Source organism: Propithecus coquereli, unplaced genomic scaffold (assembly GCF_000956105.1).
Source record: "Propithecus coquereli isolate 6110/MARCELLA unplaced genomic scaffold, Pcoq_1.0 Scaffold208, whole genome shotgun sequence".
Taxonomy (NCBI): Eukaryota; Metazoa; Chordata; class Mammalia; order Primates; family Indriidae; genus Propithecus; species Propithecus coquereli.
Genome location: NW_012145856.1, coordinates 1,831,041 through 1,901,433, shown reverse-complemented (window position 1 = coordinate 1,901,433; position 70,393 = coordinate 1,831,041). Strand labels below are relative to the sequence as shown.

General features: G+C 52.4%; 1 protein-coding gene across 1 annotated transcript; it reads left to right on the top strand.

Annotated features, from left to right (window-relative positions):
* The first annotated feature begins 33,672 nt into the window (after nucleotides 1-33,672).
* ATOH8 (atonal homolog 8 (Drosophila)) lies at nucleotides 33,673-65,191 on the top strand. The gene is made up of 3 exons (XM_012644197.1): nucleotides 33,673-34,436; nucleotides 43,294-43,485; nucleotides 64,716-65,191. Exons 1-3 carry the CDS (start codon nucleotides 33,693-33,695, stop codon nucleotides 64,719-64,721), a joined length of 942 nt encoding a protein of 313 aa, XP_012499651.1. The 5' UTR covers nucleotides 33,673-33,692; the 3' UTR covers nucleotides 64,722-65,191.
* The last annotated feature ends 5,202 nt before the right edge of the window (nucleotides 65,192-70,393 follow it).

The following is a 70,393-nucleotide window of genomic DNA, read 5'->3' as shown; positions in this document are numbered from 1 at the left end:
GATTTTATTACATGTCATTTTGTTTAAAGTTAGTTTCTAAGGACCTATTGACAATGTTAAGCAGGGACTTAACTGTACTCTTTTCACATTTTGGTGGTTTCATATACCCACAATACCTACAAATTCTTTGATACTCCTCTCTTTAAAAAACTTAATTTCCCTCCCTTAGGTTTGGGCCAGACTTAGTGAGTCACCTCTAATGATAAGAATATGGGAGAAGTAACGGTAGACTGCAGAGGCTAGTTCATAAATGGTATCGTAGCTTGTAGTTTCTGCCTTGCTTTGTCTCTTGCATTACACACTCTGGGGAAAGTCAGCGACACTCATGAGGACACTCAGGCAGCCTTATGGAGAAGCCCACATGGTGAAGGTCTCAGGCCTTCCACCAACCGCCTTGTGAGGCGCCATCTTGGAGGCAGATGTTCTCGTCCCTGCCGAGCCTTTGGAGGACTGGAGTCCTGGCTCACATTTGACTGTAACCTCATGAGAATCCCTGAGACAGAACCACCTAAGTCACTCTTCAATGCCTGACTCACAGAAATGGAGGAAAAAAAGTTTATTGTTTTAAGCAGCTAAGTTTTGGGGTAATTTGTTATGCAGCAATTGATATTGGATATATACACCACCCTAAAATATAATCTTTCAGAGTCAATGATATCCAATTTGAGGACAAAATGTAGTACAGTGGGAAAAATGAAAAGAATAGAAGCTATAGCAGCATTTTCCTTTTAAAGAAGGGTAAAGTTGGGGTGGTGGGAAAATGTCCCTACTAATCCTTTCTGTTTATGGAGACTGGTGGGGGATGGAGAAAGGAAAGACAGAAACATCAAGGAGCCTGGCAGTTCTTACAACCTAGAGTAGATGGCTTTGTTTTAGCAGAGCTCATGAAGCAGGCCTGATAACTGAACAGGGGTAGAAAAATGGGACTGAGCAACTTTTAAGAATCGTGTGTCTGATGGGTAATTCTGTTGTTTGTGTTGGTGTGCAGCAAAACTCAGCTTGGGTCAGTGTTGGGGGCGGTGTTTGTGTGGGGGGACCCGAGTAAGGAGAGGCCCGAGCGAGGCTGATGGCTGAGTGGAAGCTGGAGCTCTAGGCCAGAGAGACGCCATTTTGCATCTCGGAGGCCTCCGCCTGAAGCCTGGGGTGTGAAGGAAGAAACTGGCTTGAGGTGGCAGTTCTTAGGTGGCTGTGATGGACCTGTATCTGATGAAGCCCCACGTCTGTTCTTACAAACCCCTGAGAATAATGGCTTCCGCTTCACTTGTGCCTTCTAAATCCTGTGCAAGATCCTCTCATGGGTGAACTCTAACCTGGGAGCATGAGGAAGGGCATTCTAGGGAGCAGTTTCCAGCCCTAGAGATGAGTGGTGGTGGTGGTGAGTTGACACACAGGGGCTCAGCTTTGGACGTTCCAGAGAACGAGGACTGCAGCTGTTGGCTGGGTCACCTGAGAGATGTTCAATCTTACTTCCTATAAATACAGAGCAAACCAACCTATCTGGCGTTTACTTTCCAGGTGTCATCTTCAAGAAACTTCTGGAGATAGTCTTCATGCAAACCAGAAACTGCAGGTGAGAGAGTAAGTTCTATTGCTCAGCATGGAGACTGTCGTTTATAATAACGTATTATATACTTGAAAACTGCCAAGAGAGTAGATCTTAAATGTTCTCACCACAGCAAATGATGAGGTGAGGTGACAGATATGTTAATTAGTTTGATTTATTCATCCAACAATGTATACATCTATCAAAATATGACATTGTACACTGTAAATATATACAGTTTTTAATTTGTCTATTAAAAATATAAGACACACACACGCACACATGCACGTGCACACATACAATATATAAAAAAAATTTTTTTTAAACGCTGCTGGGCAGGAAGCAGACAGACAGTCACCCCATGGGGTGGTGTCATAGGGTTCCCCAGTGGCAGCGTGTAAACACTTGGCCTCTGCCTCATGGTTCTGAACCCAGTTCAGTCACTCCTTTGTTTAATGCTTTAATCCCTGGTCTACATAGAAAGCTTCCTTTCAGCTCACTGAAGACCTGTACCTCACCAGTGGGCAAATACGTTAGAGGAACTTTGCCTGCTATATCTGTTTTTGGTGATTCTCAGCGCACGTGAGTACATTAAAGACTCTGAGAACACTCTTTCCAGAACATGTCTATTAACAATCTGCAGTGTTAGATGTGAATGGTTCTTCAATGCCACTGCTTGATTAATGGGAGAAACAGATGCTGGTTTGGAAAATATAAATACAGGGAGAAGAGTCATGAGGGTAGCCAGTGAAGAAAACAACTCAAGAAAAGTTTGTGAACACTTTCCATGTTACGGCATACAAGATAGGAATTGTCATATAATTTCCAAATTCATATATTGCTTAAAATAAGGCCTAGGAATCAATCAGTCCTGTAGACAGCAGTGTTTTTGAGTACCACCCCCTGCCCAGCATGGAAGAGAAAATCTTAATTTGGACCTCTGTAATTAAGAATCGATGCCAATTCATTTCATCCTTTCCACACTCTAGGAAGAAAGGGCTGCCATGCACATGAATTGAGTAGGTGAACATGTACTATCAATACTTTAACTTTTGAAGAAAAAGCATTGATTTCAAACTTCCTAGAAGTACCTAGTTGAAGTCCTACCACTAGCCCAACACAATCAGAAAAAATGCCCTTCCCTCTTTGAGACACCTGCCCCTATTGGCCAGAAAATAGTTACACACGTTGGGGTGCACCATGGCTGCAGTGCACCTGCGACACCTATGGGCACGGAAACTTGGGTCAGGTTCTGAGGGTTCTCTGATCCAGGACATTCTATCAACTTTTACTTGTATCTACTGAGTGTCCTTTAAAGACAAACACTATTTCTCAAAAAAAAAAAAAAAAAAATCCACCTTTTATTTTCTACTAATTCCTTTATCTTTGCTGTCTGTGGTAATCTAATTAGTAGAAACCCTGCCAGGTGCCCACCCCTATTCACAGGGACAGACACCCCTCTCTGTGGGCTCTTCTTCCCCAGCAGCCTGCCCTATCCAGGGCCCTTGGGTGGCTTTCCTTCCCGTATCTGCTCCCAGCCGGTCCTTCTGGTCCCCAGGTTTGTATCCCTGCTCCTTCCTCCCCAGGCTGTGGGGACCTCCCAGAGAAGGGAGACGGAGAGCCCTCCTTGGAACAAGCAGCTGTTGAAGCCGTAGCTGGATCCCCAGGGTCTGAAGCCTTCCTTGTTAGTGGAGGGGGTGCTCTGTGGGTCGGGGGCAGAGGGCCAGGTGGTCAGGCCAACAGTGAGGGCCGGAGCGTGGGCAGGCATGCAGGGTAACCAGGACCAGAGGTGAAGATGAGAGCCGTGGATTTGGGCAGCTGGCTTCCAGGCAAATCAGCTGAGGCAGGCAGCTTAAGAGGCTGAACTGTTCTCCTGAGTCCAGGAACAGGGTCAGGGACCACAAGGCAAAGATCCCCCTAGAGCAAGTGGCCTGTAGATTAGATCAGATGCCAGGGCCAGGGCTGTGGGACTGTTAACCACATCCCTCGTGTGGCATGTTCTGGTTGGGTAAGACACTGAACCTGGGATGGCACTCTAAATTTGAATTCCAGTTCATTGGTCAACTCACCATGTAACCTTGGAAAAGACCATTAACTTCCCTGAGCCACAGAGCCCTTGTCTGTGAGATGTGGATAATGCCTTCCCTTTCCACCCCATAAGTGTGTTGGGAGGAGAGAGTTGGAAGCCTGGGGGTTCCCTGTTGACTGGTGATCAGAGGAGGTGTCCATGGAGGGGCAGCTGGAAATTGGAGAGTTCCAGGCCATGGGCAGAGCTCCCTGTGTAGGGGGGAGAAAAATTCGGGAGCAGAGTGTCCCCAGATTTTGCCATCTGTATGGGTCGGAAGCACCCCACCTTGACCTTGGGCTATTTCTAGAGAGCTGGCCGGCCGCTCTCATGACAGCAGCAGCTGGCTGCCTCCCCACTGGGGCTGGCTGCTCGCTCCTTGGCCCTGGCTGCACCTGCTCCAGGCTGGGCTGACAGTGGTGAGCTGTTGGAGCTGAGGGGAAGGACAGAGCCCAGGCTGGACCATCTGGAGAACCCCCAGTATCTCAGAGGCACTATAGCTTCCGAGGGGAATGAAAAACTTAAGAGGCGTTTAGGCCTCAGTAGCTTGAGGGGAGCTGTCCCGCAGGCGAGTCTGAATTGGCCGCAGACATTTACTCCCCTCATCACCAGCAACGCTTGACCATCGCTTAACACGGTACCGTCAGCAACTGCCTTCTCGCTAAGGTACTCCTCCACTCAACAAATATTCACTGAAAGCTGACACGGCCCCCACAGAGCTTACCACCTAGTGAATAAACAAGTAAATAAACATGAAAAAAATGCGACTTCAACTTGTGATAAAAGCTAATAAGGAAATGAACTGGGTGCAGTGGTAGGGTGGTCGAGGTGGGGGGCTCCCTGAGGAGGTGCTCTTTAGGCTGAGCCTTGAAGGATGAGGAGGTGCCAGCTATGTGGACAGTGCAGGACATTGTTTCAGGCAGTGGGAACAGCATATGCAAAAGCCCTGAGGCAGAAGAGATAGCAAGGAGTAGAAGAGGACTGGCTGTACTGAGTGAGGAAGACAGGGTGGGAGACCAGTCAGAAAGACAGGCTGGGGACAGACTGCGTAGGGCCTTTTAGGTCACGGGGAAAAGTTTTGATTTTATTCCAAGTCCAATGGGAAGTACTAAAGGGTTTTAGGGAAAGTGATGGGATCTGCTTTGCATTGTTAAAAGGTTACTTTGACTGCTCTGTGGAGAGACAGAAGAATAAAAACAGGAAGCTATTGCAGTAGTTCAGGTGACTTGTACTCTAATAATGTAACAGACAGGATGGGCTAGGTTGTGCTGCAGTAACAAACAGCCCCCCCATCTAATGGCTTAACAAATATTTATTTCTCTTTCATGGGTCAGCAGAGGTGCTTTGCTCATCTTAATCCAGCTGACAGGGATCCAGGTGACAGGGTCTCCATCTGGACATGATTTCTATAATCCCCATGTCAGGGGGAAGGGAAGTGTATTGGCCACCAAAAGTGACAGATGTCTCTTCCTCTCATATGTTATTGGTCAATCAAGTCACACAGGCAGGCCTAACTTCAGATGGGGTGGGAAAGTGCCATCCTGCCATGTACCCAGGAAGAGAAATGCTGGACCACACTAATGACCACTGCATGCCAGAAGAGTGAAGACAGAGAGAAGTGAATGAATTCATGGAAATAAGAGTGACAGGTCTTTCTGATGAGTTGTATGTAGAGAGCAGGAGAGGAAGGAGAAGAGCCTGAATGATTCCCAGGTTTGTGAGCATGTGGGTGGCTGGTGGTCCCACTGGCTAAGGAGAAAAATGGATGTGAAATAAATTAGAGCAGGGCTGGAATGAAAGGTTTAGAATTGGACATGCTCCAGTGTGGCAACTGGATTATGCAAATCTGGAGTTCAGAGGAGGTTCAGAGATACAAATTTGGGTGTCATCAAATATAGACAGTGATTGATACCTCAGAGATGGATGGTTCTTGGGCACTAGGATTCAGATCGGGACTTATACCACCGGCTTTCCTGTGTCTCCAGCTTGCAGACGGCAGATGGTGGGACTTCTTGGCCTCCATAATCATGTGAGCTGATTCCTGCAGTAAATCTTCTCACATATATATATATATATATATATATATATATATATATATATATATATATATATATATATATCCTATTGGTTCTGTTTCTCAGGAGAACCCTGGCTAATGCAATATTCCCTTCCAAAACTTTTTCTTTTTACCAATTCCCCATCGCTCACCAATGCTGAAAAGTCCTTCCGAATCCTTGTGGCTGTTGTTCTGAAGTTTCAGTGAAGCACAGTGGAAAGGCAGAGGCCCAGAGGCAGGCTGACTTTGGTTGCAGTCCTGGATTCTGTGGGTTTCTAGTTTTGGATTGTGGGCAAGTTACTTAACATCTCTGAGCCTTGCCGTTCATATCCACAGAGTAGGATAATGGTTGCATTAATTAAAGTCTTTTTAGTGGCAAATATCAGAACTGCCTCTGGCTAGTTTAAGGTAATTTACTGGAAGGGCCTGGAGTGGCTCATGGCTTCTGAGGCAGAGCTGGGCCAACTAACCTCCGTAGGGCCAACAAGGCCAGATCTGGGAGGGTGAGTACTGGATCCATGGGCTTTCCCACAGATCAGCGCTGCTCAAACACTGTGGTTGAAGGACCAGGTCTTAAAAAATTCTAAATGTCGTATTCCAGTGCTTTTGGAAATGCAGTAAAATTAAATTACTAGAAAAATGAAATTAAAAAGACATGCACAAAACAAACTCCATTTTTAATTTCTGGGTTTAATGGACATAAAGTTACTTTGTCAAACTGCTGTAAGAGTTTCTAAAAGCTTACTCAACTTCTGTGCTTACCTGGTTGAGGACTGAAAATAAACGCTTCGGAGCCTTTCCTGGCCTGAGGCAATACTTGGAGTAGCAAGGCTTGACCTAGAGCATTGGTAAAAGCAAGCTCTCTTCCAAGTCAGGCCAGTATTCCAAATTCTCAGAGGAAGGATCTGATCAATGCAGACTGTGTCAGATGCCACAGATATCTCTATGTCCCATGCATTCTATGGGGACAGAGCCATAGAGTACATATATTACTATGGGGAAACATTGTCATGTGTGGCTGGTCAAACCTGTTGAACACCCATATAGTTATCCACATTATGACTATTGCTTTCCCTATGTAGAATTTAAAAATCTACATTCCCCAGTCTCTCTGGCCACTCACAGGGTTTAGGTTTATGGTCATTCATGCTTGAAATTTTGATTCAAAAGTGAGCTATGAAACAGAGGTGGTCTTGGGGTTGTGATGTTGCCAACATGGAGATGCCGGGGCACTGGGATTTTGGGGCGATAGCAGGACCAACTCCACCCTGGCCCAGTTTGTTGGCGGGGTCATAGGCGTCTCCTGGAAGCCCACCTGAAGCCTGGTTTTCTGCCTGTCCATTGATTTCCGAGAATTCTTTATGCATCCCTTTCTCCTTTAGCTAGAGTTGATTCTGTTGTCTTCAGTCATGAACTTTGACCAATACAGGCCCACACCCTTTTCCCCCAGTGCTCTGAAATCTCACAATGATGTGCCTTGATGTGGGTCCATTTTTACCAATTTTTTTTTTCTGGGCACACACAGGTCCTTTCAATCTCAAAAAGTATGTTCAGTTTTGAGTAATTTTTACTAAGTTGTTTTTTTTTTTTTTTTTTTGAAACAGAGTCTCACTCTGTTGCCCGGGCTAGAGTGCCGTGGCGTCATCCTAGCTCACAGCAACCTCAAACTCCTGGGCTCAAGTGATCCTCCTGCCTCAGCCTCCCGAGTAGCTGGGACTACAGGCATGTGCCACCATGCCCGGCTAATTTTTTCTATATATTTTTAGTTGTCCAATTAATTTCTTTCTATTTTTAGTAGAGACGGGGTGTCGCTCTTGCTCAGGCTGGTTTTGAACTCCTGAGCTCCAACAATCCGCCCGCCTCGGCCTCCCAGAGAGCCAGGATTATAGGCGTGAGCCACCGCACCCAGCCCCTAAGTTGTTTCTTTATTAACTCCTTCCTTTTTTTTTTTTTTCCCCCCTGATCTCTTTGGAATCTAGAAAGAGTGATTTGAATGTTGAACTTCCTGTTCTGGTTTCTCTGATTTTCCAGCTTTTTGCCTTTTGCTCTATACTTTGGGGGAAATTTCCTCAACTCTGTGTTCCACACTTTCTGTTGAGTTTCTCATTGCTGCTATCATTTTTTTCCTCATTTTTAGAAGCTTATAAAAATTCTCTCATTGAGTCTTAGAAAAAAGTATCTTGTTCCCATTTGATGGATATAATAGCTTTTCTCATGTCTCTGTTGACATTAAATTAGTATTATTAACATTAGTAACAGTCCTTTCCTGTCTCACACATTGTCTGTTCCTGGGTTGCTTTTGCTCTGTGTGTTGGACCCTCTGGCCCTATACGAGAGGTGTCTCGCAGGAGTCTGGTATCCCTGGCCACCTGCTCATAGTCACAGTGGGGGCCAAACTCAGCCTGAGGGTGGTGCTTGTCAACTTGAAGGCCAAGGCAGGTGATGCTGGGCCACTTACTGCAAGAAGGCCCAATGTCAAGGGCTTTAGGTCTTTCATCACAGGCTTCTCAGGTTCCCCAGGGTTTCCTAATCTCCGGCCTTGGAAGTGAGGTTCTGGCTGCTGTCGCCCTGGGGCCGGGTGCAGGAGAGCCGGGTCGGGGCTCAACATTCAGCTTCCCTTCTGGAGCTCACACCCTCGCTTGTGCCAGCTGACCTCCAGCCCAGGAGACCCTCAATTTCCCCCTTTCCAGGGAAAACATTTTGGGTCTCAGCTGGACGGGAGAGGGCAGCAGCTGGCTGTTGCAGAGGAAGGGAGGGGTCTGGGGAGCTGTTCACGCACCCCCAGCTTTCCCCTCATCCTCCTCAGTGCAGATCCTCTTGGCCTTGACCCTCCATGTTCCAGGGCTGCAGGTTCCTGAGCTCCTAAGTCTGCAGTGTACAGCCACATGGCTGAAAGCTTCCTTACCGCTAGCATCAGCTGTTCCTGGGTTCTGTTAAATCCGTTCCTACACGTCCATCTACTTTCCAACTTCCAGCGTTTGGTTGCAGTGGCCCGTCTCATGGTATCCCTGTCCTTTTGGGTTATGTGTGTGTGTATGTGTATATATATATATATATATATATATATATATATAGTCTTTTCTTAATCTCTTTACCATAATGTTGGTAGGGTTTCAGAAGGGAGAAAAGTTGAATGTGTGGGCCCAACCTGACATCTTAACCTGGAAGTTCCCAATCAGCTTTTTAGTATGATCCTCTTCAATAGGAAGACAGTCAAAGATCAGCAAACGATTGGGGAAAGCCTCTACCTGAATACCAAGACAGAAAACCAAGCCAAACAAAGGCAGAAGAACAAGCTCAAGGGAAATAAAGACAAGGCAGGGACTAGAGGAAAATTTCAAAAATGTGTAATATCCACAACTTATTCATGGGATGGTCAGTATATATGATTTTATTGTTGAAATGGATAACTAGAGAAATTGAGGGACAAGTAATCTTTTAAAAATGCAAAAACTCAAAAAGTTGCACATACAAGAACATTTATCCAACATGGTTTCTAATAGTAGAAGATGTATACAACTTAAATGTATAAGAATAAAGGAATACTTTAATGAAATTATAGTATATAATTATAGTAGAATACCATGTAGCCATTAAAAATGATGTGGTAGAAATGTATTTATACAAATGAAAAATCACTCACAGTATATCATCAAAAGATTAGAGTACAGAATCAAAATATTTATAGTAAAATCCCATTTTTGAAAAATATTATGTAAATGTGCACAGAAAAATGTACGATTCCAACTAAAAGATGAAGACTATCAGACTGGATTAAAAAACCTTAATGTGTAGACAAAAATCTAAAAAAATACATGCCAGGAACATTAACAGTGACTACCTGTAGTTAGTGGAATTATAGGTGAACATTGTTTTCTTCTTTGTACTTTTCTATATGCCTGTATTACTTTATAATTAGAATTCAGTGGGTTTTTTGCTTTGTTTATAGTATTTATTCCATTTGATCTAATAATTCATTTTCTAGGACAATATCATAGAGAAATAATCAGGGTAGACCAGAAAAATTGTCTAAAGAAGTTTTATAATAGTGTTATTTTGAATTGCAAAAAGATTGGAAACAAGCTAATAACTGACTGTCTGAGACTAGTTAAATGGATTATTTTACCCTTATATATGCTGGACTACTCAGCCATTAAAATGATACATGTGATAGAATATTTTTGATAACCTGTATAGATACAGACAGTATGATCTCAGTGTTGTTTAAAAATAACTAGATACAAGTTTAGATACAGTTAGGAGGCTGGGCACAGTGGCTCAATCCTGTAATCCTAGCATTCTGGGAGGCCAAGGCAGGAGGATTGCTTGAGGTCAGGAGTTAAAGACCAGCCTCAGCAAGAGTGAGGCCCTGTCTCTACTAAAAATAGAAAGAAATTAGCTGGGCAACTAAAAATAGAAAAAATTAGTTGGGCGTGATGGCACACACTTGTAGGCCCAGTTACTTGGGAAGCTGAGGCAGAAGGATCACTTGAACCCAGGAGTGTGAGCTAGGCTGAAGCCATTGCACTCTAGCTTGGGCAACAGAGCAAGACTCTGTCTCAAAAAAAAAAAAAAAAGATATAGTTAGGAAAAAAACTTGAAGGAAGCATATCAAACTAAGCAGTTGCCTTGGGGTAGTGGGATTCCCCTACGTCAGCATGATTTCTGGGGGGTTTAAATGGGGTCTCTTGTCCACTATTCTGTTCCCAGAATCTAACTATCTGCTGAATGAGTGAATGTGTTATAGGCGGTTTTGACTTTCTTCTTTGTATTTTCCTACATATTACAAATTTTCTACAGTAAACATATTTACTTTTCAATTTACAATACATTTGAAAAATTTTGATGAGAACAAGTGTAAAGAAAAGAAAAAATATGGGAAAACAGGAGGGGGAGGTGGTGCAGAAAAATTTGTCCTCTGTGTCCCCAGATCCTGAGGGTGGAATGGTGGACAAGAGATGTCACTCAAACCCTGTCCATCCCACCCCCCAACCCCAAGAATCATGTTCAGGTGGGCGAATCCTAGTGGCAGAGAGAGGAAATAGAAGGTCACAAAGATTTCCTTTGTTATAATAATAGCTTTGGGTCTTTACTATGTGCTAAATGATTTTCATGCATTGTCTCCTTTAATCTACACAAAGCCCATAAGAAGTAGGAACCATATTAACACTCCCATTTTACAGATAAGAAAACTGAGGCTTAGCACTGTGAAGGAGGTCACTGGAGATGACACTGTGGGTTAAACTGCAACGCTGTGACTTGAAAAATCCAAAGGCCCTGCTCTTAGCTTTGCCCGGTGCCATGTTGCAGAGGAACTTCCTGGGCATGTGTGAGATGGAAAATCTCTTGTCTTCAGGCTTGTGGTTGAGAAGTTGCCCAGGGAGCAGAAGCTGGGGCTCTTGGAGACCCCGCTCAACTGAGGCCCCGGGGACCACAAGGGGGCAGCAGAGGCCTGCGCTGGCGGGGCTGCTCTGTCCCCAGCTGACTGCCGGCTCTGGGCAGCTGTCCTGAGTCAAAACCTGAACCTCTGGTGGCCAAGAATAGCAAGGGGCTGTCATTCACGTGGGTATGCTCCTTCCCAGGGTTTCGAAAGCCCCTCACGTCATCCCTGTCATTTCGTAATCCTGCCCACAGAGCCCTTTTTCCATCTTCCTCTAACAGGTCTGATCTTGGCCAGCAAAAAGGGCTCGGGGACACACACTTCCTGTGGACAGTGTGTTAGATGTTGAGCTGGGTGCTGGGGCCACAGAGACTTTAAAAAAAAAAAACACTAGAAAACCCAGGCCTTGCCCCCAAGGGAGAGTGGCACCTAGATAAATATGAGAGGTACATTGTGCAAAGTGCAATAACGAACGGAATGTTTGAGATTCGGAGACAGCACAAAGTGGGAGAGGAAGGGTGGAATTATAAACCAGGGCTTTGTCTCTTAGGTGGCCCAAGGGTGTGTGCCTGTCTGCAGGTGCCATCTTTCATGTGACCTGAGGCAGGGAGAAAGGCTGAGAATTCTGGCCTAGAAGGATGTTGGGTAAAAGGTCCCAGGTTGAAAAATGTTAGATGCTGAGAGAACGTCAAATGTTCTGGAAATCATGGAATTAGCCTCTTCACATCCTGGGGCAGGGTGTTGGGTTGGGATAGCTGAAGCCAGCCCAACCTGGGTTCAGGAAGCTGGTGAGCGATGGTGGAGGTGGGGTTGGAGTTAGGAGGTTGTTCTGAGGTCCAGTGTCAAGGTCAGTGGGCTCCAGGACCCGGCAAAGCCAGTGCGGGAGAGAGCCAGCCTTGCCTACCCACTCTGGGCTGGGCCCGGGAGAACTTGGACCGGCCTAGCTGCTTTCTTCTCCAAAGACATGGACTCAGGCTCTCAGGCTCATCCCAGCCAGGATTACTCCAGTGCGATTCCGGGTCTCCTCCTGGCCACATACCTCCCCTCCTGGGCCTGGTTGGGTACAGTAACTCCTTGACCGTCTGGGCTCATTCATGGCTGACAACCTGTGTGGTCCCTGGAGCTCTGCCCTCCTCCGACATCAGCCCAGAAGAGAATGGGGTTGGATGAGGAAGTGGGGGCCTCGTTGCAGCTCTGTTTGCCCCCTGCAGCCCAGCAGCCTTCGGTCGTGCCCACCCCACAGGCATTGTGGACACAGGTGTGCTGCCGAGCGGCCGTGAGGCTCCTCTGCTGCATGGGACACCCTTGCCTTGCCGACTTTTAATTTTATTCCCAGGCAATTTCCCTCTGGGCAGGATAATCCCAGTTGGTGGTATTAGGCAGCTGTCCTCAGACTTGTTCCCTGCAGAGCTACCGAGGGTGGGGGAGAGCGGAGGGACCCAGGGGCTTAGCATACAGTGGCCACCCCCCCACAACCAAAACATTTTTTTGATCTCTCATTCTTTTTCTTAAAAGTTCACATGCATTTGGCCCTCTACTTTTTAGTGCATCCTGGCAAGTTTTAGTATAGAAGCAATGTTTTTAATGATTTGCAGTTCCATTTAAAGTGAGTTACATGGCTGGTTTATTTTCTGTTCTAAGGTGCTGTCAAAACTGTAGGAAGCACCATGGATTTAAGGCTACTTAATATTGTTTTTTGAGGAGCAAGAAACATGGCCACATTAAACAAACACATCAATGCATTCAGATTTTAGAAGTCTTAAAATATGAAAAAAATGCAGATCTTAGAGTGAAGAGGACTCTTGTTGGTAATTTTTATCTTCAAAAAAAAAAGAAAAACTTCAGAGTAAAATTGGTTCTCCCTGAAGATATGTGATATTTGTCCTTGGCTTTGTGTCCCCGTCATGAAGTAGTGGGGAGCCCGGATGAAGTCATGCTTGTGAGTTGGCCCTGGGTTTCCCAGAGAGAATTCTTTCTGGTCATCTGGAATGTGCAGAGACCGGAGTCCCAGTTAATTGAAACATTCCTGTTAAATAAGGGCCACTCTCGATAGATTTGAAATCTTAAAACGTTGGGAGTTAGAGATCTTTCTAAAATATGATCTCATCAACATGGTCCTGTTTCCCTACTTTGATATTGTCATCTCCAGAACATTCATGAATTCTCACTCTGATGGTTGACGATTTCATGGAGTTCCTCAAGGCCTTTGTAACTGACATCAGTTTTCTAGAACTGGAAATGAGAGAAGCGAGAGATGGGTTGCATGAGACCATTCCATTGGTGGCTGCATTTTCTTGCCAAGCACTTTGTCACCTGTCATCTCATTTGTTTCTTACAACAACTCTGTGAATATTATTACCATAGATATTCACATTGGGGCAAGGAGGAAATTGAGGCTGGGACTGGTTAAGTGCCTTGCCTGGCACCATGGCCCAGGGTGGAGCAGACAGGCCCTCCTCCCGGCTCCCTGGCTCTCTCGGCCCTGGATCTCTCTCTTCCTCATTTGGCTTCCTGGGTGGGGGAAACATCCGAACAGCTTTGGTTTCATTTGTTTCCGCAAAACAAGATTGCCTTTTTTTTTTTCTTTTTGCATCCTTCCTCCCATACCGAAGGGCAACCCCCTAAATATAATAACTCGAAGACTGTGAAGAGAGAGAGGGAGAGAGACCTTTGCAGATTGGGAGGGAAGAGTGTGGGTCTGTGATAAAGGCCTATGTAAGTACATTCAATCAGTAACTGTTTGAGCCCCAACCGTGTGCTTAGCATGAAGCAAACAAGTCACCAGTGTGTCCTTGTGCCTGTGTGTGAACCCCCACGGGCAGCCCTGGTGACCATGTGTCTATGGAGAACCAAGTCAGGCCTGAGCTCTGCCCGGCAGCCTCAGCCCGCCCTCGAGGCCCTCCTGGTAGGGGACTTGATGGACGTGTGGGCTGTGAGGCCATCTGCTGGCACAGCATGTGAGCTCGGTGGGGTGACAGGGCCAATGGAGCCCGAGGAGGGCTAATCAATCTGCCGTGGGGGCAGGGCAGAGGGTGGGGCCAGTGGGAAAAGTTTCACTGAGGAGGTGACATTTGAGCTGTCCTCTGAAGGTTGAAAGGAATTATCCAGGTGGACAGAGGGCAGAGCAAAGCGCAGGGATTTGGAAGTGCACAGCACACAGAGGGTGGTATAGGGTACAAAAGGGGTGTGTGTGTGTGTGTGTGTGTGTGTGTGTGTGTGTTTGTGTGTGCGTGTGAGACAGGGAGAGAGAGAGAGAGAGAGAGAGAGAGAGAGAGAGAGGAGACACCTGTCTGTGTTCATCTCTCTCTCCTTAGTCTCTGGCTTCCTCCTTGACACACTTCCCAGCAGTCCTTCTGCACTTCCTCCCCACGGTGCTTCTCTGTCCCCCCAGCAGCTCCCTTTGAGTTCATTCTTTGCAAAAAAGCTGCCTTTGACTTTGTTCTTCCTAAGCCTGCCCTAAGCTTGGCTTCCAGAAGGAAGGACACTCGATCCCACCCCATGGCTGGCGATGGGGCACATGGCCCTCGGAGCAGCTGCAGGGATGGTGTTGACTCCAGATGGAAAGTGTTTCGAGAATTCTGATGTGACATCACACCGCCACGACACTGCACAGGCAGTAAGCGATCTGGTGAAGCTGTTCCCAGCCTGGCTTCTTGTCAAGGGCTGGCCCTGCGTGGGGATCTGGAACCAAGGGGTGGCCCAGGGATAGGCCTTCTGGGTGGCTACACTGCCTGCAGAGCAGTCTGGAGGCAAATGCCCTCCATTCATTCCCTGTGACTCGAGCCCAGCGGAGGTCCTGCACTCATGTCACTGACTGCAAGTGGGGCTGTGCCGGGCTCTTCTACCCACCCTGGGACCTCAGCCATCTCTTGTTTCCCAGCCAGGCTTCTGCTCCCAAGGGCTGCTAAAGCCCTGCATGTGGCCTCTTGCAGCCAGCCCTCCCACCCACCTGAGCCCATCTTAGCCAGGTGAAGAGCTGGGGCTACCCCAGCCGCATGCCAGAGGATGAAAGGGAAGTGCCCAGCCACAGCTGACATTGGAACCTGGGCCCCGTCCCAAGACTCGTCTTCAAGGCACCATCTGTTGCCTGCAAGGGCTGAGCAGGGACAGAAGGCTGGCACTGGGGCTCAGAGGGCAGGGCTGGGAGGGAAGTCACAGGAGCCTTCACAGGGTTTTCATGGAGTCTCCCTGGTGAGAGAACCCTCTTCAGCCCCTTTTCTCCTGCCACCACCACCCCCTGGGCAAAGTTTGGATCTGGGGCTGAAGAATAAAAGTGAGACGTGGCCAGCTCCCAGCTTAGGCTGGCTTCGGCTTCCCTGACATCTAAGAGCATTCCCTTCTGGGGAAGCCAGAGGGCACAGCCAGATGGGCTCCAGCCCAGGCAAGCGTCCAATTCCAGGCATCACAGCGGTCACTGCAGACTCATGAGATGGGAGTTGGACACTGGGCGTCAGGCTGCCTGGGGCTGGCACCCTGGATGGCTCTCTGTTCCGTCCTTGGGAGCAGGCCACCCTCAGAACACAGAGCTGGACACAGGTGTCCTCTGGGTGGGAACAAATCCCCAGCAGGTCAGGGCCCTTGGGACAGGGACATGCTCACAGAGACTGAGGAGCAGGAAGGCTACCTGTGCCCTTGGCTGTCTGCTCCCATCACCAGCCACCTTGGAAGGGGCCAGTGGGTTGGAGAGAAGAGAGAAGGGGAAGGTGAGAAGATTTGAAGATTGGGAAGAAAAGGGGTAAGGGGAAGGAGGAGACGGAGAAGGAAGAGAACAACCCAACAGGGGAGAGAAAGAGAAAGAAAGGGAAGACAGGTGGGAGAAAGGGTTGGGCTATAGGTAACACAGACCCCAAAATAGCAGTGGCTCCAACAAGATGGAAGTTTCACTTACATAACAGTCATAGGTAGGAGGCCCACAGCTGGTGTGGGAACCCAGGTCCCTTCTCTTTCCAACATTTCTAGTGTGTCACCCTTATCCTCATGACCTAAATGCCTACCCTTCAAACATAATAGCTTATTTCAAACAGCAGGATGGAGGGAGGGCACTTCTATCCTACTTTAGGGCCTGAGTGGGAGCTGACACACCACTTCCCCTGCCTCTCTGGCCAGCATATACTTCCCATAGCTACAGCTAGCTGCAAGGGAGGCTGGGAAATGTAGTCTTTGCTCTGAGCATCCAGGTGTCCAGAATAAAAATCTCAATGAGAAAGGAGACAACAGATATTGGGGCAGAGGAGAATAGGAAAAGAAACTCTTAGAAGGAGGAGGAGAGGGAACAGGAAGGGAAGGAGGGGAGACCCTCTGGAGCAGCTCGCATCCTTGCTGGACCTGGCCTCCCAGCACACCTGGCCCCCACCTCAGGGTGATGAGGTCTAAGGGTCTGCCACAGATGCATTCCTTGGAGGCCAAGAGCTCTTCCCCTTCCCTAGAGATCAATGAACCTGCTACTGTGTCCCAGACCTGAAGTGGAATATGGATTCCCTGGTGAGGGTCTTTGGGAAGAGATCTGCATCTAACAAAAGGAAAGAAGCCAGAGTGCAGGGTTTTATTAACCTGTTTAGCCAAGAAGAGGCTGCAGAGTGAACCTGGTGTTCATGAAGAAGGATGTGATAAGTCGTATTGAGTCATATTCCTTCAGGATGCAAGAAAGGAACTTGTTTGGTTTTCTTCAAGGTGTAGGAGGGTACATAAAACATGTGGGCCATCTCGCATATCAGTCAGGTCCTGTTGGGCCACATATAACAGAAAAGCCAGCTACAGTGTTTAACAAGAGCATTTATTATTGCTCAAAATAAGAAGTCCAGGGGAGACAGTTCTAGGATCAGCTAATTCAATAGCTCTATGATGTCTAGGCTCTGGTTCCAGCTTCCAGAAATTCTCTTTTCCTTTTGGTTGTAAGGTGCCAGCCAAACCTCCAAGCTTCATGTCCTCCTAAAATTGCTTTCAAAGGAAGTGTCATTTTATCTGGGAGGAAAACCTTTCCCAGAACCTCTCCACCAGAATTCTCCTTATCTTGGCCAGACTCGGTCACATCTCTATCCTTAAACCAATCACCAGCAAGAGCAAATAAAATTACCCCTTCCTAGGGGAGGGATAGTCTAGGCCAATCAGAATTCATCATCTGGGTCCCACCTTCTCTGAGCACACTGTGGCTGGATCCTGAACAAAGACAAAGTCTGTTGTCAAAGAAATAGGGAGCAATGGCTGTTGGTTTGGCCAAGGGCAGACATTAATAATCAATCATGACTTTCTTTCTCAGACAGTTGTTACCAATCAAACAAAGTTGGCACACAAGATAAAGCGTATGTGTCATCTCCGTCTTAGATAACGGGAAGTAAGGGAGTCACAATTCAGGGCATCTTTAGTGATCAGTCATCTTGTCACTGCCCCATGTGGTGCCTTTAAATATGTCTGCAAATTCTTTCACTCCTTTCTACAAAGGTGGCAGCTAATTCCTCCTCTCTTGAGTGTGGGCTGGATCTAGTGACTTGTTTCTGATGAACAGAAAGTAGCAGAGTGATGGTGGGTGAACTTTGAGACTATATCCTCAAAGCCAGGGTCACAATCACCTTGCTCTCTCTTGGATCACTTACTCTGGGGGAGGTTAGCCACCATGCCACAGGAAGCTCCAGCAGCCCTGTGAGGATACCTCATGGGGAGGAGCTAAGACCTTCTGCCAAGAGCCATGTGAGGGAGCCGTTCAGAAAGTGGGTCTTCCAGCTCCAGTCAAGCCTTCAGATGACTGCAGCCCTACCTGGCATCTTGACTAATAACTTCATGAGAGACCCCAATTCAGAGCCCCAGCTAAACCACTCTCAAATTCCTGACCCACAGAAACTGTGAGATAATTAATGCATATTGTTTGAAGCCACCAAGTTTTGGGGTAATCTGTTGTGCGGCCAGAACTAGCTCTAGGGTGAGGCAAATGACATGTCTAGGGTACAGAATTTAAGGAGACGCTCACTCTCAGGAGCATGAAAGTGCAGGGTCCACACATGGCTCTGAGAGGAACATCTTCTTAAATTCTGCACCCCCGGCTCCTCACTTGCTTCACCCCAGTGTCCAGCAGTAACATACATGCATGCCCCTCCCTTTCCTTCTTTCCAGCGTTCTCTGGCTTATGCTTGGGGATCCATGCAGTTCTGAAGGAGCTGGCTCCAACTCTGGTTCCAAGGTGGACCATGTGATTGAGCCAATCAAACATTCCACTATCCTTGGGTCGCAGCGATTGGATCAGTTGTGGCATGTGACACAGCCCTGTTATGTCAGAGTGGATATCAAGCTCTGCTGGGAATACCATGACAAATATGATCCCACCTCTCTGATGTGAGTAAGTGTAACCATGAGACTTCTGGCAGCCTTCACAAGACTTCTAAGGGGAAGGGGAGCTATCCCTTGGGGATAAAGGTGACAGCAGGAAGCAAAGAAACTGGGTCCTTGGTAATATTGTTCAGCTGCTAGATTAACACCTACCTGAAGCCAGCCTCATCTCTGGATTTTTCAGCTCAGTGAGCTAAGAATTTCCCTTTTACAATGTAAACCAGTTTGAGCCTGGTTTTCTGTTATAGGCAAAGGAAAGCACAACTGTGATGTTAAACACACAGAGAAGACCCCACATCAGTTACTCACACAGATGCTGCCAAGGATCCAGCTGCTTCACGCTGTGCAGAGTGCATATCCAGATGTTCTGTCAAAGTGTTTGTTTCAGCCAGATGTTTAGTATCTGGTACGTGGAAGGTTAGCATGATTTAATGCTTATACACAAACATCCTTCCCTCTCTCCTGCCTGCCGATAGCCCCTTCCAGGTGGCCATGCAGCACCCACACCCTCAGCAGGTGCCATGTGTTGTGTTATAGTAGTATCCCCTTACTTGTCCCCTTCCTCCATAGCCATTTGGACCGAGGGTTGGTATCTAGCCCAGAGAGCCAGTTTGGAGGCTGGGCAACAACTGATGTGTGACTTGGCATGAAGAGATGTGCTGGGGCAGTTGGAGTCTTTCTTTGTCTCTCTGAACTAAGAGATCTTGAAGAATGAAGCAGTTACAGGCAGAGCCACAAAGCAGAGATAGGGCTACGGTAGAATGTCAAGCAAGCACAGGTTACATGGGAGCAGAGATGAGGAGCAAGTGAAGGCTATAAGAAAAGAAGAGCTATCCTAGAGTCCAGGGGGGGAATGAACTCAGTAGTGAGAAGAGGGTGAAGTTGATTCACACAAAGAAGCAGACTCCTTGGGAGAGGGAGCAAGCCCTGAGAAAGAGATGGAGAGCAATTTGGCTCTGCCGTGGGAACAACCACAAATCCCAGTGGCTTAGCCCAACAGGAGTTTCTTCTTGACCACACACGACCTGTTCATCATAGGTCAGCAGGGAGGGCTCTGTGCATTGTGGTCACGTGAGAACTCAGGCCGACAGAGGCTCCAGCTTGACAGTTGCTCCCACGATTGCAGAGTCAGGGGAAGGAAATTCAGCCAATTGCACATTGGCTCTTAAGGCTTCTGTCTAGAGGGGACACACACCTCTTTTGCTTACAATTTATTGGCTAAAGCAAGCTTCACGGCCATACCTAATTTTAAAGGTGGAAGAGTCGTGCGATGCTACTGTATGCACGGAAGGAGGAGAAACGGGAATATTTGTGACCAGCCTTATTGATTGCTGCGGAGAGGTGAGTTGGTCCCTAGAGCTGCCTCAGATCCTACAGGCCAGGATTCCACCGGCCCTCGCCATACTGTGATCCTGGTTTGTACTCACACGTGGTCCCTCTCAGTCTTATTGCCTCACACGTGCCTTGTAGTGCCCACCGCCTCTGCGCACATTTACATATTTCTTGCAACTTAAGACATCCCTCCTTAGACTTCTGACTTCCTTTGACTGCTCCTTTCCCAACTGAGGACTCCCTCCCTCCAAAGTCCTAATGCCAGCACAAACTACCTTTGTGTCTCTGTTTTATTGCAAGGAGCAGGGAGGGATCTACAGGCATTCCTCCCTTGGGAATATCAGAGGAGACTGCCAGAAATTCCGTTTGTACACATGGAGAATTTGTAGGTTCCCCTGGCAGGCACCAATACACAGTATATGGTTTTCTAGGGCTTACTGTTTGCCAAGCATTCTGCTAAGAACTTTGCCTGAATTATCTCATTTAAAATACTTTGCAGCTCACTTTGCAGATGAAGAGACCATGGCACAGAGAGGAGAGCAACTCCCTGGAGGTCTAATCCTTAGCTTGATGCTCCTCGCATTAAAGTATATACTCAAGAGATCTGGAGAGGAGGCCTCTGGGGCTGATGGAACAGCGCTGGGGACTGAGGTTAATCTTTGAGGAGGGGAGAAAAAGTGAGGAGGGAGGAGCTTACCTCCAAGGAAGAGACTTCTCCGGGATCCAGGAGAACCACACTTAATGTGGCAGGGTACAGTATCCTTCAGATGTCCTTGGACCCACACTCGAGCTCTCAGAGCAGACTGAGAAACTGAAAGAAAATAAGCTGTCTTTGAATGAGCACATATAGTGCCCAAATTGTGGTCTCTAAATATCTTTTCTCACGGAAGAGAACAAAGGCTTCCTGAAGGATTGCCTGTTTCCAGGTCTGGAGCAACAAATATCCGGGATGAGCCCAGAACATCTTGTACCAGAAAGCAAGCTGTCAAACACCACTGGGGTCATGGCAAAAGGACTCAGGTGCCAACTTGAAGGAGCTCCCACTGCACAAAATGGGATTATTTGTGCCTCAAAAACAAAACGAACAAGCAAATACATACCCTGCAATGAATTGAGACACATCAAATATTATAAACATCCATGAATTAAAAATGATTATTAAAAAAAGACGTTTGGAGGATGCCTAGAGAACCAACTCACTATTCTGAGAACTGATAAATAAAGGGAAAGAATTTTTTTAAAGCTGTCTTGGGGTGTCCCTATGATAGAGTGGATTTGAGAGCTGGTTGGAAAAGTCCCCGTGTACTCCTCGAAATTCTCCCTGTGGCTTTCTCCAGGCTGAATTTCCACCATTAGAGCCTCATTTGTTTGGGTTTACTAATGTCCTGAACCAAAGTCAAAATACCCCTGGACAAGATTTGTTAACTGCTTTCCTTGAAGATCGTGACAGATGAAAAGTAGAGAGTCCTGTGGTTCCCAAGGTCTGGGAGATAGGGGTGCAGCCAGAGAAGAGGAGCAGGGAGGGTCACAGAACTTGGCAACACCGTCTAGGGCAGGGATTCGCCAACGCGAACGTGCAGCAGGCTCCCCTGGGCTGGCTATCTGCAGTTCAGCTCCTTAGTGGCCCAGTCAGTTGGAGTCTGATCCAACAGGTAGAACGAATGCCAGAGAGGTACATTTCATTACACAACACAGCTGATTCGGACACAGGTGATTTTGCCACCACTCTCTGGGGAACGCAGATCTTCCCTCTTGGCCTGTGTGACTTCCTGCTCCAGAGCCCTTGACCATCCTGAGCACCTACAGACACTGCAAGCTCCATGGGGCCCCTCACCCCTGGGACCTCTACCATGTCCCTTTAAGGTGCCAGGCTCTTCCTTGTAGGGGAAGCTGGCACCGTGGAGAAGGGACCCAGCCCTGTGGTGCCCAGTGAGAGCCCTGTGCTGCCTGCTCTTGCCCTCTCTCATGGCTTCCCAAGCTGTTCTGACCTGCCCAGCATCTTGTGTGACTGTCTACTCACTCCTGGCCCCTGCTGCTTGACAACACTTCTGGGACTCTGCTGGGCCTGGGACCCTACGTCTCAGCTCAGGTCCTGAGTGCCTGGGATCCTTCTCTCCCCGCACCCACCCTGTGCTACCTCCCAGCACCCTTGTTCCTGGGCAGGAGGTTCTTTGCAGCCCCAAAGATCAGCTCTGTGGCTCTGCTAGATTTGTGGCCGCCTGCCCTCACTCTGGAGTCTGCTAACCACCTCTCTGTGCTCCTCCCCACCCTCCCACCTCACCTAGCCCCTTCCTCCCCACAGACCTTTCCCGGGCCCCATCTCTGGGCTCCATGGCCCTCCCCTGCTGAGATGAGCACCCATATCCCAGGCCTGAGCCCATCCTTCCTCAGTAACTGTCCTCTGTCCACCTCTTCCCCACTTCCCCAGGGATGAAGCGCCCAGCTGGGGGCCAACCTTGACTAAGGCTGTGGCTGAGCTCCCCTGTTCTGACACCTGGCCTTTGCCTGACCCCTGGGCAGGCCTGGGTGCCAGCCTTGGCCCTCCCTGGCTGGCCCGTCCCCCTGCCGCCCGAGCCTGGGTTATGACATCTTTCCACTGAGCAGCTCTTATTTTGAGAAGGCAAACACAGCGGCGCCCACAGGCATGTGCACACGCCAGCACACGCACACACACACCCTGTCCATCGCCCGGGCGCCTCACGCACTGGGGTTCAAATCCGGCTGGCCATGTTTGTTTTTCTTCCTCTAATTTCCCCTTTGGAACAAACATCGGTCCTGTATCCCCGACCACCCTCTCCTTTCAGATCCGTAGCTGCCCCCCACCCTGCTCCCTGGTCTTCCCCTCGCAGCTGTGAATGAGAACAGAGTAAGTCTTTTAGCAGGAGGCGGCAGCCTGAATGAATTGATCACAGCCTCGCAGCCAGCAGGCGAAGAGGGGCTCTGAGAATGTGTGTTTGAGTCTTAAAAGCTCTTTGCACATCCTGAAGCTTCTATTTTTCTATGTGCCTTGGAGAAAATGCCTTACTCCTCACCCCCCTCCTTTAAAAATTTATTTCATTTCATTTTTGGTCCCATGCATTTTGTTTTCTGTTTTCTACAAGGGAGCCTGAATCAGGGCCTCAGAAAAACAAGGCCGAGCTGCCAACTGGAAATGTTTGCTCTGGGGGCGAGTTCGGAGGCTGGCGTCAGGCGGGGCAAGATCCGTGCCAGTGGAATGTGATTTGGGGAGGAAGCTGCAGGTCACTCAATTGCTGGCAGCCCGCCCAGGAGCAACTGGATGCTTTCTGGGCTGAGTGTGTATGTGTGTGTGTGTGTAGACTTTTTTCCCTCATGCAAACAGAGCCCAGGAGACGTGGAGACAGAAGCATTAGGAACAAACTAGACAGGGAGTTGGAAAATCAGGGGAACTGGGGGAATAAGGGAGGGGAGGGTGCCAGGATCTTGTGCAGCCACTTCATTCAGCACCGGTGTCCTCAGCCAAAGCTGCAAGCCACCCCAGCCCCCAGTGACTCGTGGGCTCTTTGGAGAAACAAGGCTCTCAGTACAGAACACAGGCAGGGGAGCCTGGAAGTTCCCCAGGGCAGGGTGCACGAATGGGCTGAGGGTGTTCAGGAAGGGCTTCCCGGAGGAGGTGTGGTAGGATCTGAGCCCCAAAGCACGTGTAATATTGCACTGGAGGGGAAAAAGAAATGGTCAAGATATTATTAGTAGCCGCCATATGCTCGGCCCTGTGCTAAACCGTTTACCTTGGTGATCTCCTTTAATCCTCACGATCACCCATGAGGGCGTTAATCTTTCTATCCTGACTTTGCAAACAAGGAAACTGAGGCCGAGAGGATCAGGGAACTCAGCCAAACGCCCAGCTTGTAAGTGGTGAGCCAGGTTCAACTCAGGGCTGTCGCAATCCAAGGCCTGAGCTCTGTCCATCACCACTTTTCACTTAGCCCTTGGGTAAGGGCCTGTTTCCCCAGCCACCCCCCCCACTAAGAGAATTGTTAAGTTCAAGGTGGGGAATGTCGGGGACCTAAGATGCCAGGGTAGACTTCCAGGGGGCAGTGTGACGAGTGCTTGGAGACCAGAGAGATAACCTGCCTTGTTTCACTGTTCCCGGGAGGTAGTGGCTGGGTCCCTTGACAGTCCTGCCAGGTTTCATGCCTAGTCAGTTCTCTGCCACAGCCTAGTCCCCCTTACCAAGGACCCCCATCCCCTCTCGCACTCCCCAGCACGTCCCCTGCACATGCCACGTTCTTTACCACTCCAGACCTTCCTGCTGGACTCCCACTTCTGGGGGGCCTCAGAAGTCACCGATGTCACCCTGAGTACTGCATGGAACCGAGGGAACCGGAGAGAATGGACTTGCCCCAGGCAACAGCACAACCCTGGGGCTGGAGTCAGGATTGCTGAGCTGCCACTGCCTCCTGTGTGAGGTCAAGGGAGCCCTTTCCCTGCTCAGGCCTCAGTTTCCTCAGTTTCAGAATGACGAGGGGCCCGGATGGCCTTTGAGCTGTTGCAAATGGATGGAGAGCATCTAGGGAGGCGGATGGACCTGAGGCTGTTGTGGCCACTGGGGCAGGCTTGTCCCAGGTGCCCAGCCCACTGCAGAAGGATTCTCTGCCAGCGGAAGCTGGGTCTGTCCCAGGCTCAAGAGAGGACAAAGGAAGGAGCCAGGCTGGGAGGTCGGGAGGAGACAGGGTGAGGGAGGCGAGTCCTGGTCAGGATGGTTAGATCAGCTGGACCCATGCTTGTTAGGCAGAAATCGGATGGGCAGTGATCTGCCTGATTAGAACCACTCCACTGACACATGGGGATTTTATTGTCCTGAGCCCAAATAGTTGGTTAGCCTCCCCCATGGATTCTTTTTGACCAAACTGACAACTAGTGTTAGGAAGACACTGGCGTGGGGCTTCCCTGGGCCTGCCACATCACCTACGTTGGTTGAACTGAGTCAATTCCATGAGACACTGATTTTACCAATTATTTCCAGGAAATGGGCAATTGACCAAATTAACCAAATCCAGTAGATGTTCGGGCTTCTTGGAGACAGTCTTTCGATCTGACATCTTTAGTCCTCAAGAGACATTCAGGCCACCTGCCACTTACCAACAGTAGTCAGATTCCTGAGAAGTCTGGGAAAAACCCTACCCACAATGGGCTTTGGAGATGTCTCTCCCAGGAATAAAATGGGAGGGTTGGACTAGACCAGCAGCAGCAAACACATGGGGCGAACACTACCTCTCCTCTTTCATCCGCGGCAGACCTTGCTAATCAATTACAGCACTCATTCCCAAGGGACCCAGGGGCAGCCTCGGGATCTTTTTCAACACAGGGCTTCAGGCAGCCTTTATCAATCAATTAGATTTGGCATGCGTGATAAAGAGCATTTGTCCTCTGGACACTACATGATCTCCAAGCCTCCCTCCAGCTGTGCTGATCCGGAATTGCAACCGATGAGGCGTCTTGAGGACACAGCCTGGAGACCACCGGGTCTATAGCTGTCCCTGGGGCTTCCAGGTCAGTGGAGCTGCCCTTGAGCTTGTGGCCTATTAACTTTCCTCACTGCTAATAAATGTGCATTGCGTCAGCTCTGTTCTGCCCCCTCATGTTCTCTGGCTGCTGCCATCAGCTGGGACTTTTTCAGACAGCTACAAAAATAGTTTTTTCTTTTTTATTTTTCTTTCTTTCTTTTTTTTTTCTTTTCCTGAGGAGCCTACACTGAGGAAGCAGCCAAGGCTTTTTTGTTTCTTTTCTCTTCTGAGGGAATGGGAGAGATGAGTAGAGAAGACTTCACAATGAAGGAATGTGCTCCTTGGGGAATTGAAAGTTGTTTTCCTTAAAGAAAAAGAAGAAGATGAAGAAGTTAGCACGCTCTGGTTTCACGTCTAGCCACAGAGCACGTCTGTGGGGAGCGGTAACAGCTATCAGGGGTCACTGGCTTAAGCCAGGTCTCGTTAGGCTGTTGACGAGTGGATCCCGGGGAGTAGCGCCCTAATGAGCTGCTCACTCACAGTGGCACCCTGGCTGCTCCCGCGTCCGTATTCCAGTGTGTTCCATCAAGGCCCTGCCCGGGAGAGAGCTTTGCCTGCCTGTGGCGGAGATCAGGTATGCAGGGGAGCTTTCTTTCTCGCCGGCGAATGTTTCGCTTTTCCCCACTGTTGTGCTCTGGGGTTTTGAAGAGGCTTATGACAAACCCTAAGACGCTAGGACAAGGAAGAGCTTGAGATCTGTGGGCTCTGCCTCCCCTTCACTCGTCTCCATTTACAGACGAAGCCCTGAGGCTCCCAAGGCATAGGGGATGGGAGGCAGGTGCAGAAGGGTACAGAGCTGGTCCCAGGGAGAGGATGAATGTCTTGACTCCCAGACCAGCGAGTCAGAGCTGCAGAAAACTCAGATAACATCCGGCCCAGAGCTTCGTGAACTCGAGTAATGTATGCCCTTGTCCCAAAAGGAAACATATTGTCCCACAACCCCAAGATTTGAATTATACTCTCATGCTTTTAATACTTATATAACTATAAACCCCAAACAAATGAATAAATGAATACAAACAAAACTACAAAGGTGATCAACATTCGCATTAACATTAAGTTAATATGATGGATAATATTGTTTTACTGAAACAGAGTGCCACAGGGTGTAGAAGAGGAGCGGAGAACCGGCGGGGGACTCTCGGCCTTTCTCCCTGCATCTGTCAGAGCTTCCCCATCAGAGGCCATTAGAATGAGGACTCTGGGGGACAGTGTGATGTCAGGAGGAGGGAAGAGGCGCAAAAGAGGGCAAGGCCAAGTCAGATACCAGCCAGAGGAAGCTGAGAGCCTGCTGGAGACTTCATTGCTTTGGGGCAGCCCACTTATCCTCTCGGGGGTGTGGTTGCCCAGCACAGCCTGGCGACAGTGTTTCTTCCTCAGGCAGGGCTCCTTGAGGCTGAAATCATCCCTAGCAGACCCTCAATGATCAGGGCAGCGCCATGTCACCTGCCAATGGGAAGCTTGCTGGGCTTTGCCCATACCCGACCATCACTCTAACCTGCCATTTCCTGTCCCCTTCGAGTGGGGAAACAGACCAAACATGATGCACAAGGAAAGCCTAGAGTGTGTCACAAGGTGAAAGCAGCTGGCAGTTCCAGTTGCAAATGGCTGGTGAGGGGAGGCCTCAGTGACCAGGTGACATAATAGCAAAAGTTTAAAGGAGGGGAGGGATCAAGCTGTGGGCATTTGTCAGGGAGATGTTCTGCCTGGCCAAATCCCACCATCCTTCCAGTCTGGCTCAAATGCCCCTTCTTCCAGGTGGTCCCCTTGGCTATTTTGCCACATTCTGAATTCTCACAGCTTTTCCCCACAGCATCTATGGCTTTTTACACTGGGTCAGACTTGGATTATCTTCCCTACTGGGCTTGGAGTTCCTTGAGGTGGGCACTGTGGCTCCTCCCACTGGGTGTCAGCTCCATGCGGGCAGGGGTTTTGCTCTGTTCACTGTTATGTGTCTCTGGCCTCAGTAGGTGCTCTACAGAGAGCACTGAAGGGTTACCAGTGGATAAAGGGAGGGATACAGTTGGCCTGTCCTCAGTGCATGAGCTCCTGGTGGCAGAAACTTCACCAAACTCATCTTCCTAACCAGCCCTATCACAGCGCCTGGCTCGGCTCAAGATTTGTCCAATGTAAGAATGACTGTTGATTTGAGCCCATTGTGCCCCACTCAACTGATCAGGCACGGAGACCCAACACCAGAGAAAAGAGAGTGAATTCAAGACAATCACCAGTTCTCAGTAGTCAGGGAAGCTGTGTTTCTGACACGATCAACTCTGTCTCTGGAGCCACTGGTTTCTTTGGTCAAAGTGGCTGAATGAGTAGCTGAGCAGGCCCTCATCCAAAGAGAGGCATGGGCCTTCATCCTTTCAATAAGTACTTATTGAGTGTCTACTGTGGACCAGAGAGTGTTCTAGAGGCTAGGATACAGCAGTGAACAAGGCAGGCAAAAATCTCTGCCCTCATGGAGCTGCCATTCTGGAGTGAGGGGACAGAATCCAATAAGCCAGTGATGTATGTAGTACGGCAGATGATGGTGAGTGCTAATGAAAAATAAAGCAGGAAAGAGGGAGAAACATACTAAAGGGAAGGAGTACAAACTTTATAGAGGGTGATCAAGGACAGCCTCACTGAAATACCAGAAGAGGGTGAGGGAGTGAATCATGAATGCCCACCCAGGGGAAGGGCATTATAGATAGAGGGGGCAGCCAATGCAAATGCCCTGAGGTGGGGGCTTGCTGGGTAGGCTCAAGGAGTAGCAAGGAGCTCAGTGTGGTGAAAGCAGAGTGAATGGGAGGAGGGATTATTGGGGATGTAGTCAGAGAAGAAATTGACGACCAGATGCCAACTTAGGCTCTTACTCTAATGTTCCAGTTCTCTATTGCTGCATAACAAACATTCCAAACTGTAGAGGCTTAACACAACAATTTAGTATTCTTTCTTATGGTTCTATGGGTTGACTGTGCTCAGCTGGGCAGTTCTTGCTTGGGTTCTGTCACGGGGCTGCAGCCACATAGAGGCTGAGGCTGGAGGCATCTGAGGGCTCCACTGGGTACCTTCTTCAGTTACATGTCTGGTACCATGGTGCTCTCCACATGGCCTCTCTCTTCAGCAGAATCACCTGGTCTTCTCACGTGGCAACTAAGGGCTCCAACTTGCAGGACGCTGAAACAGCCAGTCTTCATAAAGCACAGCACCACTTCTGCAAAAGCAGTTGCGGGCTAGCCCAGATTCATGGTGGTGGAAGAAGAGACCATCTCTCCATGCATGCAGGAAGGGAAGGAATCTATGGCAGCCCCTAACACATTCTGAGAAAAAGAGTTTTTAAGCAGAGAAATGACATGATGTGCCCTATGTTTTAAAAGGATACTTGGCCAGCTGTGTGGAAACCTGTCATGCCAGGCTCCTCCTGCTGATTGTTGACAACCCTCTTGACTTTCCCCTCTTCCCTTTCTCCCCTTCCACTCTGACCACAAGAGCCAAGGACAAAGTCCCGCCCCATGGGCACTGCCCTCTGCGGGGGAATCCATGGCATAAACTGCAGCACATGTGCTCAGGGCTGAGAAGGTGCACCCAGCAGGTCTCAGGAAGGAAGCGCTGGAAGCCTCCCTCTCTCCTCCTGCAGTGCCCTTATCCAGTATCTGCCCCAGCCCCAAAGTCTCTCTCTGTTTTCCATAATTGGGATGGCCACTTGAATAGAGGAAGGGAGAAGGAAGACTGGAGAGTGCGGTGGCAGAGCTGCCTGCTTAGGTGTCTCATTGCTGTTCTCTGGATCCAGCGTCCTGCTGGTTAATGGTGACAGTGCTGGCACTGTGATTGGGAGGTAGGGAGAGGCTTTGGGGGCCACCAGGTTGACCATATTCTACTTTCTTCTCAATCCCCTTGGTGGCCCCATCTGAGGCTGCTGTGAGTACAACTCCTGGGGGCACCATTCATATTGTGTCTGTTTCTACCAGAAGAATTTCCTCCTGGCAGTCTAATTTCCATCTTCCTCTCTCTAATGGGTACCACACCTACTTTGGAAAAACCTGAACAAGAACTCCAGATTTAGGAATGTAGAATTTGATGTAGCAAGTATCCAAAGTTCCATCTCATCCAGCCAAGAAGATGGTAATCATTGGATGCCACCCTGTAGAGCTGTCTTGTCCTCACTCACAGGTGTGCGTGCACCAAGGGCAGGTTCTACCTGCAGTGCAGGGAGGGCACCCACACCTGGATACCAAGATCCAGGCTTCGTATGCCTAAGACTCCTGGCTGTCCAAGGTGGTGCCCCTGCCACCTAACCCTGACCTGGAAGGAGCCAGAGAGGCATTGTGCTGGACTAAGGGAGGCCAGTGGCTTCATTTGATAGTTGGGATAGTCGGACAGCAAGAAGCCCACCCAGGCTGGCAGCACGTGCAGGAAGAGCCAGCTGCCAAAGAGGCCAGCTCCATAGGTGGCCCAGTTACTCATCTCCCCAGATGCTAGCTGCTGAGCTTTCAAGAGGCAGTGAAGCACAGTAGTCCAAAGCATGGGTTTTGGGGTCAGTTGGCCTGGGTTCAAATCCCACTTCCATTATTTCCTTTCTGTTGGCAAGCTCTTTTTCCTCTAGGAGCGTTAGTTTTCTTATTCGTAGAATGGGTTTAGTTTCTTGGGTCATTGTAAGGATTAGTGAAATAGAGTCTGCAGTCACTCCCTAGGGGGCAGTAATAAATACCTGGCTTTCTAGCGTCTATTCCCAGTGGCCTAAGCCCTAAACTCTTTCCTTCTCTTCCCTTTCTACTTTTATTCTTCTTCCCTGGACCAGCCATCCAGGAGATATGGAACCTTCCAGTGGCATCATTATTCTATTCCAGGGTAACTTCAAACAGGTAATTCAGCGGGTGATGTTTTTAATGAAGGGCATAGGTTTTCTAGGGGTGTCTGCACTGTCCCATTCAAAGGCAGGGGAAGGTCCACCTGGAGTCTTGGGGCCTGGCAACTCTATGAATTTGTGAAATCCGTATTACTGTCATTACAGGGCCACCACTCCTGGGTCCACAATTAGCAAGAAGTTCCTCCTGGGGAGACCGCAGTGTTGTGTGCAGTCCTGGCAGCGTGGTACCACCAGGGGGCACTGCCCAGCTGGTCCCTCCGCCCGACTTTCAGCAAGGGGAGGAAGGCAGAATTAAGAGCCCTGGGAGGGAGACAGGTTTGACCCTTAGACAGCGGGACACCGGGGCGGGGGGGAGCTAGCCTGGACCTGGAAGGTGTGTGATCTGGCAGGCTGAGAATGGCACTAGCAGGGACTCTTAACATCAGCTGGGCTCTTTACAGTTTGCCTCCTATTCCCAACACACCATTCCATCTTAGGACAAATGGGACAATGCCCAGTGAACTGAGGTACAGAGAGGTGAAGTGGCTGCTCAAGGTCACATAGCTGGTAAGTGGCAAAGAGAAGACCCCTCCTAGGCTTGCCTGTTGCCAACTCCAGGGCCCGGGCATTTGGCTAGCGGGAGAGGCAGCACAGTGAGGGGGAAGCGGCATCTTGGGAGCCTGCCTGTACTTCCACCCAGCGTGGCTGACCATTCCTATCCACTCCTTTCCCCTCCTTCTACCCCATGGGATCTCAGTGACCATCTCCTCTATTTGGGGGGAGTTGGTAAGGGGCTCTGGATCAGCACGAGTGGAGCTGTCAGTATTCAACCAAGACATGTGAATTTCCTGTACCTAGCTTGGCCTCTTTAGGGATGATAATCAGTCTTGCCAGAGACTTCTCACACACCCTCGCTAGCCATGGGTACCCCAGTCTTCAATTACATCCCGAGTCTGGGGGCAGATCCTAGGATGCAAGGGGACATGGGCAGCTGTGCTAACCAGGGATGCCTCAGGCCACCATGCCCTAGATTTTAGGTACCGTGATAAATGTTGTATGTACACCCTCAAGTAATCCTCACAGCCCTGAGAGGCATGCTAGTATCATCCCCACTTTACAGAGGAGGAACCTGAGGCTCAGAGAGTACTTGAACAGGTCTGGAGAAGCGGTATAGCTTTTCCTCCATTTCTGCCACTGACACGCTGGATGCACAGGGCTTGGGTCTCCGATAGGAATGTAAAGGGCACGACGGCTGGTTGTCCGCAGCAAAGGCTTCCTGAGTACCAACTCTTGGGCACAAGGAGGAAGGCAAGAGCTGGCCTTTTAGGAGCTTACAAACCCAGGGGGTCCAACAGAGCTGGGTTTGGGTAAGTTGCAGCGATATTTGCAAGCCATCATGCCCAGAGGCCAGCAAGAGCAACAGGAGGCTACAGTCATCAGTGAAGGCTGATGGGGGGTTGGGAGAGACTGAGCTTGTCATCAAAGGGGGAGGATGAGTCTGCTCTGCAGAGGGGAGATGGAGGAGACCTGTGAGCAAAGGCTAGGACTTTAGTGTCCCAGCCTGGGAGGGGAAACGAGCAGGAGAATGAGGGCTCCTCCCTGGGGCACAGCCTTGGCCTTCAGGACAGAGATAAGCTGCAGGAAGGTGTGAGTGCCCAGGGAAGGCAGTGCCTCATCAAGTACATGCTTTATGATGCTGGCACTGACCTTAGTAGGAAAAATGAGGTTTTGCATTTACTATAGTCAGAAAACTGCCTGCCTCAGTGGTGTGTGTATGTTTGAAGGCTTATGTTAAAGTCCTTTTACATTCATGATCTCTTTTTACTTTCCCAACTACCCTGAGAATTTGGCTGGACAGAAACATCCTCAAAGACAGTAACAGAGCCCCTGTGGGATGAAATGTCTTGCTCACAGTCATGGTGCTTGACAGTTGAAAAGCCAGGGTCCAACCTGGGTTCCTGGTCCCAGCTCCATGCTCCTGCCCTTGAACCTTCTGCCCAGACCCCATCCCACCTCCCAGGACCTTGCATGCTGCAGGCCACCCTGCCATCTTCCTCCTGCAACCCCAACCATTCTCCCCTGGAGGAGGCGGGCACTCCAGTCTGTGTGTGAGCCCTTGAACTTTCATCAGAGCTCAAGGCCAGGGTCAAGGGTCTATCTTCACCCAAACCCACCTTTTGAGCTTTCAAATTTGACTTCTTTCCAGAGCCTCCAGTGGAATGGCACAGAGGACTGGGGGTCTGGGCAGTTGGCCTCTGCCCCTTGCCATTATTCTTCACAACCACCTTGGGAGGAAAGTATGATTATGACCCCTATTTTACAGATGAGGAAAGGGAGGCACAGAGAGGTGAACTGACTTTCCCGAGGTCACACAATAAGTGGCAGAGCTGGGGTTTGAGCCTCGGAAAATCTGCCTCTAAGAGCTGTTCTGCCTCAGTTAATGTTATAACAACCACAGCTACCATTCAGCTAGCCCCTCACACCTCTTACGTGCCTAGCGCTCTAATTCCTCACAGCAATGCCGTCACTTAGGAATTGATGGACTCCGAATTTCTCATTTCATAGATGAGTAAATCTGGGCTCAGCAGGGGCCTGGGGTGAGGTGACTTCCGATTCTCACAGATGTTAGGTCTGTCTGAATCTGAAGCGTCCATCCTCCTCTGCCTGTTTGACCCACTGTGTGACTTTGGAGCTTTTAGAGCCTCAGTGTCCCTATGGCTTAAACGCTCTCCTCCTCCTGGCTTCCGTGCCCCAGTAAGTGTGGCAGTGGACGGGTGCCTTGCATGCTGTGGGGTGAGGGTCGCCGGGCAACTGCGGGCTCCCTCCTTTCCCCATCGACCTCCGGCCCCAGGAGAAGTCGCTGGGCGAGCCGGGAGGGAGGCGCGAGCGGGAAGATGCTGAGGGGGAAAGGTCGGTGCTGTGTCACGGAGGGGCCAGCGAGGCCGGGTAGAGAAGGCCCGTTAGCTACGATTTCGGGAAGGGCCGAAGGGCCCAGAAGTCACGTGCTCCAGGCGGTCGTGCAGGAGCAGACGGTCCTCAGGGAAAAGAGAAGCGCCCGCGACTAGAGTAGGGGGCGGGGAGGGAGCGCGGGAGGAGGCAGGCTCTGGGTAGAAGGGATGGGGGGGCGGGGGAGGCAGAGAGCACGCGGACAAAGGAGGCGGCCGGCAGCCCAGCTGTTTTGAAAAATGCTTCCTGTTTCTTTAAAGGCGCTCGCGGCTCGGGCGGCCGGGGCTGGGGAGGCGGTGGCGGCGGGAGCTGCCTCCTCTCCGGGCGGCGGCGCTGACTGATCTCGCGAACTGGGCTTCTGTGTAAACTGAGGCTAAACAAACACAGATGGAGCGCAGCGGGCGTTCTCCAGAAATGCTGGCAAGGCGGCAGCGACTTCAGATGACACTCTGAGCGCTCCGGGAACGGACAGCCCGGCGGCTTCGCGGAGCCGGCGGCGCAGCTGCCCCGGGCGAGGGGGAGAGAGGGAGAGAGGGAGGGAGGCGGGGAGGGAGGGCGAGGGAGCGGAAGGGGCGAGCCGGAGACTCCGCGGTGCTGAGCGCGGCTGCCGGGGCAGAGCGGCGAGGCGTGCAGAGCGGGCGCGGCGGGCGCGCGTCCCGGGCAGCCCCACGCCCCTGCCTCGCGCGCTGTCCGCGCCATGAAGCACATCCCGGTTCTCGAGGACGGGCCGTGGAAGACCGTGTGCGTGAAGGAGCTGAACGGCCTCAAGAAGCTCAAGCGGAAAGGCAAGGAGCCGGCGCGGCGCGCGAATGGCTATAAAACTTTCCGATTGGACTTGGAAGCGCCCAAGCCCGGCGCCACCGCCACCAACGGGCTGCGGGACAGGACCCAACGGCTGCAGCCGGTCCCGGTCCCAGTGCCAGCCCCAGTGGCGCCAGCCGTTCCCCAAAGTGGGGGCGCGGACACAGCTGGGGAGCGCGGGGGCTCCCGAGCGCCCGAAGTCTTGGATGCGCGGAAACGCGGATTCGCCCTGGGCGCAATGGGGCCAGGACTCCCCACACAGCCGCCGCCGCCGCCTCCGGCGCCCCAGGGCCAGGCACCCGCGGGCTGCGAGGCACAACCTTTCCGGGAGGCCAGCCTGCGTCCCCGCATCTTACTGTGCGCTCCACCCGCGCGCCCAGCTCCCCCAGCGCCCCCAGAGCCCACAGTGCGCCCCGCGCCCCCCACGCGCCCCGGGGAAAGTTCCTACTCTTCAATTTCACACGTAATTTACAATAACCACCCGGATGCCTCCGCGTCGCCTAGGAAACGGCCAAGCGAAGCAACCGCTGCCTCCTCCGAGATCAAAGCCCTGCAGCAGACCCGGAGGCTCCTGGCGAACGCCAGGGAGCGGACGCGGGTGCACACCATCAGCGCAGCCTTCGAGGCGCTCAGGAAACAGGTACTCGCTCGCCACCGCTTGCACTCACTGCGCCCGAGGGCGATTGCAGTAGTGGGTGGGTGAGTGGCCGGAGGGATTGTAGGGAGGATAGGGGTGTGTTTAGGGAGCAAGCTGTCCCCTCCCGGTCCGACCCCGAGGCCCAGACAGGTTTGGGCAGTCCTGGGGCAGTGACTTTGCCACAGCGTTGGTACCGAATCTTAGTTTGCAAAGTGTTGGTAAGTGAGATCTCTGGCCTGGGCATGTCACATCCCCCGCCCCCGCCCCTCGCCGTGGGTAGCCCCGTCTGCGAGTCTGACTTCATCCCTCACATTTTACTTTTATGGCAGCGAGTATTTGTCTCCCAGAGTCTCCTGGGAGCGGTGGGGAGTGGAGAGGGGAATATGGGAATCTGTCTTGGGCAAGGGAGGGGCAGACGACCTTTCCCCTCCAGGCACTTGTCGTGGCCAGGGGTCTTGGGGCCCCTGTTGGTGGTAGCAAGGCCTGGAGGCCTGGAACGCTGCGGTGGAGCAGTTCTGGGATTGTGGGGAGTATAAGGGTCCCGCAGTCCTAGGGAGCCTGTCACCTCTCTTCAGCGCCCAGCTCCCAGTGGGGATGCCTGTACGTTCAGGCTGATTCTAGGCTCTGCACCCCTGGCCCTGGCATCCTTAAGAATCTGGGCTGCAAACCTATGCCCCCTCCCCAGGGGTGGCTTCTAAAATTGGCTGGTGGGAGTCTTCCCAGGGGGTCCCTTCCACCCCACTCTTCATCCCGTGGTGAAGCAGGCACCTCTGCTGAGGGGACCAGTTAGTTAGGGGATTCCCTCTGGCGGATCTGCAGAGCTTCGTTCTGGGGTAAGTCCGGGACTTCTTAGTTTGAGGCTGATGGGGGCTTCCCTCACCAGACAGTGCCCCTGCCAGGGTGGTGGAAGAATACTTAACCCGAGAATTACCCATGGTGGGAAGGAGCAATTTACAAGTACACATTATACAAGGTTGGCACTGCCCTGGGGTTCCAGACTTCTCATTTTCTTAGAGAGATGGGAGATCTAGGAAGGAGGCGGCAAGTGCTCACCCCCACCCCACACAGAGCATGGGGAAGGGTTGCAGGTGGATGTGACTGATTTGAGGAATGAGGGTTTTTTTGTTTTGGTTTTTTTGCATGCTTTGCAGCTGACTTGCTGTATTACTCCAGGAAAGTTTCTCAACCTTTCTGGGCTGTAGCTAACAGCAAAACATTTCAGAAACCATGCTCTTCTTTTTGGATCATACTCTCCTCTTCCTCCTGGGGAGCGGGGTGGGGCACTGGTTCCTGAGTCTGTCCATGGAAAGGAAATTGAACTCCGGGGCAAAGAGGCCTTATGGCTTTCGGGTCAACATGTCTTGCTTGGGCTTGGGAGAGATGTTTGGTCAGTGAGGTGGGGAGAGGGTGGGGCGTAGGTGGTTGTCACAGACCAGGCTGGGCCTCTGCCTGCTGCCACACTGGCTGAGACCCTGGGCAGTGGGCACAATGGAGCAGTCAGTCTCACCCTGGGCCAGTAGTTTTGTGTCTGCATGCCTGGGTAGGGGTGGCAGCCTGTGGGGTGTCCTGCAACCCACTCCCTGAGACAGAAGGATGACAGAAGGGCAGAGAGATGCCTGTCCACCTGCTCACTCTGCAACTAGGGAAGCACCTCCCAGATTGGGGAGGCCACGTGCCCAGAGCCTCACAGCTGGTGAGTAGCAGGGCAGGGCTGGCACCTAGGTCCTTTGACTGCCAATTCAGTGCCCTTTCTAACTTCCCAGCTGCCTCTTTCTGTTCTGAGTGACAGAATATTCATCTGAGTGCTCTATTACATCTCATTTGTCCAGGGGCTTTTACTTCTTTCAACAATAAATTCCGTCTTATTTGATCTTAACAATATCCCTATCTGGATTGGATCAATTCATTTTATGGAATGGAAAATGAGGCCCAGAGAAGGAAGGAGACTTGTCCAAGATCACCTAGTGGGTTGGGGAAGACGACAGCAGTTTCTGGAATGCATGCCTAGCAAATGCTTCCCACAGTGCCGTCCGTATCAGCATCGTGGACTCTCCCCAACCCCGGCCCATGATGTTTGTTAATAATCGAGGCTGGGTGTACACTTGGCAGACTCCCTGAGATTATTAATCCTGGTCTCCTTTAACTTCCACCCTTCCCGTGGGAAGTTCTGTATAAAAGGGACAAATTCAGCGTGTCTAAGCAGAAGGCGAAACCCAAGCCCTTTCAGGGAGAGAGTGTGTACGCACACATAAACACACAGGTACACACACCCATGAGCATGCACGTGCTCATGACACGTGCCCAAGAGCACACACAAATGCATGGTCATGGAAGCACAAATACATGGTCACAGAAGCACCTGCTTCTATTTGTTTCCTCCTTGCTGCAACCATCTGACCCTTCCCTAAAAAGGCTGCTATGCCATGGTGGATATCTGCCTGTTATCTGAGAAGGAAAGAAATATAGTGCATTTCTGGTCACAGAGCCAGGGGCCGAGGCCACACCTACCATGTCCCTACCATGTTCCCACCACCACAGCATCCATCTAATGGAGTCACATGCTCTGGAGGAGCTACTTCCTCTTCCGATCCTCAGTCTCCCCTGTAAAATGTACCTTTCCCCCTGTCCCAGTTCAGACTGGCCGGAGCTCTGGATCTAGGCTCAGGCCTGCCTGTTGGCAATGGGCCCTTGGGAAGGGAGGAAAGGCATACGCGTGGCTCTGCCCACAATGGGGCCATGGCCAGTGTGGTGCTAAGATCGGTTCTGGGATCATGGCTCTGATCTGGGGCTTCATTTTCCTGAGCAGCTTTCTGGTATGATGAAAGGAGCACTGACCTGGGAGTCTGAAGGCCAGGCTTTGAGTCATGTCTCTGCTGCATGCTTTCTGTGTGGCTGTGGACGAGTCACTGTCGCTCTCTGGGCCTCAGTTGCTAAAGCTGTAAAACGGTAATATCACTTACCTTGTCCACAGCTTCTTTGCAAAGAGCCAATGAGGAAAGGAATGGGAGGTATGACAGCAATGAACATTTCTTAAACATCTCCAAGGTCCTCGGGGCTGCGGAAGTTTCTCGACAGATGTAGCAATAAGAACTCTTTAATCGTTTTAGTAACAATCACGGGAACTACTGTTTATCAGATACTTTATGACAGGCACTATGCTAAGCATGTTATGTGTACTGGTTCATTTAATAAATAGGTATCGTTATCATGCCCCTCCATCCCTTGCCCTATTTCACAGATGGTGACACTGAGATTCAGAGAGCTTACATAAGTTTGCTGAGGTGTCCTAGCCTTTTGCCACAGCCTGTGGCCTCATGGATTTTTTGCTGCACGCCACTTTGGTGTGCTGTTCACCAGACTCCAGTGTGGTGTATGGCACCATACAGTCACAGCCTGCATAGCTGCGTGTCGCTGTCCTTGCACAGCCTGGATTTGAATCAGGGCTCTTGAGGCTTTTAACAGCTCTGTTCCTCAGCCTGTCTAATGCCCTGGAGCCATCCAAACTCAGCAGGCGGAAGCCAGACAGGCTCCTGTTTTGTCATGATCCACTATCCTCTCAACCAGAAGGGAGCAGGGGAGGGCAGGCTGCATGGCCGCCTGCGAGGTGCAGGTGGGGAGAGGCCCTCTGGCCTGGTGGGGGCTGTGCAGGGCAGATGGTCAGGCTGCAGCACATGCCACCAGCCCAGCTGCACCAGAGCCCTCCCTGCTGCCTCATGTGAAGGCCATGTGTGCACAGCTGGGCCTGGCCCCTGTGCAGGGCTGCTCCCTGCCAGCTGGGAGGGGTCGGAGGGAAAGGCTGGCCTTTCTGGGTGGTGAGAGGAGGGGCTGGAGTGGCAGGACCTTCTGTCTCACAAGCTGTGCCCCCCCCCCCCCGGGGTATCTGGTGTGCGTGTGGATTTCCTCTCTCCTCTTGAAGCCCCTCAGCGTTGTTGGAGGGATGGTAGCATTGGAAGATGGTGAGGGGCTGTACCTCCCTGCTGTCCCTAGAGTCCCCCAGGGGTCCTCACCAAGTGAACTCAGGGTGGCCCAGGAGGGGGATTGGGGAGTATGCCCCCAGCTCAGCACTTCCCTAACTCTCAAACCCCACAGGTAAAAGGGAGATGTGGAAGGGGGGCCAGGCAGCCTGTGCTCATCCCCTCGGGCAATGGGGACAGGCCTGCTTGCACTGGGCCGCATGCAGGTACATAAGGGTGACAGAGGCCTTTCTCCTAGTTCATCATGTCCTCAGTTACCAGGGTAGTTCCTTGTTGAGCCCCATTGCATCGGGCGAGGTGTCTTACCTGGGCATGCTGTTGCATATCTATGGTGCTACCTCCCCATGTTACAGATGAAGACACTCATAGAGAGGTTGCAAATTGCTCAAGGTCACAGAGTGGCAAGGATCTGTACCCAGGCTTGTCTGGCCCTGGGGCTACAGGTCTTAACCACTAAGACCCAGGTTCTCAGGGGCCAGCCTCGTGGCTGTGTAGGAGGTTGGGATTTTAAAGGACCTATTGAAATAGATCTTGAGAAGGACCTTGAACAGCTCTGGGTAGAGTGGCTTCACCCCAGAAATCCGGCACTCACTGACACGAGATGATTAGAGAACAGTTTCAGGTGAAATCAAGTGCTCAGCTGAGTGGACACAGTACTGTTGGAGCTCTGTCGGCCCAGGAGTCTTGGTGGCCTTCCAGGAGGGCTGAAGGGTGGGCAGGAGTTGGCACAGAAGCAAGAGGGCGGAGGGCTTCGAGGCCTTTCCTGCATTCTCTGGCAGGTTCTTGGCTTTGTTTCTTTATGGTGCTTTCCCATGGTTGCCCACTGGGGTCCCATTCTGAGGTGGCGATTTTATTGGTGAGGAAACTGAGGTTCTGTAAGGTTCTGGATCTACCTAAGGTCACATGGGTGGCCAGGGGTAGAGCCAGGCCTTCGGACTCCCGGGTCAGTGCCCTTCCTGCTTTTTCCTGCTTGCTGGAGCTCGGAGAGGGTCCAGCTGGGGGTGGGTGGGATGGAATGTTTTGGGGGTATGTGGGGGCCTTGCGCAAATGCCAAAACCTGCTCCTCTGAAGTTGAAAAATCCTTGTGGGATGAGCATGAGGCAGATCCTTTTCCTTTCCTGGAGGTTGGGCAGTCTGTTGGGAGGGGGAGCCAGGTGGTTCTGCCTCCTCCTCTGGCCTGTGTCCTCCGATCAGGGTGAGCAGACAACCGCTGTGGGGTCCTCTGCAGGTGGCGTGGGTGGGTGGGCTCTGGGCCTTGTTGTGGATGCTCAAAGAGGTAATGCACAAAGGCCAGGGGCTCATGGCATCATCAGTCCAGTACTTTCCATCACCACCTCAGAAGGATGGGCTGTCTACCTCCTCACCTTAGGCTATAGATACTATTCTAAATCTCTAAGCAGTTCCTGCTGGCTCTTTGGAAAAAGCCCAGCTAACCCACAAGTTCAAAATCCAGCCTATCTCTCACCAGCTGAGAGATCCAGAGAGTTGCTACATGCCTGGAGGTCACATGCTTCTCTGTAAAGTGAAAGTGATCATTTCTACCTCATTGGGCTGCTTAAAAGATGAATATAGACACTGCATTCGGAACACCCATCCTCTTCCTGGCCTTAGTAGATCACGGTAAACAGTGAGGCGGCCAGGTCTCAGTGGTCATAGAGGGCTGCGCTGCACAGACTCTGGCATGAGTTGCTGTCTGTAGTCCCCGCAGCTGGGTGCGGTACACAGCATTGTTGTCCCCACTCCCCAGATGGGAGTACTAAGGCTCAGAGAGGTGGAGGCACTTGCCCAAAGTCACACTGTTAGTAAGTGCCTGGAATTCAGACCAGCTCTTTCCGCCCTACATTGGCCTCCCAGAACCAGAGCTGGTTGCTAGATTCTTGCTTTGCTAGGGTAGCCCAGGCCAGGGTGTCTCTCAGCTGGGCTGTCTGGGGCCGGGTGGCTGCATCCTGGGGTTTGGGTGCCAGGAGGGTCTGAGGAGCCACCCTGGAGGTAGGGGAGGAGTAGGGGGAGCTACCTGAAAGGAGCCCTTGGTGTCCCATATATGGCCACCTTTTATGGTGGCAGCCAGGGGAGCCCAAAGGCCATGTGCCTTCCTTGGGTGGCAGTCAGACGAGCTTCTGGCTCCAACCAGCATGATCTGGGGCCCAATAGTCACCTCTCTGTTTCCTCATGTGCAGATGGGAAAATAATCTTTATTTGGGGGGAAGGTTTTAAATAGGATAATACTACCTGTAAGTAGCTACAACAGTGCCAGATATATGAGAGCTTAATAGATGGTTTTCTTCTTGTTAGACCTGGAGCTTGACAGAAGCAATGGGACAAAGTGGCAAATCTGGAACAAAACCGGCCTCTAACCTGGCATGGGGCCCCTCGGTTGGCCTTGGCCTCATATGTTGCTCTGTAGTCCTGCAGTGACCCTGGGTGGCAGCGTGCAGATCCCTCCCACGATCCCCGCTCCCTGCTGGAAGCCCAGCTGTCCAGGGCCAGGGACTCAAAGAGCTGGGTGTTTATGGGAAAGCCTCAGCAGGACATCTGAGTGAAAACAGTGTGAGGGGCTGTGTCACGGATCTGTGCCCAGTCCCCAGAGCCTCCCCTGGGCCAGCATACCCTCCCACAGCAAGGAGGCAGAAGTGCTGGCTGGCTGGCCCCTGAGACCCTCTTCCCTGCCCCAGGACGGCCAGACCTTGTTTATTTGTTCAGGCTGATAAAGCAGGATTTTCTGGACTCTGGTTAGGAACCAGCACAGTGCATTGTTCTGCCAGCTTCTCTTGGACGGGTTTGGAGCTGCGGCCGGGGCTGGGAGTGGGGTGTGGAAATGTATGGGAGTTGACTTTCTCTCTCTGTCGCCCCCTCCTCCTCCCTGGGTTTCCTAGTCTCTGGACCCACCAGGGTTGGAGGGTGGGGCAGACGTGTGTCCTGGCTCCAGACCTCCTGCTTCTCACCCTTTCTGGATGCCCTTTGTGGGGACCTTTTGCAACACCGACTGCAATAATTTCAGGGCCCTCTGTCAGGCCTTACCCTGCAGTGCATACGTCATCTCGTCTAATCCTTACCTCCTTGGGGAGTCAGTCCTGTTCCCAATATGAGAAGGACACTGAGGCTCAGAAAGATTCTGTCCCTTGCCCAGGGTCTTCTAGGCAGAGCCAGATCCAGGAGTTGAACTCAGGTGACAGAAGGGTATGCGTGCTTAGGCTGTGTGCCAAACACTAAATCTTCATCCTCAGAGAGAAGAAAGGTTTTTGAATCCAGTTCAGAACATTCTGGAGTAGTTACGGAGGAGATCGTTCATTTGTTCACTCACTCCCTCAATCAACAGACCCCTTCCAGAGCCTGGTATGAGCAGGGCCTGTGCTGGGCTCTGCAGGCCTGGCCTTCCCCCTCAGCTCGCAGGGAGGGGACAGTATGGGCCGTCAAGGACAGATGGGTGCTGTTAAGGGCAGGCTCTCTTGGCGTAGGGTGTGGCTGGGGAGGTCAGGGGTAGCTCTTGGACAAAGTGAGGTTTAAAGTGAGATCAGAGTGGGTGATGTATTTAGTGTCCCCAATCTGAGGTGACTGCCTTGTCCATGCTTTATCCCCGGGGCCTGGAATAGAGATTTCCATCCTTGGCACTGTCAACATTTTGGGCCAGGTAATTCCTTGTTGTGGGGGGCAGGATCCTGCTCATTGCAGGATGTTTAGCAGGGTCTCTGGCTTCTCCCCACTCCATCTCCCCCTCCCTGTGATGATAACCAAGAATGTCTCCAGACATTCCCAACCATCCTTTGAGGGACAAAGTCATTCTTGATTGAGAACCACCGGCCTAGAAGAGTGCCTGGCATATGGGGGGTGCTCACTAAATACTTGTCATGTGGATATGCCGTGTGGTCCCCGTCTCTGTGGGATATGGGTTAATCAGTGACATGGGCTCCGCATATAGATCCTGAAGAACCACAGGGAAAAGGAAACCAGGACCCTTGGTTGCTGGGTTTTTAGCCATTTAGGTGGACAACACATCATAGGGACAGTGGGATCTATTGGTTAGTGCCCATCAGACACATTTCGTGGAGATATTTCCACATCACAACACAGAACTCTGTTCCATTGTGCCACAGTCTTCGTGACTTTTTGCTCATGCAGCACTAGTGTTGGTAGATGATGTTAAAAAGTTAGAGGCTCCATCTCGTCACCCCATACAAATCCCTATGCAATTTTAGTAAGCATCTAGTTGGTGATGAATCATTGACAGACGGGTCAAGTTTGTTTGGGGCTGTATTTACTATGCAATTTTTGTCCGCCCAGCAGCACCCTAGGTCCAGAGGGCATATAGAAAAAGATAAAAAAAGAAAAAGGAAACCAACCGTGTTTGTGTCTTTCCAGCTGAGCACTGACGCTTTCCTTCCTGTGTGTTCCCAGAGTCCCAGGTGCCTACCTCCGTTATGACATTACATCAGTCTTGAGTGTAAGCTCGCTGAAGGCAGGAATCAAGTTACTAATTGTTGGACCCCTCAAGTATCCAGCAAAACAAGTGTTGCTGAATGAATGAATGGAACATCAGAGCTAAAAAAAATGTCTATTCTTTCAGAGACACTCCTTCTCAGGGAGAGTGGAGGACAGAGCTCTGTCATGATGGAAATTCACTGTGCTTTGATTTGGATGGATTGAATGAGCTGAGCCTCAGTTTCTTCCCCTGCAACATGGGGATGCGGCTGTGTCCCAGAGCAGATGCCCCGAGATGTGTGTGTGTGTAAACAGCAGGTCCTTGGAACAGATCATAAAATCAGGGTGGAGGGCCCAGGTGTACCTCAGACAGGCCACCTCCTCCACACCTGCCAGGCCAAGGGGGGTGTGGGGGTTGTTCGCTCAGCACAGAGACCCCTGCAGACCATCCTGACACCTTCTTTTCCCAGGTGCCATGCTACTCGTATGGGCAGAAGCTGTCCAAACTGGCCATCCTGAGGATCGCCTGCAACTACATCCTGTCCCTGGCGCGGCTGGCTGACCTCGACTACAGCGCCGACCACAGCAACCTCAGCTTCTCCGAGTGTGTGCAGCGCTGCACCCGCACCCTGCAGGCCGAGGGACGTGCCAAGAAACGCAAGGTATGTGCCAGCTGCTCGTGCAGTGGCCTGTGGGGAGGGCTGGGGAGGCAGGAAGAGGAACTTGGGGTGCCCTGCTCATGCCCAGGATTCTGAAGGGGCCAGAGAGATCAGCTCTTGGAGGTTTGCTGGAGGTCGCCCCAGCTTCAGGGCTCCTCACATCCCTGGGATTATGAGTGTGACCCTACTCCTGGTAATAAGGCTTCTGGGTGACCTCGGACAGTCACCCAGGGTCTCTAGGCCTGGGTTTTCTCATCACTGAAATGCGGAGGACTGTTTAGCTCTGAAGCCCTTTCTGGCCTTAGGTGCTCTGGTGCAAAATTCCCCGTGTGGTCCTCTCAGGACAAGATTCCCCTGAGCAGGGTGACTCCCAGGAGAACCCTTTGGCAGGTTTTGGGAAGGTGACTTGGCCTATGGGTTACCTGAGGCTGTGCATTAAGGCAGGTGATACTCATTCATTTATTCACTCATTCATTCATTCATTCTGGAGAGGTTTACTGAGCCCCAACCATGTGCCAAGCAAGCTGGGTGGCAGAATAAAGATGATAAACTTATGGTCCTGGTCCCCATGCAGAGAGACCCTCCTGTAAGTAGATAAGGGCAGGACTGTGGCTGTGCAAGGGGTGGTGGAAGGCCAGGCAGAGGAGGGACAGGTTAAGACTTCTGTCCCAGGGAGCTTGAAAGGGCATCTTAGTGTAAGTGGTGTTTGAGCTAGGACTGTCAGGACAACCAGGAGGTCACCGGGCAGATGAAGGGTGGAACAGCATCCAAGGCAGAGGGAACAGCTTATACAAAGCTTGCTGTGCTTGGGAAGTGTGTGCAAGAGGAAAGGTGTTGGGCACAGCTATGGTCTCCAGATGGCCTGTGCTTCAGGCATTTACAGTCAGGGTAGTGCTAAGCAAGGCTCATTGCAGCCCTCTGAGTCTGTTTCCGTGTGGCTGGAGGGAGCAAGACAGAGAGCGGGGCCTGGTCTGTGTCTGTGAGGAGAGATGCTGGCAGCCCTGGAGCAGGAGGGCTCCCCTGGCATTCAGGGAGCTTGGTGACTCTGTCATCCTCCATCCATTCTTCCTTCCTGGCCTGCCCCTCCCCCTTATCCTGACATCCCTCCCCTGGATCCCCTTTCAGGCAGGCCCCTTGGTGGGTTCTCTGGGGTTTCCCAGAGGCCCCCCATGGACGCCCAGGCCCATACCAGGGAGGGCCGAGGCACCTCATCACCGCCAGCCCTGCCGCTAATTGAACCTGCATTCCTGGGAGTGATTTAATGTGGACCAATTAGATGAAATCCTCATCAAGTGGGTGAGAGAGGAAGCGCCACTGGCTGCGCTGGGCGGCTTTCCTCTGGAAAGTGACCGGGTAAATGAAGGCGTGATTGATGGCTCCATGCGGCGCTGTGACAAAGGAGGTTCGTAAACTCTCGGTGAACTTCCCCTGGCATCCAGGCCGGTTGTTGGAGGTGTGGATGGGCAGGGTGGGCAGGCGCCCTGTCCCCTTCCCGCCCCAGTTGCCCGGCCCCCGCCCCCGCACCCTGCCTCCCCCTCTTCACCATGGAAAGGGGTGCTCGGAAGCCCCCTCCCTCCGCTGGCTCCTTGCCCAGAGCAGGGTCCTGGGCTGGGAGGAGGCTGCCCCCGCCAGTGAGGAAGAGGAGCAAGTAGGGTGAGGAGCCCTGGCAGAGCGGTGTTTTCAGTTTCCCCCAAAGTCACCTCAAATCTAAGGCACCAACCTTCCCATTGTGCCGATTGGGAGGCTGAGGACACAGATTGTGGTTAAGCACACCCAGCAGCCCTGGGCTCGAGTCCTGGCTCACTACTGACCTGTTGTGTCATCCGGATGCATCTCTTACCCTCCTCCAGCCTGTTTGCTCATTGATAAACACGGACAGTGGAAAACACTCACTCGTGGGCCACCTTGAAGATGGAATGAGTCACGGTGGGAGAGCGCGGGGCACCCGGGGCGTGTTTGTGGTGGCGCCCTCACGGCCTCCCCACCCTCAGGTAATGGGACCTGAAAACACTTGCATTTGAACTTGAGGCTCATCCTGCGGGGCCTACTTAACTTAATTGCCTTGGAGGGGCTTTGGGGGCCAAGGGGGCAGTTCCGGGGTGGGAATAGTCTCTTTCTTCTCCACTCTGCCCCCAGCCAGCCCAGGCCTGAGGGCACCTCCCGACTCCTGACCTCACTCTGCCTGTGGTGGGTGTGAGGAGGTCACCCCGCTGGGTGTCTTTGCCGTGATGACCTTCATGGCCTCACAGGCTCACATCATATCCATAGTGACACACTTCCCGAATGAAGACACTCAGGGATCAGTGGGGACCAGTGTTCATATTGGAGCCCCCCAGACCTCTCCCTGCTTCGGTAGTTTTATCTGGACAATCACGATTTGGCCCTGTAGCCGCTGCAGGCGTGGGCTGTTGGTGTGTCCCAGGCAGTCAGATTGCTTCTCGTCTCGTGACCCCTGGTGTTCCTGGAGCCCTTGTGCACTCAAGCACCCTCTTTTAGGCCCCTATGACCCACCTTTTGGGCACCTGTGCTTTTGCTGCCCGAGTCTTTAATTGCTAGTTGTCATCCTCCTTCTGTCTGTCTGTCTCTCCTACCCTGGGTGTGCTGCCCCCCTCTTTCCCCACCCCCTTGTTTGGGATGTGTGGCATCACACTGAGACCAGCGTAGCTGGCCTGAGCTAGCCTCTCTCGGCAGATGTTCTGCTCTGGGGGTGGATTCACGGGGTCCTGAGACTGAGTGGCCTGGAGCCCCAGGAGAGGGGGTTTCCTGCCTCCTTCAGGCCCCTTGCCCTGACCTTTTGTTTGGAGGGTTGAGATGGTTTGAATGGGGAGCACATCTTTAGATGGGTCCTGGCTTTTGAGTTGTAATTGGAACCTCGCTAGCTTTATCTTCCTCCTTTTGTGGCCACCCAGCCTGGACCTCTGAGGCCCCACCTCCACTTACCAAGGTTCTGTTTGGGGAACCAACCACCAGGACAATTAGACCAACTAATATTTTTTCCTCATGTGTGGGACTATTTCTGTGAAAAGGCTTACAAAGTTCTAACGGTAAATGGCACCTGGTTACAAGTTTACGGGGAGAGACTGAGGACATGCTCAGGTGAGAGAGGACGTGCCACTGACTGCTGTGGGGTAGCCTTCCTCTGGAAGTGACTTTCTTCTGGTACATGAAGGACGTGATTGATGGTACCCGAGGGGAAGCCAGGAACTCATGGCAGGTGCAGGAAGAGCCCCCTCCTTCCCACCCTCCACCTTCTTCAGCTGGTGTCCATCCCCTTGTAGGATATGTGACCACTGCAGGGGTCCCCAAGCAAGAGACAGGGCTCTTAAAGCTCTCCTTGGTACATACACCCTCCCCTCCCCGCCTTCCTTCTGTGGATAGCTATTGACCACCCTCTATGTGCCAGACACAGCATAGGTAGTGTAGGCACAAAATAATTTGCCACAGAGTCCCCACCACCGAGTGGCAACTGAACACTCTTTGGTCAAGAGGGTTTGGAAATCAGGAGTGGTCAGGGTGAGAAAAAGGAAAAGCAAAGAGAATTCTTGCTTTCGACATAAGCCTCCAGCAGTCAGCTGCCACCAGGAAGCTGTGTTGTGGGCCTCGTTGGGCAGGAAAGCCAGGGAGATCACCCAGAGCCCTGCTGGGGCATGAGGGGATGGAAGAGGAGTGAGAACTAGAACCTTCCATCCAGGGGTCTGCTCTGCCCTTTCTGGGTCTAGAGGTATGTTCGTGGGCTGGATTGGCATGCAGTCCCTGTGCTACCACCCTGGGGCTCGCCTTTGAGAGGGCCCTGAGCCTGGGCGCTTGGGCCCAGTTTGGTTCTGAATGGCATCGTGAGTGTGTAGTTTCTTTGCAGGACCTGACTTCAGTCCCTCTCACTCAGGGCTGCTGGGGTCCCTTGCTGTTCTTCCCTGGAAGATGAGATGACCACCCAGGTCTACTTGCTTCCCAGCCCCTTCCTACCAAAAATGAGCCATGCTGGAGTCCGTTGCCCCCTCCATGTGTCTATGGTTGTGGAAGCCCACCTGGTTAATTAATTCCTGACCAGGTGTGTGTGGTGAGGGACAGCTTCATGGTCACCCTCCTAGCAACTCAGTTGCATGTTAACTGAGGTTTAAAGCCTTAGGCCCAGCAACTCTGATGATGGGCATGCCAGGCAGGGCTGCAGGAGGCTGGGGGGAGCAAAGGTTTGGGCCTCCAGGCTCTGGGGACAGTGGGCAGATGTCTGCTGGAATGATGACAGTCATCACCACAGTGATTGATGGCTATTTGAGCCACCCACATGGGGACTGCTCCTCAGAGTCTATGTCCACAGGAGGCTGGGTGACCCTCCTTCAGGACAGCTCCTTGGGAGGTTGAGCCCCCAGTGTCCTCAAGTGTCCTCTGAGGTCCCATGCATTTCTCATGAGCTGCCCTGTCCCTCCAGGCTTGCGTTAAGAATGGGATTTAAAGTGCACTGGGCTCACCCGCTAGACATCCTCTGCCCATCTCAGCCCTTCCTGGCAGGGGAGTTGAGGACCCCAGGCCAGTGAGTCCTCCCTTTCTGGGCCTCACAGGATGTGACTTTGAGGGTTCAGAGCCCCATTTAGAAGCCCCAGTAGTACAGAGGGCTGTGTCAGAGGCCGCCCAGCAGAGAGACAGGCGGGAGGGGTGGAAGGCTCTGGAGAGTTCAGTTCTGACTCGGCTGCAGCTGGAGATAATGCACGTTAAGCACCTGGCGCTGGGCCACGTTTCTGCAGCTCCTGTTTTTAAAGCAGCAACTCCTGGGAGCTTCTGAGGAGGAGGAGGAGGGGGATGAGGAAGAGCAGGAGGAGGCAGAACTGTTCTTCTACACCTGGGCTGGGCGGGCCTCGCCAGACCTGCCGAATAGGAAAGGGCCAATTTTCTACAATCTAGGGCACCTCTGTCCAGCGATTTGAAGCCATTGAGTAGTAATAATAATAACAACAGCAGCAGTGACTAAACTTAACAGCATATTTTGAGTCTTGGTAACAAAGTCCCTGCCCTCAAGTTGCTCACAGGCCCCGGGGTGGGATGGGGAGATAAGAGGAACTCAAGCGCTGACCGAAGGACGGTGAGTGAGGGCCCCAGGGTGGCGTGCCAGCAGCTGCCGTGCCTGTGGGAAGGCTAGGTCTGCATGGCCCGGAGGTTTACTCCTAGCCCCGGGGGTGATCCCGAGCCAGAGGCAGCATTTAGGCTGGGCGCCGCTTGGTCAGAGCTGTGTCTTCCCTCTTTCCCCTGCTGCTTTCTGGGAGGGAAGGCAGGTCGAGGGTGGTCTGGCTCCTCTTCGGAAGAACGTCTTGGGTGCAGACTTCTGTAGCTTCAGTGCCAGGGACAAGATGACTTGGCACATAGGTTTTGGGTTGGGTAAGAGGGGTTGCTGTGAGCCAAGGGTGTCAAAGGGGGCCCCTTACTGTCTGGATGGCTGAGCCCAGGCCTCCAACAGGACCTGTGGGCGCCTGCCCCTTCTGTGGAATGTTCCCGGAGCCTGGTGTGTGGGGCAGAGTCCCGAGAGCCCCAGCCTACCCGGATTCAGCCCCTCCTGTGGCCCCACCAAGAGCCCGTGTCCTGGCTTTGTCCCCACTGGGGCCTGGATCTCCACTGTGAGGGGGCAGCTGACATAAGTGGTTTCTAAGGTCCTTGCCAGCCTCACCTCAGTCCGTCTTTCTGCCTCGATGACTGTCCCTGTGTTACCTCCTTCTGCCCATCATGGCATTTCACACAGATCTGAAAGTCGCCCCTGGAGGCTACCAGGGCCCCAGTGCGGAATGTGCAGAGGGTGTGGCTTGTGTGCCAGGGACTCCTGTCACCAGCCCCAGAGGTGGAGCCCAGTGTTGTTCTCTCAGCCTGAGGGATTGCCCGAGGTCATCTAGCCAGTAAGAGAGGTGAGCCTGGCTCCTGCCACTTCCCCGTCCTGCCTCCCACGTGGGGTGGGGTGGGCGGGGGTGGTTCTCATTTCCAAATCCTCTGGACCAAGTTACTGAGTTAAATGCCATCTGCTTTCGGAGCCCACAGAGTCCATCTATGCTGGGAAAAAGGGAGGTGGGTGGGAAACCACCATCAAATTCCCCTCCAGTCATAAAAATGGATGCAATTTATTTTTTCTGGCATTCCAATTACATAGACGTTTGTCGCCAGCTGTTTGTTCTAACACAGGGTGTTCTCTCAGCTGCCGTTTCTCTTCTCCTGTTTGACACCGTTGGGCCACAAGTCTGGCAGGGCCTGGGCTGGAGGGGTCATTGGCCAGGGAAACTCCCAGGTGAGCTGAGCTGGCTTTCCCAAACGCTTCGAGGTTGCCTGGGTGGTCCCAAGGCAGGGTAGGGGTTGGGTGCTGCTTTCTCTCTCCTTTCACCCCTCTTTGCCTGCTCCTCCTCCTCTCTCATTTTTTAGACTGCTTCCTTCCCCCAACGTACACTCACAGATCCCCACCTTTCTCCCCAACATGCTGGGTACGAATGAAAAATCGGGGTCTCGGACATCGAGAGAAAGAACCAACCACTTGTGCTCAGAAAGTCTCAGACACGTGGGAAGCCCCCGTGCTGCTCTGAGTGACCACTCTTGGGAGTGCAGAGAACCCTCCTGGAGCACATCCTTGAGCCAGGACTCCCCCCTGGAAACCGCTGCAGAGTCTCAGTGGCCCTCGGGATGCTGGAGAAGGGGTGTCTGTGTAGGAGGGGGTAACCCCAGAGAACCCTGCAGTTCTTTTCAATTCTCTGTGGTTCTGTCACTTAAGGTACATGGTAGTACATTGGGGAGGCCTCGGCAAAACCGTGAGGTGGGCCAAGTGTAGAGTTTTGGGGTGAGAGACCTGGGTTTGAGTCCTGGCACTGTCACTTCTTGCTGTGTAACCTTGGACATGTTACTTGACGTCCCGAATCCCCAGTGCTCTCATCTGTAAAGTGAGAGCACACATACCTTCCTTGCCGCCTTGCTGAAGGGATTAAACAAGATCCCGTATGAGAAAGGGCTGGCGTTTTCTCAGTGAGTGCCAGAAAGGAAATCTCGTGAATTTACAGCTACAAGGTAATAACTTAATTGGAACCCCAGGAAGAAACACCTCAGGAGAGGGCAGCGCCCAGGGTGGATGAATGACTGACCAGCCACAACGCAGATGGGGACCAACAGTTCTCTAGAGCCTCAGCCCGAACCCCTGGTCCTGCGCCTGTAAAGTGAGGCCACACCGGAAATCCTTGGATTTCAAAGTGCGTGGATTCGTACCCAGAACGTGTGTAACGTTTGGTTGTACAATCGCACTCATCAGCAGACCACCACCAGCAGTCACACCCACCGTGTGCCAGGCACATCACTCTCTGCCCCTCACCATGCAAACCCCTTGGTGCATAGCGGGAACGCTGAGGCCGAGAGAAGGGCAGTCACTTGCCCGGGGCCACGTGACTAGGAAGCGGTGGAGCTTAGATTCAAGCCGTTTTGTCGCTTTGTTTCCAAGCTCTGAGCTCTTTGACTCCTGAGGCCTGCCTGCCACGGTGGCCCGCGCCTGGGAGGCCCCCAGCAAGTGCCCAGTGTGGTGCTGCGGTGCCTTGCCCAGAGCGACAGCTCTTATATAAGCAGCTGGGCTGCAGCTCGTGGAGACTCCATTTAGCTGCGGGGAGCCAATAGCCCGCTGGTGGTGGCGCTGGTGGTGGTGAGGGGTGGGGTGGGCTGGGGGTGTCATCGGCTCTAAGCACCCCCCGCGCTGCAAGGCCTGACACCGGGTTAAGTCGCCTGGCGGCCTCTGGCTGCAGCTGGGAGCGCGCCTGGTTCCCATTCGGGCGCTGTGGTTTTGATTAGCTGTTCTGCGAGGCGGGCCTGCTGGTGAGTCCATGGGAGCTCCGCTGGAACAGAGGGTCCCCCGCCCAACTGCCGCGGCCCCCCCTCCTGGCAGCCCCAGACTCCAGATGTTCCGAGCGCTCGCTGGGAAGGCCTGCTGGCGCCACGGAGGGCAGAGGGCAGGGAAAGCACGCGAGCTGGAAGCCCAAGCACTCAGTCACCGCAGGCCTTGGCAGCCCGCCCGGCCCGCTGCTGGCACATTCCCCAGCTCTCCCCTGGCCATCTGTTCCCAAAAAACCCTTTCAGAGCCTCATCATCACTCAGGATACAACAGCGTGAGCAGCTGGTTTGGAGGCGGCAGGGAAAACCATGCAAAAGGTTCTTTGTGAGAGAGGAAACTCGCTTATGAATAACAGGGCTGGACGCCGTAAAAGTTGGCGGCTGGAATTCTTGTTTCTCAGGCGCCGCTGTTTTCTCTTGACTTTTTATCTCTGGTTTTCATTCCCCCCCCGGCCCCCATTTTTGTTTAATGTTGTTTCTTCCTCTTCTCACACCAGTTGTGACTTTTCTTCTTCCTCCAAGGAGCCTGAAGTCCACCTCAGTAGTTCTGGACGCTGCTGAACTTTCTTTTCTCTCTAAAAGGTGTTAACACTGGGGATGGTTGGAAGTGACTTTTCCTAAGACCTCGCTGGAGGGGACAGGCAAGCAAGAAGGTGCCTGGGAGGGCACATCAGTGTCGAGGTTCTAAACAGGCAGTGCTGCAGCAGTCATTCTGCCTGTCACCCTGAATGCACCCTGAGTGTGCAGATGCCAACAATGTCCACCCAGGGGCAGGGAGACCAGGGAGCATGCAGAGACCCCCACCAGCTCATCAGAGAGCAACACAGAGATGCTTTGGGAGGACAGTCGCATTCATAAATACCCCAGCGCCTGGGCCCCGCAGCTGATTGCAGCATGACATGAAGCCTTTTTTAAGCACTGCCTGCTGCCGCCGCCAAAGGCTTCTGGGAGATGTCAGCCTGGAATCTGGGCACCTTCTGGGAGAAGTCACCGGATGGCCTGTCTAGGGGCCGTGGGGTCCTGGGGCAGGGCTGGCAGCTGGGAGACCAGCCCTGGGGAGGAAAGGAGAGAAGGGCAAGGCCTGGCCACCCTCCTCACACCCCTCTGGACCCCAAGGGAGGAGCTGAGTCAGGCCTGGGGCTGCCGGTGTCAGGCGGTGGTGATGTGACAGGGGGACACAGGAGAAGGGGACTGAGGATTTTCTTTTTCCTTTCTCAATTTCCTTCACCCGTTTTCCCATCAGACCCAGAAGCCCTGGCAGCCCCTCACCCCAGCAGTGGAAAAAGCCCATCATTGCCGCTGCTGTGGGTGGCCAGCCTTTCACAAGCCTCAGATTTGGGGCTTTGGAGGGTGTTTTGCATTTCGTCTGCACTTTATTCAGCCCCTTGTGCCTCATTCCTCTCCTCCTCCTCTCTGCCTTCATCCCAGTCCCAGTTGGAGAGATGGCAGCTCTGGCAGGACCAAATATTTATGTTTATGGCAATTTCAGGGCCATTAATCTCTCTATCTGAAGGGCTCCGTGTGGGCCCACGGGAGCCTCCCTCCCGCCATGGCCTCTGCGGGCAGGTGTCTCGTCTGGACTTTTGAGCTGGTCTCAGCTCTGCCCTTAGGAGCTTGGGGGGCTGGGTGCCCAAGTATCTTAACCTTGAGGAGCCTGCTTAGCTATCTCCTGCGTCTGTTCAGGGATCAGTGGCATAAAGGATGTGAAATCATTTTGTGAGCTCTGCTCTCCCTCCCATGTCTCCTGCCTGAGAAGCTGGTCTTGAGGAGGCCGCAGGGAAGGAGGAGCTCCTGGGGAAAGAGGAGGGGCTGCTGCCTCCAGGCCGCTGGGGATGGTGTGGAGTCAGCCTAGTGACCAGAAATTGCTTTTGAGCCCTGAGGTTTCCAGAGGACGAGGAAAGGGGAGGACTGGGCTGCCCTGCCCACTGCACAGGCTTGAGCTCTGCATCTGGCACAGTGGAAGGCCTAGGACAGAGGGTGTCAGCAGGCCCTGGCTCCCCACCTGTCCTCGAGCAGGTCGTCCCATTTCTGCCTACCCTGGAAGACCAGAAACCCCTACCATCCTCGCAGTCCCAGGATAAATATTTCTAGAGGGCAAGGTTGGGAGCCATTTCCTCCTGTAAGACCTTCCTGCCTTCTGCCCAGAATTCACAGCCACCTGGGCTTGTCACACTGCCCAGCTGCCCAGGCCCATCAGTGCCACCAGAGCCCCTCCCAGCAGCTCTGCCGAAAGCCAGTCAGACAGCTTCACTCCATCCCCTGCTCAGGACCCCTCGGGAGCTCTCCACGGGTCAAGGGATGAGGTCAGACTCAACAGGACACCTGATGGCCCCCCCAAGTGACCTGGCCTGAGCTGGTCACTGCCTATGTCCCAATTTACACCCCAGCAGTACAGAACTCTGCCCAAAGGGGCTATTTTTGGCCTCTGTGCTCATGCCGTCCCTTCTGCCTGGAATGCCCTTCTCCCCTTTCTGTTTGGCTAACTCCTGCTCATTCTGGAAGGCTCTGCTCCCCTGGAAGGCCTCCCTGACCCCTACCTACCTCAGCTTCCTCCTCAGGGCCCCTTAGCACAGCCACCACCCTGCCCGTACCATAGGGACGCGTATGGTCTAATTCAGGAGAGCATTGTATGACATACTAAAGCAATGATGTAAAATGTTACAGGATGCGATACTCTATTATGTGATACATTAGATTTCATTTCATGTCCTTACATTGTATTTTTAGGCGGTATTTATATGATGTGACATTCCATTCCATTACGCTATGCTACATGATGTCGGTTTAGTGCCTGTGTCTCCAGCTAGACTGTGAGTCCCTTCGTCTTTGTGTCCCATCTCCTGGCATGTAGTAGGTCCTGAAATAATGACATATGATTCCTTCCACTAAAATCCACACAGCTAGGGCATATATTCCTGTGCTGAAGGCAAGGCCTCTGGGAGCGGTTAACCCCAGTTAACCCCTTTAGGACACAGCCAGGGACATGCCCCTGGGCACCCCCAGCACTGTCAGGCCGGCACCCTTGTTCCCTTGAATCGGCAAGGAAAGCTTTGAGTTTCAAATAACAGAAACCCTTCAGGCAGCAGATTGAACTGACAGGGGCTCGAGTTTCTCATAGTTCGGAAATCTGAAAAGTGGCCGCGGCTCCCTGGCTCTGACTCCAGGCTTCTTTTGGTCTTCGCCTTGTGGCTACACAGTGGCTGCCACAGCACCAAGCCCTTCACCCTCAAGCTACATCCGGAGTCGGGACAGGGGCCTGCTGGGAAGAGTGTTTCTTCTCACCAGGGCAGTCGGTTATGCCCAGACAACCCCTGCCTTCCCTGAAAGAAGGGGTCCTCCTCTTGAACCTGAGAAAAACGTCAAGTCTGTCAGCCGAGAGGTCAGCAGAGTAAATAGCTGTGTGGCTCACACCTGGAGGGTTGACCCTGATTTGTGACAAGGTGGTTTTCTTTCCAGTGAGGCTAACCAGGATCATAACCTTAACCACAGTGTCAGAGCCCCACTTCCCTGAGCTCACCAGCATGCACCACAGCCCTGCAAAGTGGGTGCTGCTAGCCCCATTTTCAGTTGATGGTACTAAGGTTTACAGACCCTAAGTGACCAGGCCAGGCCACGGTAACCTCTTACCTGTGCACACTTACAGTTTGCAGAGCCGTCTCATGCCCATTGTTTTCTCGAATCCTACACCACCCTCCTGGGGTCCACATTATTAACCACTGGAGCAAGATGAGGTGAAGCTGCCCAGGGTCACATAGCTGGGCAGGGCCTAGGTTGTCTCATCCAACCCACTGCGGCCAGTGCCTCCAAACCCAGGTCACCTCTGTCTCCTGTCCTTTGCTCTCTCAGGGCGAGGGTGTGAGCTGCAGGGGCAGTCTGTTGGCATCGGGCATGGGGCCTGGGGCTGGAGACACAGATCTGAGTCTCAGCCCGGCTCCTCGGCTCCTCGTGAGCTCTGTAACCTCAGGCATTTGGCCCCAAACAAGCTTCACTTTCCTCATAAACTATGGAAAAAAAACATGGATAAAACTCCGTGGGTGAGGAGCCTTCAAGGAAACGATGGCTGTGAAAGGTTTTGGCAGCTGGAGGCACTGCATGGTCAGAGAGCGTTACTGGAGGATGCTGCTGGTCCCTCAAGGAGGTGGGCAGAGGGACCCCCGGCACCCTCTCCTCTCCTAGGGACTTAGAGAGCAGACGCCAGGCTGGGCCGCCTACTGAAGACTCAACTGTGTGGCCAGGCAGAGGGTGCCAGGTCTGTCCCTCTGCCGCCTACTGTGTGTGCATGTGTGTGTGCACAGGTGTGCTGGCGTGTCCACGGGCACCATCTGTCAGGATCGGGTGGAGGGCCTCTGCGTGGTGGGCCAGTTTCCCTCCTGCACACTGGAAGGCTGGTGGTCTTCAAGGGCTTCAAAGCTGTTCCTCGGGGGTCAGGAGCTCTTGGAGGTGGCCCCTGCGTGGCAGGGCAGGGCAGAGCCGGACAGCCGCAGGGAGTGAGCTGCCCAGAGCCCAGGCTGAATCTGAATAGCGGCAGCAGTGCATTGCTGGGAGTCGCCTCTCCACAGCAGCCACGCTACCTGCCTTGCTGCCCCGTCACCACACACGTGCTCAGTCTTTTGGGGGACAGGAATAGAAAAAGATGAAGAAAACACGAAGGGCCCTGGACATTTATTTAAGAATAAATAGTTGTGAGGGTTTACTCCGTGTCAGGCACTGTTCTAGGTGCTGGGGTCACTTTGGAACTTTGGAGAAGAAAACGGACAAAGCCTCCACCCTTTGAAACTCAGAGTTAAATGGCACAAAGCCATGCGTAAAAATTCAGAGAAGGATCCTCTGGGATGCTTCTTCGGAGCCCACTACACTTGGTGTGTGTATAGTTCTTGTAAGCTCGACGCTCAGGTGTCTCAGATCAGAACTGCTGAACAGCAACGACCTGTGGAGGCCAGCAGGGGTCGGGGGCCAGGTCCTGGGGCAGGAACAGGGACAGCTCCCAGAGTCACAGCCAGCAAAACACAGTCGAGAGCAAAGCCACAGGCTCAGAAGAGCCGAGAAGCTGGGGCCACTTAGTGTCAGGACAGAGGGCCCCCCAAGCTCAGGAACCCTGGAGTTGTATGTAGACTGATGTTCATGGGCTTGACCTTTTGTTGTCAAGAGGAAGCTAAAGTACATCCAGTAACGTCCAACTGAGAATGCAGGGAAGTGCATCAATTATTGGGACAGGGCCTGTCCAAGCTGTTTTGGCACAGAAAACACGAGGCTTCCTTTCTCTCGGGAAGCTCACTTCTATGGAAGGCTTGTTCTCCTAGGACGGCGGCGCTAGGAGGGCTGGCCTTCTTGTCTGTGTTGTTTACTGCGGGGTCCCCAGAGGCTCTGGTGGAGTCTGGCGCAGTGTAAACACTCGGAACATTTGCTGGGTGTGTGGAGGAATGGAAGCACGAGGGAGCGAGGTGTTTCCAGTCATCTTCCACAAATGTCTAATGGGCAGCTCCTCTGTGCCATGTGAGGGAGGCCCTGGCGATCTGGAGACACAGTTCCTGCCTCCAGTTGCTGATGCGGAAGTGGGGGTCTGAGGACACACAGCACGCACATGTATGCTTTGACACGTGGCTGCCAAGCACTGAGTGCTTGGCTCTGTGGTTGCGTTTTTTAATCTTCCTGACAAGCTCATGTAGTAGATACTATTATTACCATTTTATAGGTAAAGAAACTGAGGCCCAGAAACGTTAAGCTCAGGGTCACCCACCTGGCAGACTGGGGAAGTCAGTATTCAAACGGAGGCCGTCTGATGCCATAGCAGGCACATTTAACCGCCGTGCCGTGTTGCCTGCCAGTGGGCGTGCATGTGCACACACGTGTGTGGGTATGTGTGTGTGTGGTGGTGAGTAAAGAGCCACCTGATCAGAGATGTCCCCACTCCCACCCGGATCCCGAGGTGGCTCCAGAGTATAGCTAGGGGAGGGGTTTAGGGATGATGGAAGAGACTAGGGGAGGTGTTTTCTCATCTTAAAACTGCATCTTCATGGAATGCACACTATTTTTTGCGGAAATCATTGGATTATTTGGGCTGCTCAAGGGCTTATGGCCTCTCCCAGCCACCCTATTGGTGCCCCCACTGGTCCTGAAATAGCCACAGCTAGGCTCCCTCCTGGGAGTCTCCCAGAGACACGGTGGTCTTTCCAAGGGCTCACTGGCTAGCACTTTGGTATGACTTGGCTTGTCTGGTTGGAGCCTGTCACCCCCTGCTGTCACTTTGCAGTGAGGACCGCAGAGGGGAGGCACTGAGTGGTCCCACTGCACTGGGGTGAGGGGGTGGGGATGTCTGTGTGAAAGTCATGAGTCAGGCCCACTGGGCAGGTCTGCCTAGCTGGGCCACCCGTCTCCCAGCTGTCTGCCCCTCTGGCCTGGGCGCCTCCTCTGGCTGTGGGGAAGGCCTTGGAGCTTTGAGCTGCTGGGGTCTGGAGGAGCAGCGTGTAGTGGGGTGGCAGGACAGCATCACAGGACGGAAGCAGATGGGAAGCCACAGCAGCTGCCTGCAGGCCTCGCCCGGGCCAGCTCGACTCTCGCACTGCCTGTGCGGAGGGTGGGTGGGGGGTGGGGGTCAGAACAACAGATAGACTGATGGACGTGGGGAGACAAACAAAGAAGAGGCCAAGTAGGAGTTGGCACAGAGTCACACAGGCAGAGCACAGAGAAACAGCTCGGCAGCCAGGGAGAGTGGCCTGCATCCCAAGAAGGCGTCAGCATGGGGTGGCTGTCCCCTGCAGGCCGAGTGGGCCTTGACAGCTCTGGCCCTGGCTCTGGGGGTGCCAGGTCTCTCGGTGCCAGCCACCTTCCCTTCGGCTCCAAGAGTTGAAGGCCAAGATTTTCTTAGAACCAAGGAGGTGGCAGCTGGGTGGATGGCTTGTGGATCTACTGGTTCCGTCTGCTGCTGAAGAAACCGAGGTCTCTAGGGGTCAAGGGGTCTGCCTTGCTCTGCTGCATCCTAGCAACGTGGCCCAGGGCAAGTGAAGCAACCACTCAGGCCTCCATTTCCTCATCTGCAAAACGGAAGCAGCGATAGGCACCTCCCAGGGACTGCGTAGGACGGTGCATGCAAAGGAGCATCGCGAGGTGCTGGACATGTGGCTGCCCTCGGTGAATGGCGGCACTGAGCGCCGATGCCCTCTCTTCTGTTCCCAGGCCCTGGGAGGACAGGGGTGCTCGTGGAGGAGGCCTTTGGTGCGGGCCAGGGGCCACGGTAGTCACACTGACAATAATTCATGGCACAAAGGGACATAGGGAGAGTTGGGTAAAGTGCTTCGGGAGCTCAGAGGAGGCACTCGTTTGCCCCAGCTTGTGGTGGGGTAGGACTGGTGGGATAATCAGCTGGACTTGAGCAGATTCTCATTATCCTGGACTGGGAAGGCAGCAGGAACACAACTGACAGCCCCGTGCCCTCCTGGAGCTTCCATTCTAGTGGTGGGACAAGCTCCAAGCAGGTTCTACCACAGTGTGGGTCCATGGGGGCTGCTCAGCAAATGCTTGCCTAGGGTGCCTGGGCCCCAGCTCCACCTCTAGCACCTTAGCACAGCCTGGGGCCCCCAGGCTACTTGCTCTTATCCTGCACATCATCTGATGTGGCAGGGATGTCATGCACTTCATTGGCTGACTCTGCGATTTGAACACATCCACTGGCTTCAGTGAATGAGGGGTTTGACCACTGGCCCCAACTGTGCTCCCTGTCTGCAGGGCTGCTGTCACTGGCTGGGAGCCCATGGCAATGCCCTCCTCTCCGGTGAGCAACCTTGAGGAATACAGAAAGGACTGGGCAGAAGCGACAGCTCCAATGGGCCACAGCGGTTCCCAGCTTTTCCCCAGGGCCAGACTGCAAGCTGCACCAGGGCAGGGCCTCGGACCCCAGTGCCCAGCACAGAGCTGGCACCTAGTAGGAACTAATAAGTCATTATTGAATAAATGAACTTTTCTCCCACTTCATGGGCCCCAGGAAGACTCTCCTGGCTCACTGAAGGCTCTGGCCATAACTTTCAAACTCTTAGACGCCCGGGACCTCTGAGGGCCCTCCCAGCCTGGACACAGCGTAATGATGGTTGATTCACGCCATGCTCCCACGCCTGGTGAGTAGCAGCCAACTCCAACTGCTCATAAATTTCCTGCCTGTCACCCGTGGCGCCCAGGCCAGGCGGGCGGGAGACGCTGAGGGTGGACCGGTCCATACCTGCTTCCAGTTCCCTGGGAAGTTTGGAGGCCAGAAGCCCAGGCCTGTGCCTGTGCCCAGAATAACCCCTGCAAAGCCTGGCCCTCGGAGAAGATGTGAAAACACATCTGTCAAATGCCAGGGCGTACGGGCTTGAATGTTAAAGAAAACACAAACACCAGCTTAGGATGTTTGTACAACGTAATTCCACTTTCATAAAATGTTGTATATGTACATCTATGCACAGGAATGGCAAACGGAACAGTAGTCACCCAAGTGTTACCAGTGGTTTTCTCTTGGAGAGATTGGGGTGACTGAAATTTTTTTCTTCTGTTCACCCTTCTGTATTTTCTAATTTTTTCATAATTTACATACTATGTAATTAAAATTTTAACAGCTTTATTAAAATATAGTTCAAAAGCATATAACTCCATGGTTTTTATTATGTTTAGTATATTCACAGATGAGTGCAACCATACCTGCAGTCAATTGTAGAACATTTTCATTACCCCTAAAAGAAACCTATAGCTTTAGCTGAAGTCCGATCCCCAGCCCTAGGCAACCACTAATCTTTCTGTCTCTGTAGATTTCCCTGTTCAGGACATTTCATGTGAATGGAATGGTGTAACACGTGGCTTGTTGTCGCTGGGCTGCCTTTCAGTTAGCCTGATGTTTGCAATGCTCTTCCATAGTGTCGGATGTATCAGTGTTTCATTCCTTCTTATGGCCAAATACTGTTCCATTGCGTGTATATGTCACATTTTGTTCATCCATTTGTCAGTTGATAGACACTAGCTATGTAATTTTTAAAATTGTGTTTATTTTTTAAAAAGAATCAGTTGAAAGCAAATTGGTCAAGATGACGGTTGCTTCAAAGTGACTATTTCTGGTTATTTGTTTTGAGACTTTCCAGCCCGCGATGCCATGTTACGTATCAAACACTAGTTAGTGAAATAGCGAAACCGAGGACCCCACTGCCCTTTTCAAGAACTCAAGCCAGCGCCTTCAGAGGCTTCCCCGTGTGCCAGGCCTTGCTGCGGCTGCGGCTTGATTGTCCCATTGATTCTTTGCAGCCGACCTAGAAGGTGGATGCTACAACTGTGCTCATTTTAAAGATGAGGAAACTGAGGTTTGGGGAGGTTAACCGGCCTGCCCAGAGCCCCACATTTGGCTTTGGGGCCAAGATGAACCCCAGTATGAGTCAAGAGCAGCATTCAGAGCCAAACATGCAACCCCTTCTAGCCCACATATTGGTGTACTTAAACGTGAAAGGCAAAATAATGCTTAATAGTGTGGTTTTTGGAAAATATTTCTCCCATGACCTGTCTGCTTTTCTTTCATACTTTAGTTTTAAAATAACATTTGAAATCTGACTGCTCTGTTTAGGACAGACCAATTAAAAAAAAAAACTGTCAGGATTTCAATCCCGTTGGATGTTTTTTTCTACGTGTAGAGGGCTGTATCCAAATTGATTAAATACATAAAAATGCATAATTTGAAAATAGTGGAAAGTGGTTAAGTAGGTAAAGTAGGCATCATAGACTGACAATATATTTAAAAAGTAAAATAACTTAGAAGGCAGATAAAATCATCTTTTCAATTCCCCCAAAGTGGTAAAATTACCCTGTGGTATACAGTAGTGATCACGACGGGAAAAGATTGTGCTTAAAGCCAGAGACAAGCTTGGTATGCAGAGGAGGTATAGTTAGAAATAAAAAAACTGGAAATGAACAAAAGCAAAAAAGATCCAAAATTGTTCCAGGGTTCATAACAATTATCAAAGATTCCCCTAAAGTATAGATAGACACATTTACAAAAATGTTCCAATGTTACATTTGAAATAGGAAAAATATTCCATGGTACATAAAAGCTATGCTAAATAAAATGCCTGTGACTGGAGGTAGTTATCCACCGGTTCAACAAGTGTTTATTGAGATGCTACTGTGGGCTAGGCGCTGCTCTAGGCGCCAGGGCTACAGCAGACTGTGTCCGTGCCCTTGTGGAGCCGGCATTCCCACCATAGCAAGTGAACAGATGAAAAGATGACTTCTGATTGTGACAGACCTAACCACTTTGCCACACTGACCAAATCACCTCAGTTTGACTCAGCATGTGGGACCAGCTGAGAGGAACCAACAAGGTCTCATCTAGTCCTTCTCAAAGTTTGTTTTAGCAGCGGAACCTGTTGTTTAAAGGACATCTTCTGTGGCAGAGGGGGCTCTGAGGACAGTGAGCCAAGGGAGTAAGCCGTGCCCAGAGCCTCGGCCTGCAGCAGACACACACAAAACCCACGAAAGGCCAGAGCTGGAGGGGTGCAATCTCCTTGCACTGTGCTCCTCACACAGGATGCACACAGGACGTTGCCAGGTGTTACGTGAGAGGGGCTCTGTGGTGTGGCGTCACAGTGGGGAGCACTTGCTCTTCCCCGTGTTCGCGATTATGCACCCCTATCCTCCCTAACATAGTCCCTGGTGAAGGGGTGTCATCAGCACGTTTGTCTCCCATCCCTCCACCACAGCTGATTGGTCTGGGGGAAGAAGCCTGGCCTGGGCGGGACCAGTTGGCTTCCTCCACTGGGCCTTCGGGGCTGGCATGCTGGGAGCGGGGCCAGTGGTAGTCAGGCGGGAAAGAAGCGGCTACCTGCCAGTGGCCAAGTGCTGGCACCTAGAGGGTAGGGCATGGGCCCTGCTGAACCCTTTTCTGCCTTCCCTGAGACCCTCTCCCTGGCCTTTGTGAAGTGCTCTTTTGTAGCTTCAATAAGCTTCCCTTTGCTGGAGGGTGGAAGTGAATTTCTGCTCCTCACAATGCAGTCGCAATTACATGGTCAAATCAGTTGGAAAATTGGGTAAATAAAGCCACAGGGATTTTTTCATTTCAGGACTTTTCAGAGCCCTTAATATGCTAATATACATAGTGACTTTCCAAGATAAAGCCAAGGTCTGTGGTGTTCCCCAAACTCATGGGATACCCCACCTGGCTGGTGCTCAGCAGAACACCCTTTGGGGAGTGCTAATCTACTTACGCCCCCCTCACTGTACACATGAGGGAATTAAAGCACAGAGGGGGAGAATGAGTTACCCAAGGTCACACAGCTGCTTGATTGCAGAGAAGTCCTGGCGCCTAAGGCCTCCCAGTGTTCTCCCTACCACATTCTGATGGGCATTCGACTTCCTTGCACGGAGGATGTGCGTGCTGGGATTCCGAGGCCGAGGTGGGTGGTAGGAATGCAGGTCCGGCGTAGACACCAGGAATAGGGTGGGGTCAAGAATTGGAGGTCAGGCCTCAGTGAGAGAAACCCCTGTCTCCCTTAATCTTGGGTGATGGCAGTGGCTTCAGCAGCGTCTGAGAACCAGCAGAGGGCTTGGGGCTGGGCCCAGCTGCCTGGCCACCTCTATGGCATGGCCAGTAGCACGGCTCCAGCCACCTAGCCTTCCATGCCTTCTCCAGACCACAGGAAGGCAGAACAAGAAAGGCACTCAGGGCCCAGTCCGTGGCAGGGCCCGCCCCGGCGGCCAGCACCAGGATGACGCGGGCTGTAAATCACCGCGTGGACCACAGACCCAGTGCCATCCCCACGGGTTTCCTTTCCGCTTCTTAATCCTCCTCCTCAGACTGGGTAACAAAAAGCAGATTCCTGCTGGGGCCAGCCGTGCACAGTGGGCTGGGAGAATGTGAGCCTGGGGTTCACCACATCAAGATGCTCCCGCCTTCACTTTTCCTTTTTTCCCTTCTCAGCCACTATTAGCTGGAGAGCCCTCCCTCCCCCTGGCCCGGCTCCCTCACCCTCCTCCTCCGACCCCACTTCCAGCCTCCCCCAGCCTTGCGTCTTGGCTGGCTGCCCCAGGCCTGCGCGGCTCACCGGGGCCTGTGGTTAGCAGCCCTCCGGCGGCGTGGTTTGGCTCAGGCCCGGCTCCCCAGCCTCCGTCTCAGCAAGAACAGCCTCCGTGTGGCGGAACAACACTGCCGATCTGGATTCAAATCCTGGGGCTGGCGACCTCTAGCTCGTCCTTCTCTGAGCCCGCGATGGCTCACCCTTGCGATGGGTGTGAGAGCGCTCCCTGGCATGTCGGAGGTGCCTGACAGATGCTTTGCTTTGAAAATAGCTGCTTAGCTGTTGGTTGAGGGTTGCTGCATGAATTGGAAGAAAAGGAGTTGGAGCTGCTGTACCAGGTTAAGGGACTGTTGTCATTCTTTTTCATCTTCTGGGTGGACCTGGAGCCCTCACAGAACCTTCCCACTGGCTGTGACCTCCCCAGAGGGCTAAAGCAGCCCTCATCTCCTGCCCAGTCAGTTTTCTCAAGAGCAACATCAAGTTCTGCTGCTGGAGTGAAGATTCCGCAGGTCAGGGCTGCGAGGAACTTGAAAAAGGTCTAACCTAGCAGTGTCCACACTGTGCTCCTTAGCACAGTGGGCTCTCGAGTCTTAGAGTCTCCTTAGAGTCTCAGAGATGTCCCGAGCTCTTTGTTGGAGGAATGCAGTAGGACTCTGGGTCTCCCTCTCTGTGTGTCCCCCCACCCCACTACTCCAAATAGAACCATGTTTATCTGTTTTCTGTGTTAGGTTTCCACAGACTTCGTTCTACTGCTTAAAAGAAAGCTTGAAAATCATTGATCTGCTCTGGCTGGGCCATTTTACAGATGAGGAAGCTGAGGCCCAGAGAAGTTAAGTGACTTGTCTCAGGTCACCCAGCCTGCAGGTGAATGTGCTGTAACTAACATTGGCCTTGTGACTCCTGGTGTAGTGCTCTTGTCTGAACAGCGTAGGGGCCAAGGAACCACAGATGGCCATTCCAGTGGGTGCTGAACAGCCTGCAGAGGAGCCCTGTACCCCAGGGTGGGGACGGGCCTGACTCTGAGATCCCTCAGAGGTGCGACCCTGGAATTGTGGTGTCAGTACCAGGTGTCCCTGAGCTTCCGGAGGCCCTACCCTTTCCCTCAAACGATCAAAAACATCAGGGGCTCTGAAACGCCGAGGTGGGGAGAAAGGGGGCAGTGTGTGCTCTGCAGACAGCCGTCCTGGGTTCGAATCCTGGCCCTGCCGCTTACTGAACCCCTGAAGGTAAAGTCCCCTGCTTGGGCCATACAAGCCCCTCCAGGGCTGCTGCGGGGATTAAGTGAGAGGCTGTGCTGTGGGTGTCGGCACCTGGTACTGGTTGGCCTTCGGAAACAGGAATCAGGATGAATAGGGGCTGCTTCTAACGGCTGGTCATTTCTTTCAGGAGTGACTGCCCATGGGCTAGACCGAAGACGCTGCTGAGGGCCCTTTCCAGCGCGGCCTGAGGAGAAGGTGAGCTCGCCAAGTCCAGCCCGGTCGTCTTCTCCAAGATGCCACCAGGTGCTCAGCCCGCTGCCTCTCAGGGCCAGACAGGAGCACGCCTGCCTCCCTCCGGCCTTCGGCCCTTCCCCTGCCACTCTGAGGTGACTTCGCACTTTGCCCTCTGCCTGGGAACAGGGAGAGCTCAGCCTCCCCCTTGCCAGGGGCCTGAGGCCCACCAACCGGCTGCGGAAATCCATTGCCAAAGATTCAACAGAGACGCTGAACAAAATGGGGTGACGAAACCCAACAGTGAAAGGCCACACTGTCGCTCTGACCTCTGCCCCTCCGGTGGCCCGAGTCCCATCCCAAGCCAAGGACGAGTCAGCTGTTGCACCAGGAACTCATGGAAGGGATGGGCAGACCTCTGGAAGCCCGTGACCCTGAGCCTGCATGCTCTGCACTCGCCATGCACTGGCTGGGTGCGAGATAAGCCTGGACACCGGGAGGGGGAGGCTGGGGGTGCCTGGGGAGGTGGGGGTAGGGCCTGAGGTCCCGGCCCCTCTCTCCCACCCACGAGCTGCCCAGGCACTGGCCTCGATTCTCAGTGTTCTCTGGGCCCAGGCCCTTGGGCCCTGAGACTCACAGGAAGGGAGTAAGGGTGAAAGAAAGAAATATGGCCTCGTCCCCCACCCCAAGGACTTGCCCCGGGGCACTGCCCGAGGGTCTTTGCTCCCCCAGCCGCCACTCCCCCCCAGTGCCCACTCTCGTGGCTGGGCAAACCAGATGGCGCCCGGCTTGGAGGCCAGTATCTGCCACAGGTTGCTCGGGAGGGGCAGAGGGAGGAGGGGACAGGGCATCGGCCAGTATGTGGGGAGGGGGATGTTCAAAGCCAAGGCCTGTTCCTTCCTTGTGCTCCGAAGGCCAGAGCTGTTCACATCTGTGCTCAACCATCTGCTTCAAATTGAAGTAAAAGCCCCAACATGTAAAGAAAACACTTGCTTGTGTTGAGTGGACTCTGTGGGTGACCAGGACTTCGACTGGTCATTGGCTGGGGAGTTGTGAGGGAGGAGGTTGGTCTCCACCTGGAGGTCGAGAGCCCTTCAGAAGCAGGCAATATGTGAGTGTGTGTGTGGAAGGGGGTGGAGGGGGTGCCCGCCATGGCCTCAGCCTGGACTAGTGACCAGGCCTGGTTAGGAACACGTGAGGAGCCCTCTCCGCTTCACACCTCACTTAATCCATGCCATGAATTCATGAGATGGGGAACACTATTATTAATCCCATTTTACAGATGAAGAAACTGGGGCCTCAAGGAGCTAGCCAGCCAGCGACAGAGCCAGTTCCAGAATCAGGATGGCCTCACTCCAAATCCTGTGCTCTCAAACCCTTTCCAGCTCCTTGCTGGTCCCCAGAAGTCTTTGTGTGACCTTGTCCCATCACTCCACCTCAGTAGGCCTGTCTAAGATATGGACAGTGAAGGCCCACTGGGGATGGCAAAGGTTGTAAGGTAAGAAATGGGCCAGCACTGTCAGGGCAGAAGGGGCAGAGCTGCTCAGGGAGAGGGAGAGGGACAGCCAGAGGCTGCAGCCAGGCGGGACGCACAGTCCGTCCCTTGGTTTCACCTGGTGTCACCTTCTCTTCCCTGCCTCTCAGACTCCTGGGTGGGCGCTGGCCAGCTGCAGAGCCCCCTCCTCTTGCACTAGTGTTTCTCAGGCTTGGCTGTTTACCAAGGACCAAGGCATGTGGGCTGTGCCTGGATCCCTGAGCTGGCCTAGAAATAGGGGACACAGGCTGTTCCAAGTGTTCCTCAGAGCAAAGGTGCTCTAGAAGCAGGCCGGACAGAGGAGGCTTGGAATGGGGCCAAGAGGGGACAGTTAGGAAGGGTTAGCCACCCTGGGACCCCAGGTACAGGTAACGGCACCACTAGGTTGTCCCTCTGAACCTCTGAGTAACCGTGGTGGCACTTCCTAGGGAAGTGGGAAATGTCAACCAAGCTGTTGGCATAAGAGAACCCCTTCTGTTACTAAAGGGCATGGGGGGGTACCGTCATCCTCTGCCGGGGAGGAGATCCATGGCCCCGCCACTTAGCAACAAGCCGTGGCCTCCACTTCCCATCCCTCTCCCGCTTGTGGTCTTCATTACATACTTCCCTTTCGTTTTGAAGCGTCTGTTGATCGCCAGCTGCGTGTCAGGCATTAAGCAGGCACTGGGAATGGAGAGACAAGTCCTACAGAGTGCGTCTTGTCACAGAGCTCATGGTTCTGTGCAGGGGATGGGAGAGACAGGCAGACAAGCAAATAATTGTGATGCAATCGGATGACTAAAGCGTTGTTGGGAGCCTCAGGAAAGAGAGAACTAACTCTCCCTGGTGGTAGCCAGGGGTGAGGGGTATCAGGAAGGGCTTTCCTGGAAAGGGGCCATGGGAGTTGGGTCTTGAAGGTTGAATAGAAGTTTTCCGAGCAGAGGAGTAGGAGAAAGGCTTTTTATGCAGAGGAGTATTCAGCCCTGGCAGGACATTGGAATCACCTAAGGAGATTATTAAATATTAATATAAAGTATTAATGCCAAAGTCCCATCTCCAGAAATTCTGATGTGTTGGTCTGGGGTATGGCCTGATCATTGGGATTTTTACAAGCAATTTCAATGTGTAGGCAAGGTTGGGAGCCACTGGTCTGAGTGGGCTCAGGTCTCCAACAAGAAAGTGATTTAGAGCTACTGATGTGGGATACAGGCTGTGCCAGAAATGTAGATGGACGTGTGTGTGTGTGTACACGGATGTATGTACATGAATGATAAGTTCATGCTTTTCTTTTCTAGCTGCCTTCTCAGTACAGCAACTTGTGTTCTTATGCACGCACATGCACGCACATTCGTACTCCCTCTTGTGTGCACATGTGCATCCAGACACATAGTGTGTACATTCCCAGTAAATGGACATCCATTTCAGGTAGATTCAAATTCCATGGCAATCTTTTTTTTTTTTTTAAGACAGTGTCTCACTCTGTCACCCAGGCTGGAGTGCAGTGGCATGATCATAGCTCCCTGTAACCTCAAACTCCCAGGCTTGAGGGATCCTCCCATCTCAGCCCCCTGAGTAGCTGGGACTACAGGTGCATGCCACCACACCCAGCTAATTTTCAAATTTTTTGTAGAGACGAGGTCTCACTGTGTTGCTCAGGCTGGTCTTGAACTCCTGGCCTCAAGTGATCCTCTCAACTCGGCTTCCCAAAGTGCTGGGATTATAGGCATGGGCCACTGTGATATTCTGGCACTATTCTAAACAGTTTTATGCAAGCAGCCATGCAAGAAGACCCTCAGCAAAATATAAATTATGAAGAACTGCCTCGGGGGGCCTTGGGATGGCATTTTCCGTTGAGGGTTTGTGATCAGAGCCACCTGCAGATATATTAGTGGCACACTCTCCTTGCTTTACTTTTTGTTCCGGGTCATCAGGCACAGGCCACAAAGGGACTAGGGGATCCTCTCCAGGGGCCCCTGTGACCTGTGTGGATGTGTCTACCTGGAGCCCCACGTGTGCCCACGCATCTGCATGTTTGCATGTCAGGTTCCTGCTCTCCGCAGGGCAAAACCCACAAAGAATGTCCCTGGGAGTTGGAGATCTCAGCTCATAGGCCACACTTTGCAAGATGCTTCAAAAACTCTGTGTCCACAGGCTATGTGCTGCTTCCTGGGTCTGGCCTTAGACTGTCCCAGAGGAGAGGGTTAAGTTCTGGAGAGGAGGCTCCCAAGCGGGTGTCCATCTCCCCATGCTATATCTTCCTGTCCATAGGGCCATATCCTTCAAGGCCCTGTGCTGTTCTATTTTTTCCCGGTTACTCCACCCTCACTGATCTCCCCTTTCTCAGCCACTGGAGGCACAAGGGGGCAGGTCCCAGAGCCAGGCACTGGGTAGAATAGCCAGGTGCAGGGACTGTGCTGGGAGCTGCAGGTACAGACAGAGCCTCTCTCTGCTCAAGGGCTTGCCCACACAGGTACAGCTGAGTAGGGTGACAGGCACCATGCTGTGGTCAGCCGTGGGAAGGTGGCTGAGGAGCTGGAGCAGGGGCTCCACTTGCCTCCCTCCTGTGCTGCTGCCTGAGCCACAAAGTGATCATTGCCAGCAGCCCAGGTGACAAACAGCAAGACTCGGACATGACCAAGTATTCCCTTCAGGTGGATTTGTACTGCCGTTCTCTCTCTGCCCTCTTGCTGCCGTGCCACCTTCCAGCTGCTGTTTCCCGGCTCTAGGAGGACTGCAAGGCACAGGGGCCCTGCCTTGCAGGGAGGGAGCTGGCTTCACTCTTTGCCCCATGCGTTTTCACCCTCCCCTGAGTCTCCCTTCTGGTGCCCTGGACCCCTGACAAGCTGTGTCTGCCTCTCTGAAGCCAGGCACCCCAAGGAACTTAGATTGATAAATAATGACTTTGTTTTACAGATATGTGGGCACATTTATCTAATCTCTGGATGACACTATGAATTCCTGGAGGGCAGAGATTAAGTATAATTCAACTCTAAATCCTCAAAAGGCCTTGCAAAGTGTATATATGGGTTTCTTCGTTGAATGAATGAATAAAAAATGGAAAATATGGTAATTCACTCATTTTTGTTTTCTTCCTTCCACGAATAACTACCAAGCAACTCATATACTCAAGATCCTTTTAGGAAATGGGACCCAGGCCAGACAACCTTTTACAAGGCTCCAGAGATGCTCGAAGGGAGAAAGGTCAGGAGCAGAGAGAAGCCCGGCCTTGGGCCTCTTCTCTCTTTATGGAGAACCGAGCTCCGGTGAGGAGGACACGTGAGCGTTGATCCAATGCGTGTGGATGAGTGAATGAACATGGCCATGCCCCTCACAGCCCCGCCTCAGACATCACTAGGCAGTAGGAGCTCTTTCTTGTGGGGCCCTGATGCTGCCTGAATTCCTCTCGAGACAACGCTGCAGGCAGTCACTACTGCTCGCTTGAAGAGGTGAGCCCTCTCTGCCACCCTGGTCTCGTGGCCTCCCTGGAGGGCGCTACCAGGATGGTATGTGTGAGGACACGTCAGGACTTCCACCTTCGTTATTGCTCATGGGGCCATGTACCTGCCTCCTGGCTGGCCTCCCTGTTCTGTTCCCTTCTGGTCCTTCCCCTGCCATGGCTGATGGACGTTTATTTCCAAAGTCCCTGTCTGGGCCCATGGCCTCCTCCGAGCTGTAGTTCATGCTCCGTAGCTGCCCGTCATCATGGACAGTGCCACCAGTCATCTCCTCCAGGCCTCCGTCATCTGCTAGTCTTCACCAAGTCTGGCCATGTCCCCGGTGTGGCCGAGTCCCGCCCTGAGACATCATTAAGCAGCCCCTCTTTCTCAGTCATGTCCCTGTTTCCTTTGCTCTGACTGCCCAGGAAACAAGATTCTTTCTGGACCTTGGTGTTTGCTGCGATGGAAATAGTTCCTTTTTGTCCTAACTTTCCCCTGCATCGAATCTCGTGGGTGCCTGGGTCCCTGGGAACTCTCTCTTAATCCCAGAACCTGGGGCAGACAGGGAGGCCCTACTCGACCAGACAGCAATGACCTAGGTGCCCACCCTCCAGTCCGCAGAGCCTGCCTTTCCTTTGCATATATACATAAAAACATCACTCCTGCTCCGCGTTCAGTGGGAGC

Coding starts and splice junctions, on each gene's coding strand:
- ATOH8 (XM_012644197.1), top strand. CDS start 33,693: ATGAAGCACATCCCGGTTCTCGAGGACGGGCCGTGGAAGACCGTGTGC. Junction 34,437..43,293: donor TCGAGGCGCTCAGGAAACAG/GTACTCGCTCGC, acceptor TTCTTTTCCCAG/GTGCCATGCTACTCGTATGG.